General features: G+C 39.0%; 2 protein-coding genes across 2 annotated transcripts; one reads left to right on the forward strand and one right to left on the reverse strand.

The window, feature by feature from the left end:
• Positions 1 to 5,729: 5,729 nt before the first annotated feature.
• LOC148840175 (histone deacetylase 2) lies at positions 5,730 to 18,760 on the forward strand. Its single transcript, XM_088905914.1, has 14 exons — positions 5,730 to 5,893; positions 6,976 to 7,088; positions 7,715 to 7,832; positions 8,790 to 8,864; positions 9,252 to 9,390; positions 10,345 to 10,486; positions 10,909 to 11,001; positions 11,393 to 11,501; positions 11,683 to 11,823; positions 12,524 to 12,632; positions 12,738 to 12,868; positions 13,729 to 13,884; positions 16,653 to 16,710; positions 18,313 to 18,760. Exons 1-14 carry the CDS (start codon positions 5,839 to 5,841, stop codon positions 18,341 to 18,343), a joined length of 1,470 nt encoding a protein of 489 aa, XP_088762040.1. The 5' UTR covers positions 5,730 to 5,838; the 3' UTR covers positions 18,344 to 18,760.
• Positions 18,761 to 27,033: 8,273 nt separating this feature from the next.
• marcksa (myristoylated alanine-rich protein kinase C substrate a) lies at positions 27,034 to 30,921 on the reverse strand. Its single transcript, XM_088905915.1, has 2 exons — positions 30,520 to 30,921; positions 27,034 to 29,029 (listed from the first exon to the last, which is right to left on the reverse strand). Exons 1-2 carry the CDS (start codon positions 30,613 to 30,615, stop codon positions 28,241 to 28,243), a joined length of 885 nt encoding a protein of 294 aa, XP_088762041.1. The 5' UTR covers positions 30,616 to 30,921; the 3' UTR covers positions 27,034 to 28,240.
• Positions 30,922 to 72,089: the final 41,168 nt, after the last annotated feature.

Genomic DNA, 72,089 nt, shown 5'->3' on the forward strand with positions numbered 1-72,089 from the left:
TCTTAAGACCCATTAAGTGTTTGATTATTGGTTTTCTTGTTGAAATTGTGGATGGGCCCATAAGAAGTTTACCTAGTTTTTTATAAATCTTTTTATACACATGTATATTATAACTTTATATTATAAAAATCACAAGAACAAAATAACAAAGTAAAGTTTTAATGACACCTGACACTTCCATTACTGCTGAATAATTTATGTTTGTGTGACCTAAATTTAAGTTGGCCCATTTTTTTTCTGGCCTGGAGTTTGAAAACGTTGTAAAAACAATGAACTGATACTATTTTTGCTCAAAAGAAAAATGTGTGCTGCCACTTTTTTGTCATTATGACAAATGCTAAATTATAAGGTCTAAATATTCAGTTTTAGGATTATAAATTGGGCAGTTAGTGCACAGTGGTTAACATTGTTCTTCGCAGTGCTGGGTTCAATTCCAGAGCTGAGGTGCTGTCGGCGTGGAGTTTGTATGTAATTCCCTGAATTTGCATGGGTTTTCCCTGCTCACTTCAATTTCCTCCCACAATCCGAAGACATACCCTATCTAAACGAACTGGTGTGGCGTGAGTGTGTGAGTGTCTGTGTTTGTGTCTGTCTGCACTGTAATGGACTGGCATGTCATCCAGGTTTGATTCCTGGGATAGGCTCTGACTCCCCTGTGACCTTCAATTGGATCAAATGGACAGATTTTTTCATGTAAAATCCAGATTTTGCAGGAAAAATAAAATAAGACAGAGGCTTAAGGTTTTTTAGAGAAACTTAAATTCAATCAATTTAATATCATTTGATTTCCTAGAAACTGCTAAACTGAACTAACAGTGCATATGCAATAAGCATGCTGCTCTTTTAGGAATATACGTTTATAGGTTTTATGGCAAATACCATTGAAAAAGAACTCTCCCCAGATTATACTGGAGTTTTATGAGGTGTTTGATATCTATATCAATTAATTTAGTTGCCTAGGATGATGTGCATAATAATAGCGTGTGCAGTCCCTTGCAAAAGCCTTCAGACACTTCCTGTGATGTCCCACTTTGTAAAATTACAAAATGATGCACCAACAGTTTTTAAACTTAAACATTTATTCAAAAAATGCCCAATGCCCAAACTGATTAATTCTATTGGTAAGGTCAGTTACAGTGACCAATGTGGATGACCGTCTTCTCCAGCTCCTCTTCCTGCTCCTCCGTCATGGCGACCGGGTTGGAGGGCGGGGCATTGGTCTGGTAGTACAGAGGGCAGAACTTGTTGGTCCTCATGTGACCAATCGCACCGCAGGCGCGGTGTCAGCAAAACTAAAGAGAAGAAAACTGAAATACATTGTTTACATAAGTATTCAGACCCCAAAAATCAATATTTGATGAAAGCACCTTTGGCCACAATTACGGTTGCAAGTCTTCTTAGGTATGTTTCCACACAAATTTGCTTGAAGCAATTTTTGCCCATTCTTTTTAGCAAATCTTCTTTCCTCAAGCTCTCTCAAGTTGCTTGGGGAGTGCTTATGCACAGCACTTTTCAAATCTTCAAACCTTTCAAGACTTTGACTGGGTCACTCAAGAACATACACTTTAATATTCCTAAGTCATTCAGGAATAGCTCTAGCCTTGTGCTTCGGATCATTGTCCTGCTGAAAGATGGACTTTCAGCCCAGTTTTAAATTCTAAGAGACTGAAAAGGTTTTCCTCTAGTATTTGCCAGCACTTTGATTTTTTTCTTCAATCCCCACAACCTTTCCAGTCCCTGCTGAGGAGTAGTATTCCCATAGTATGATGCTGCCACCCCCATGCTTCACTGTAGGGATGAAGCTGACTCGAAGATGTGCTACATCGGGTCTCATCAAAAGTCACAACTGGCATTTAGACCAAGAAGTTCCAGTTTGGTCTCTGCTGACCCCCAACACCTTTTGCCACATTTTTGCAGAATCACTCAGGTGCTTTGCTGTGAGTTCCACGCTGGCTTATTTTTAATAATGGCTTCCTTCCTGTCACCCAGTCATACTAGTTGGTTTTGTTAAGTGCTATGGATATTGATGACTGATGCACATTCTCTCCCACCTCAGCCACTGACCTCTGTAGCTCTTTCAGAGTTGTTGTTGGGCCCTTGGTGTCCTCCCTCACCAGCTTCCACCTGGACCGTCTGCTCTGTTTGGAGAGACAGTCTGATCTGGGCAGTATCTGGGTGGTACTATGCATCTTCTATTTTTTGATGATTGAGTAGACTGTGTTCACGCAGGTATTCAAAGACTTCAACCTTTTGTGGTCTCTTTTCCATATCTGTGCTTTTCAAAGACTTTACCTGTGACTTTATTTGAAAGCGCTTTAGTTTTCATGGTTGAGTCTTTGCCTGAAATTCACTACGTGGCCAAGGCACCTCACATGTACGTTTTCTGAAACCATTAATTACTGTAGGTGGCTCACGCAGGTACAGTAATACTGTGCATGTAAATTCATTTCCATTTGCACAGGAAAGGGTTTGAATCTCATGCTATCATCACCTTTCCATTTTTCATTCATATTAATTATAAAGTTACTTATTTGTTTTTGCTTAGAATGTGTGGAGTAGGTCGTGTATATACCAAATATTCATTGCTACTTTTAAGCTTTAAAGCAACAAAATCTGAAAATTGTGCCAAGCACTGTATGCTGATGTGTAATCCAATTAGATTAGTGTTTGTGCAGAAATTGGAAAGCAAAATATAACAAGTTTTGGTTAGCTCTTTGCTGAAAAGTATAAAGCAAAAATGTTCTTAGTTTCTTTCTTTTGAATGGAATCAATCTCTCTTTCTTCCTTTGTAGTTTGCATGATGTAACAACTCTCCATTACAGAATTAATTTTTCATTATGTTTCTGCTTCTTATAGACACAGTAATATTTCTATAGAGAACTGAATTTCCCATCCAAGAATGTAGTTATATCCAGACTGGTTAATGATATATCAGTATATGCATGAAACTTGTCATATTATGATTAACAAGATGACGCAAGATGATAAGATTAACAAGTTGGTAAAAAGCAGCTGAACGACAAACAGGGAACAATGAAGGTTTTGTTTTTTGGTTTTCATGTACTAATACTAAATTGGATACAGTTCAAGGACAAAGTTCTATTCCTTTCTATTTTTTGCTACTTACTAAAGTACAAATGTAGGGCAGGTTGTAATGTTTCACTGAAAAGTCACGGGAAAAATGTCAACAAAGTAATTGTATGTTTTTCTGAAGGTCTCTTTTTCTTTGAATTATGTCAGCTTCCATTACAGAAAGAAGCAGAATTAATTTACTGTATATTCTGGTATCGCATGGCCTGATGTAAATTTAACTTAAAAATAAGAGACCCATAGGTGCCAAGTTATAATTAGTCAATGATATTCTGAAGTTTTCATTGATATTTTAGTCCTGTTACGTATTAGGCTTAGTATTTAGTAATAGGACAAAGTATCTTACTGAGGCAGTTACCCAGAGGGACAGGGAAAAGTTTTATTCAAGTGTTTTTACTGAAAAGAGGAAATGAGTCTAATGACTATCACACAGAGCAGATAAAGTGCAGCCTCTAGCCACAAACTGATGTCTAGAAAACCATTATACAGTACAATACATAATGTCTCTGTGTTCCCATATACAGTACCTGCAGCTCTCAGAAATGGAAAAGTATTATTTTTTCTGCTTTCCTTCATGCTTTAAAAGATGTTTAATCAGTAAAGCAGTTCTGTATTTTTCATTATGGCATAAATGATCACAATGAAGGTTAGCTGTATGCTGAGATTGATACACAAAGTCCTAGAGGCAGGTTCAATAATTTAACCCTAACTATATTTCTTATGAGCCCCTTTGTTGGATCATGTGCTTATTGAGAAAGCTATCCTGCACCATTTGAAATGAGTTTCTCAGCATTTATATTCCATTCAGGCACACTAGGCTCATAGCTCCTCTCTACACCAGGACTGATATTTCGGAATGAAGGTTTCTCATTTCTATTTCACCGTGGGAATCAATAATGGATTAGTGAATTAATGGACCTAATGCAATGACTTTTGTTATCTGGTGCACCATACCAGGACATTCGTGTGGAGGTCTCAGATTAACAGGAAACATGCACGGGCCTACAGGCTTAAAGTATGAAGAGTCATTGATCAATTCCATTTTCTCAGGGAAAGAAAACAAAGTAAAGCTTTTGAACAACTGGCAGCCAATCAGTACACATTTTAATAGTAAAGCAAAACCTACTGAAGCTCCTTCTAGGGAGCCCTGACTGACTTGTCCATTCCCTGTCTAGAGTCTGACAAGTTCTGTGAAACCACATGAACAGACAGCTCTGGAATCAAGAGGCATCCCTGATAAGGGGAGACATTGAGAAACTTGGTATCATTTAACCAAGGAATGCTCAAGTTTGAAGCAATTGCCTTTGTACAGTACTAGGTACTCATGCACAGTATTTTATAGATTATGCCAGGAAACCCGAACCCTAACCCTGGATAGCCCCAGTCCTGTATTTTTTAAAAATTCTCTAAAGCATTTTTGGCATAGACCAGCCATACTGTGGGTTACTAAGCAATGAAATGAGTAATTTGTGAAACTGAGGGAACACCTGTCCTTGAGGACTGAAAATGTATGTTCCTAATGATCTAGAAATTACTTCACGTAACAAAGAAGTAATTACAGTTGATCACAAGTCATTGTCCCAAGCTTTTAGACATCAGTGATTGAAGGGTTTCCTATAAAACCCTGATCACTTGAACATAAGAACATGTGAAAGGTTACAGCAAGAGGAGGCTGTCTGGTCAGTCTACCCTGTTAGGTTGTTGGTAGCTACTGTAATTGCTCCAGAGGTCTCACACAACAGTTTCTTGCACGAAACCCAGAGTATCGGCTTCAACAACATGGTTGGGTAGCCTGTTCCGGACTCCAAAGGAATGATTTCTGTTTTAGGTTTTGAAGGCACTTGACCACAGTTTCATCTTGTGTCATCTGATCCCTGTTTTACTATGCCTTTCAAAGAAACCATTTGTGTTGATTTTAGCTATAAATCAAAAGGTAAGTACCATAAGATTATAGGCAAATCGCTCCACTCTCACTGATTGGTTTCCGATTCCCAGATTATTTCACTACTAAATACAATGAGAACAGTAAAGAAGAGATATCGGAAAAATATCAGGATTCAGATCTGATGCGCTGTGTTAACTTGGCTTTGCACTTTCACACATCTTTATTACTGCACTGCTAAGTAACAAAGGCCTGACCCTTGAATAGTGCTCTCATAATTTTAACAACAGCTATCCCAGTTGTATTATAATCATCAAACACTTTTTATAACATTTTTATATTAAATATTAAATTGCCATTCAAGAAGCTAACTCTTTACATTTTACTTTTTTTTTGGCACAGACGGATACTTTATTTTTGTTAGTACAGTATGTCAAAAACATGACCGGTATAGATCACATATATTCATATATTGGATATATTGTTTTGTCCTGGGGACGACGGGATAACGGGTATCTAAAATCATTTCTGTTCGTGTTAGTAGCCTCACACAACCCTGGATCAGAAGTGGCTTCACCATTTACAAATGATCAGCGAGATACCGATAAATAATATATTGTTTTACTTCAATGATTGGCGCACTAAAGCCCGTCGGTTGTACAGAGTGTGTTGATGGACAGCTGGAATATTTCCGTATTCTTTATTCAGTCCGATGCTCGGCGCTGGATATAAGACACCCCCACCACCACACGGCCCACCTCTTTCTCGTCAGTGGACCGCCCCGCTCCCCGTCTTTCCTTATTTCTCCGCTGAAAATATAACCAGCTTCCGTCGACCCGACTTCACCTTTCGACCAGGGAGTAATCATGGCATATACCCTCCAAGGCGGTTTAAAGAAGAAAGTCTGCTACTATTATGACGGTACGAGACCCTGCACTCCTGCTCCTGCTTTGCAGTTATTATTTATACAATAGACGACGGGGGTGACGCTCACAATGAGAGAGGGGCCGAGTGAAGACGAGAGGGACAAGAGACGGGTGCCCGGGTTTAGTGTGTCTAAACGTAACGCGCAATGTAAAATCGTGTCGTGCAGCTTATATTTCTTTTTATATCGAGTGTAACCGCACAATTGAAAGTTACAACGCGTTTGCGCAAAACGAAACTGATTTTACGTTGAACCCCCGAGAGTCGATTTGAACATTTCGCGTACCTCAGCCGTAATACACAGAAACATCACGCACTGGCGATGGGGGTGGCGCAGCAGTTGTGCGTTTATAATTTCTGTTTTAAAAGTTGTTGTTTGTTTGGGTTTTTTTTTTGGGGGGGGGGGTTAGGTTAGCGAGGTGTCCCGACTGCAGTGCTGAATCAAATTAAATACTCAGAAGTTGTTCATTGCCGCCAAGGCCTAGTGGCGACGGGAACAAAACCAAATCATAAACTGCGCATGACCGCCTTCATCCAAAACAAAACCGTCTCCTTCCGCCGTCAGAGCCATTAGTGCTCTTTTCTTTACAGATTTAGTAGGTATCGCCCGTTTTCTTTATAGACGCCACGGAAAATGTAGCTATCACTACTTACCAGCACCAAAACGGTTACACTACCCCGCGTATATTTGCTTACTTTAATACCTGCCTACGTGTGATTAAACTGCAAGCGTACTGTGCTTCTGTGAAATAAATACGTTGACGCCAGGACATGTGGCCTCCTCACGTTATGGAAATCAGCCCGACGCAAAAAACAACAACAACAACAACAACAACAACAACAACAAAACAATCTTAATCGTTTAATTTGTAATTATTGCGTCTCTTAAGTGAAGATTTGTTTGCCAATATGTAGATGTGGACTTAAGTCCACAGCTGGAAAAGGTGTCCCTTAACATCTTAGAAATAAATGTCACTGAATGGTTTATTAATAAAAGAGTTTTCTGTTTCTTTCAATACGAAGAATTTGAATAAGTCATGCCCAGTTTTATCTGTTAACCTTTACTTTTTATTATTCAGGTGACATTGGAAACTACTATTATGGACAGGGGCATCCCATGAAACCTCACAGAATCCGCATGACCCACAACTTGCTTTTAAACTATGGGCTTTACAGGAAAATGGAAATCTATGTAAGTCTTAAAGTGTAATGACAGATTACACTTCCGCTTAACATGTGTCTGTTGCATTGCTGTCTTTAAGTGTTTGCCAAGCATCTCTTTCAGGAGTCAGCATTATCGCCATTTCACTTATCTACAGTGTGTTTTATTCATTTTGCATGTTGTATCTGTTGTTTCCTTCCTACTTACAGGTAATTTAAACTTTGTATTTCAATGAAATTCACCTTAGAACAGGGCACCTGCTAAACAGAGAAATACCTCTATGATAAGTTATCATGCAGACACTAAAGCAGAGGACTGATGTCCTTTGGCCACAGAAGCAGTGTGAAAATGCTCTTATTCCGCTCAGTGTGTAGGTTCATAGTGTAATATGTCTGGACTCTTTTGTCTTAGGATAGCAAAATTCTTTATGAAAGTAAGCAATAGAATAATTAAATAAGGGAGCATTAGTACTATTTGATCAGTTGTGAATACATTATAATGTAGATTTAAATATTTGTATTTTAATATATTTATTATATACATAATTATATTGTTCCTGTATGTATGATACTAACATGCCATTGGGATATTTATTTTCTGTTCCTGTCTTGTGTTTAACTGTGTTGATTGGAATATGTTCATTTTTGTGTCTGCAGAGACCTCATAAAGCCACAGCTGAAGAAATGACAAAGTACCACAGCGATGATTACATCAAGTTCCTCAGATCAATCAGAACAGAAAACATGTCTGAATTCAGCAAACAAATGCAAAGATGTGAGCATTGCAACTTTTCTGGCAGACAGTTTGAGATCTTTTCTAATCAAACGCTTCACTGTAGATTAATTGCAAAACTTGTGTAAGAATCTGTTAAATCTGTTTTACAGATGTGTTGTTTTTTCTAGTGCTTGACTAGGAATCCAATACTAATTAAAAAAGACCTTACTGAGTTAATTCCTTATTTTTGCTTGCCATTTTTGTCTTTATATTACAAATCATACTTGATTGTAATTATAAAATAATTATGTAAAGCAGCTAAACCATATAGAATATAGATTTTAAAATAAATCACTGGCTGTCATTTTACCTGGACACATCACATTTATGATGTCATTAACATGTGAAGAAAACTACAGTTGAAACAACTGTTTGTCCTGTCTGGTTCTCTGGTTGATTGTTTTGTTGACCTTTTTGATAGATATTTAGCAGATAGCATTTCTTAAGATGACTCTGTTAAATTGGTTTTGCTGTCCAATAACAGACAACATTCAGTGACGATAATGTAAAGAAAGAAGGCATCCAGCTCAGTTATTAACCAAATAATTGTTTTTAAACAAGAACTTGCTGCTTCAAGGATTGGTGAGGCAGCAAGACTTGTTCTGGTAGATGCTATTATTATTCTCAGAATTAAAATAATTTTGTGGTTTACAAAATGTACTGTACAGTACATTGGTTGTAATTAAGATGTAAAAATTGGAAATTGGGGACTATTAGAGACTATTAGACTATTAATTGAAATACTGTGTATATACTATAACCTGAGTGACTGATATGACCACATGTGCATGGAAGTCCATTTGTCTTTGACAACCACGTCTGGAACGTTAGTAAATGTTTATCATTCTAGGTATTCAGAGTTATCTGTACTATTTATAGGATGACAGTGTGAACTATTAAGGCATGATCCGTTTAACTATTAACCTCCCAAAATGTATGCGTCGCATTCTTTTATAGTCAATGTTGGGGAAGACTGTCCAGTCTTCGATGGGCTGTTCGAGTTCTGCCAGCTGTCAACAGGGGGATCTGCTGGTAAGTGAAAAACCCAGATTTCTTGTAGCACACGGTTGATATGGCATGACTGTTTCTTAAATCGAAGCCGGGATTCATTCCACCTTGAATCAAAGCTAAAGGAAAGAGTAGGGTTCTTCGTGCAAAGGATGTTTTCATTATGTTTTAACCAAAACATCTGTCACTCCTTTAAAAATTGTCTCACGTTATCTTGAAATGTGAAGAGAGGGGGCATTTTACACAGACTGGGACGCCCAGCTGTCAGTGCTGGTAGATCGTGCGGCCTGCATAACAGTGAACGGCTAAATCAGGCTTCACATTGTTTCACATCTGCAGTATGCCGGTATAAAGTTAAAAACACTCTAGTTATGTATCTAAATGTAATTGAGCTTCTTTGGCGCTTTTCAGCTGGAGCAGTGAAGCTGAACAGGCAGCAGACGGACATTGCGATCAACTGGGCTGGAGGGCTTCACCATGCCAAGAAGTCCGAGGCCTCCGGGTTTTGCTATGTCAATGATATTGTTCTAGGAATCCTTGAGCTGCTCAAGTAAGTTTCTCACCCTTAAGTCTCACATCTTTCAATTAAAGACAGGCGTTAGAACTCCCTTCATATGAAGGCTTGTTAGCTACAAAAAGCAGTGTTTTTTTTTTTAGAAGTTTGGGTTTCCCAAATGTTATTGTTTTTATTTTAACTTTTGGACTGTCAGTGAGGAATTGAGAAATGCTGACAGCTCAGCTCACTGCTGTGATCACTTCAATAGCACAGGGGAAACAGAGTCTTAACACACTTACCGGGATGTGTCCAGCACAAAGCAGCTTTGTGAGCCTGGACTGTACCTTGAGCTGACTGATATCCAATGGACACAAATGCAGTTTGGAGTGAGCGTGTCTGCTGGCTTGTCTATATGGGAGTCCTGCTTGTACAAGGAAGTGGTAATTTTAAGACAAGACAAGATAAGATCACTTTATTAGCCATATACAATTTCTTGCATTAGGAATTCGTCTTTCCGCATACCCCAGCTTGCTCTCCAGGAGACACACAGACAGGAATACTGTGTTCTAAATGTGTAACCAAGTAGATCCTTTACAGTCAATTCCTGTGTAGTTGTTTATCAGCTAATCAAGACACCTACCTTGATTAGGAGGCTAAGTCTTCATTTTTAAATGTATTTCTGTGTAGTTGGTTGACATCTTAACACAGGAAGGAAATGTGATTAGGCTGTTGTACTAGATGTTTAGAGGGAACGCACAGATTTGAGCTGTTTGTGACATCCAATCTTCTGTCTTAAAATACAAAGTAGAACAAAGGATAACCCTGCCTAAAGGCGTTTTTAGCAACCATGCATTTATTCATGTACTTGCTATACTTACTTGGTCAGTAGGATACTGTAGGTCTGGTTTGTTTTCTAGTTACATAGCTTTTCCTTAAAGACTGCGTTCCTTCATTTGTATGTAAGATGTAAGCTTCGTGGAATTCGGTTTTTCTTCACATTTCTCTCAGATACCACCAGAGAGTTCTGTACATTGACATTGATATCCATCATGGAGATGGTGTGGAAGAGGCCTTCTACACAACCGACCGTGTCATGACGGTTTCATTTCATAAATATGGAGAGTACTTCCCAGGCACTGGAGACCTTCGAGTAAGTGATGTGTGGGTGTTTATTTCCAAGATCACAGCAGAACACAAAACTGACAAACATGAGACTATTCTGAATGTTTATGTTGTAGAGGACATGCATGTATGTATTTAATACTTTTATTTGTCTTTTTCTCTTGCTTAAGCCTGCTAAAGCTTATTTTTGTGAGCTGTGATAATGTAATCCAAACGATTTCCACTTTTAATTAAACTTGTGGGCTTTATTCTTCGGTTGTCTGTGTTATGTATTTTTTTTTGTTAAATGGTACACTTTTTTTGGATCTGTGGTTTTTTGTTTTATTATCCTTTTTGCTTGTGGTGAAACTGAACCATGTATGTTTGGCTGCTGTAACAGAAATCCTTTGTTGGGTAAATGTATAGCAGTCCTAATAGACATCTTATTAATATTGTCCTGCTTCTTTACAGGATATAGGTGCAGGAAAAGGCAAATATTATGCTGTCAACTTCCCACTGAGAGATGGAATAGATGATGACTCATATGAACAAATATTTAAGCCAGTAAGTGCATCCTTAATGTATAGACTGACAACCAAAATCATAGTGCATAGCGTCTACTGCTATCTTTTCACTTTATATTTTTGTATAGCAAAAATGTTATATATAAAATATAGAAAACATATGGCAAGTTAGTAATATAAATGTATTGGCATAGCTGTAATGACTTAATTTCTTGTAACTGCATTGCCGGTACTTGCATACACCCACTGTGCTAAACTATAACAGAGTTGCAAAGCTGGTCATTGATATCTTGTAAGGTTATACGACTGGTGTTCATCTTTGCACGTTTAAGCATGCGTTTTTAACTTTATTGTGCATGCAGCTTTTTACTGTATTATACAACACAGTTTCTCTAATGTTTTCTAAATGGGAATTCTGTCCGGCTTTGCAGGTAATGTCCAAGGTAATGGAGATGTACCAGCCCAGTGCAGTTGTCCTGCAGTGTGGGGCTGACTCTCTCTCTGGAGATCGGCTTGGCTGCTTTAACCTAACAATAAGAGGTACGCTCAGAAAATGTACATGACCCTTCTGCTGAAATCAGTCCGTTTGGGCAGAACTGGGCTTCCAGGCGCGGATGTATGTGTGTATCTTGTCCTTTGGTTAAGCTATTTGATCTCTGACCTAAGGTCCATCATTTTTATCTTTTGATACCTTTGTTTTTGTTTTTTTCCCCCTCATTAGGTCATGCAAAATGTGTGGAATACATGAAGTCTTTCAATCTACCTCTGCTGATGTTGGGGGGAGGGGGCTACACCATCCGTAATGTTTCCCGATGTTGGACGTACGAAACTGCTGTAGCACTGGATACAGATATTCCTGATGGTACTGTAGTTAAACGTTGTGTCCTTTCTTAGGCCCTGAGTGAGACTTGTTAATGTTAGACATGTTTATTTCCGGACATAAGACAGTTCTTTAACTAGCATCCTACTACTTTAGTTCTACTTAACTCCTCTTTGCAGGATGAATGAGTCAAAATATTTTTACTGTAGACACTTAGGTCGTCTGTTTGAATGAATCATAACTGTTAGGGGGAGTCGTTATGGCAGCAAATGTTTAAAATTGTCTTGTAAAGACTACATTATAAGCTTGAATCTCACTGAGAAGAACGCTACTGTACTAAAGAAGAGAGCGTAAAACACAAAGTCTTGTTTTGTCTTGTGTATATATATAATGCATAATCTGAGATTTTATGCCTTTTAAGTCTTTTATTTCTTAAACTATATTTAAGTTCAAAGTAATTTATTAGATGGATGAAAAATAAAGCCATCTAAAACAACATCATTACTTTCATGTGGGATTCCTAGTTTTTCATATCCTTTTGCTTCTCTCCAAGGTTCTGGATTCAGTGTTGTAGGATTTATTAGAAAAATAAAAACATGATATGAACCACAGATTTGTGAGGCTCTGAAGCATCACTTCTTGTATCCTATGAGTGCCAGACAGGAGATCTTATTAGTCAGAATTCATGTTGTTGTTATTGGCAAGTTAGATGTGAAAATGTATTATTTTTTGTCATTTTTAGAATTGCCATACAATGATTACTTCGAATACTTTGGACCTGACTTTAAGTTGCACATCAGTCCCTCCAACATGACAAACCAGAACACGCAAGAGTATCTGGACAAGATCAAGTAAGGAGGCTCTTTCTGTCCAAAAGCTTCTATACGAAAACCGCATTGTGAGAGAGATGCAGAATGTGTTGAGATCTAAATGCGGGGCTGTACTTGTCTCTGCAGACAGCGCCTGTTTGAGAACCTGAGAATGTTGCCACATGCCCCGGGAGTACAGATGCAGGCCATTCCCGAGGACATTGTGCCCGAAGACACTGGGGACGAAGACGCGGATAACCCAGACAAGCGCTTATCAAGTAATGTCTCGCTTTCAGTACATGTTCCATATTAGTGGCTGAAAACAATTGTGAAAACATACACGACATCTTCTTCTAAAGCTTTTTGAGATAGGTACTTATTGTCCCACGTTTTTTATTCCAATTCTCTAGGAATAATTAAAGGTTCTAGATGGTGGTTGAATTCATGATCTTCGCATGGTGTTATAAATTGGAACCTAATTAAATAAACTACCTAGCCGGGTTTGATTCCCTGAACTTTGATAGAGAGATTGATATAGAGCCACTTGGGAGTAAGCACTTTAAATGTTTTAGACTATTAGGTGGTTATTTAATTAGAGCTTCAGATTTTTTGGCGATTATTTTGAAGTAACACTGCTCTCTGTCAATGGTAATGGTTCCTTTTCGAAGCATTCAGTGTATCCTAATTAGGAGAAGAGTATACTAGACTGCCTGTGTTTTGACAAATTATTAAAACCGTAAGTGCTACGGTTTTGTGTTTCAGAGCCTTTGCAAGTACATGGTTATTTAATACTGAAATAATATTTGTCAGCAGATTTTTGCAACAAATTGCAGAAATAGAAGAGCCAAGAGGCACTGGCCAAAACTTGAGGTTACTGGAAGGATGAAATATGAGAATAGTGAATTCTAATACAAGTGATCTGTGTCGCCTATCGGTTCTCTTTCAAATTAGAAACAATCTGCAGTTCATTAAAGACATGATCTTTAAAGACCGGCTAACCTTGTCTCATAATTATTGAATTATTGTGTTTTTAATTGTCATTAGGGACTCTCAATCAAAACCAAATGCAGGAAATGAGACGACTTGCATATAGTTCATGTGTGATGAACACTGACTGTCTTTTCCTTTTCCGTCTCAGTCCGGGCATCTGACAAAAGGATAGCCTGTGATGAAGAGTTTTCTGACTCAGAAGACGAAGGAGAGGGAGGGAGGAGAAATGTTGCAAATCACAAGAAAAACGTGAAGCGCGCCAGGATAGAAGAGGATCAGAGAGAAGCAGAGGAGAAGAAATCGGGCAAGTATTCTTCTGAGAACTGAAATACGACGGAAGTAGCAAATGCATATTTTGGGAACGATTTAATTGCTTACCTTTCAGTTTCAGAGCTTTTGTTTCTCTCACTTTTGCCAACAATTACAAACCTATGATTTACAGATTCTAACTTTAATAGTAAAATAATGTTTAATAATATAACACTAAAAAGTGGCCTAATCCTACAATTTCTACGATAAGCAGAGGCAGTAAATTGCACGCTGAAGCAAAAATACAGTTCGGCATACAATATCTTAAACCACAGCAATTAAGGTAGCAGATTTCAGCAGCTGTGAAGAGTTAAACCTTCCTGTGGTCTGTTCTACAGTGAGCGCTGTGAAAGTGTCCTCCGTAGTGGTGTATGAGGTACAGCAAAAGGCAGGGAGATTGATCATACAGCGGTAAATCTGAGGAGCTCCTGAAAGGTGTTGAGAGATGTTTGCTGGTTGTGTGTTGCGGGTAGAGAGGGATCGCTGGGGAGAAGAATGTGTGGGAAAGACAGACGGAAGATGTTTGTGTGGGACAAGCAAAGCTCTATTGTCTTGTAAAGGACTATGTCCAGTAAGGTAAAATAAATGACCTTTCCATTTACAATATACAAACTTACTGTAACTTCTTGATCTTACCTAGAATTCAGTATGAGACCATACCTGATTTTTGTTTTGTGCTGGATTTCCTGTTTAACACTTAACCAATAATGTGAAAGAGGTGAGTGAGTTCTGGATTGAGAGCATGATAAAGCTCAATGAGTTCCCTCCTAGGCATAGTTCTTAGCTCCCATGTCTGATTTACAAAGTGTGTTTTTGAATGTATATAAAAGTAAAGCATTAATATTAGAGAACAAACGTAAATATTATAGAAAAGAAGCATTGAAAGAGATACAGATTGTCAAGAGATGGATGATTATATGTGTATCCATTTATTCCAACATAAGTGCTGCATTTTTTGAAATGGCTCATATCACAAATGTGATAAAAAAAGCATAATCTCTTAATCCTCTTCTGAAGATCATAAAATAAAGTTGATGACAAGGGCAGGACAGGTTGGCAGGTTGTGTTGGGCTGTTACACATAAAGAGTTGGGTTGGAGCCTCAAGCTTGGTTTGGAAATGTCCCAACATGGAGCCTCCACTCAGCGCAGTACTTTCTAACTTTTATGTGGGAACAGAAATCAGCGGGTGAAAAGCTGAGAAGGAATTCACAGAATCTATAAGGGATCACAGTAGCTCAAGCTGAAATTAGGTAGAAGTTTGACTACAAACTGCATCAGTGCACTCAAAAGTATTGAAAGTGGCTTAATATGGTCCCCTGTTGAACACCACAATTTGTACTCCACCTGTAGTGTCTGATGGCAGCGTAAGTGCATGGTGCTCCAGGCTCACATTCCTGGAACCTGATCCAGGAGTTGCTGGTCTTCCTGCTGGCCTGTCCGTATGCGACACAATTTCCGCAGATCAACACTCTCTCTGCTTGTGAAAGATGAGAAGGTTATCGTCGTGCCTTGGATGCCTTACCCACCACAGTTGAGCCCCATTTGGGGAATGAGCTGGATCAACATGTGGTGTTTAGGTCTTGGAGACCAGTGAAGAGTCACATGCTCCACTGGACTACAAGGAGGAATAGGACAAGTATCGGGCAGCATAATACATTTACCTGTGTGATGGCAGTTTAATCAAATGTCTGTGCGCCTACTCCAAAAAAAGTGTCATTCTCATGTTAACCTTCTGAATTTGTTGCCTTTATAATTTTTCAGTGCTCATTGTATTAACATTTAACCAGAGGGTTTTTGTAAAAAAAAAATAAAAACAAGTCTTAAATTACTACTGTATACTACTATAGTGCTGTTCAAGTAATACATCATATTTATTATGTAAGCTATGTCCAAAGCTTGTTTTATTTTGCTTAGCCCAATGGAAAAAAACCCTGATAACTTCATTAGTCTAATCTCTTTTAGATAGAGCTTTTTGCACTATTTTCAAATTAAATGTTTTAAAACATAATAATGCATCTTATCCTGTACTTTTTTCAGACATGAGGGTTTTTTCTTATCAGTGTTATCCTTGCAGTTAAAACAGAATGGATTATTCAAGAATTACTATAGGACATTTTCTAATCCTATACCACTGGAAAACAGGTTTGAATTATTTGATACACAATTACAGGGAAGACAAACGCATAAGTAAAGAAAGCCATCACCAGTGTGAGGTCTGTCATGTTTTGTTTCACCTCTCATGTGCTTTAACCTTTCCAAATCAAAATATTTGAGGATTTCCATTTTTTCTTGTGTCACATATGACATATGCTTGGATCTCACTTTAAGAGTGTATTTAACATTTTAATAAGAGATTAAAACAAATACGGGATTTTCTTCATATCTGTGCATAGCCTTTATGCCACAGCTTTATTGGCAATTCAAGCTTTTAGTCTTGAAAGTAGAAGAATATAAGGGCACTTATAGCATTCACAATCCTCAAAGGCCTTCAAAAAGTCAACTGACTTTGTTGAAATGAGCTGTGGACATAGTGGACGTTAACCAGAGGACACAAGATCAGAACTGGGGACGTATGGAACAAACACTCTGGACCAGGTGTTGGAGGCGATACCCTGGCTTCTTTCAAGAATGAGATCCTTGGATCAATTAGCTGTTGAAAAACCTAATAATCTAGTTAAAAAGTGGTATAGTGCAGGACATGGAGTAATGTACTTTTGTCCCTCCTACTTTATGGCTATAACAGTTTCTGTTTACTATTACAGAAGTAAAAGAAGAAGAGAAATCTAAGGAAAACAGCTCAGAAAAGACAGATGCCAAAACGTAAGTCTTGGAGTATGATGCATGTGTATTAGAGTTAGATGACTAGTTACTTATAAATGTTTTGACTTATTGAATGAAAACTTTTGTTAATGTTTGGGACTTTTGTCCTTGTCTGAATAGTCCAATAAAAATCTAAGATTTGTATGGATCTTTCAGACTAAATGTAACAGTTATGGTATAAACTTTAAGATCAGTTTTCAAATTTTAATTTTTAAATGAAATGTTTTTAGTTGAAATGTTAGTTTTTCAGAACAGTATATAATGTTGATTAAAACTACAATTAAGCTTGCTCCTTTCAGAGATTTATATTATGAGGTTTTGGAGGAAGCTCCTGACTATGTTTGCATTTACATGAGTCATGAAAACAGCAGTGCAGAGATGTAGTCTTCTTATAGATAGATGGTACCCTATTGAGCACCGGGCCCACTATCTACTCTGGTTCTCCTGAGAGCTTCAATGCTCACATGATGGATATTGGAGATAAATGGAGGGTGATGGCTTGGAAAAGTCCAACTATCCAGAGATGGGCAAAGCTGTTACGGTAGCACCACTTGGTGATCAGTTGTAGCCCCATGCGCTGAATGCAACATCTTGTGAATGACCGTATACAGAAAGATTTCAGCTCTCACCTCTGGAAGAACCTCTCTCATATTCTAGGTGAATATGGTTCAGCTGTGTTCAGGGCCTCAAGAAGGCAGGTGGTGCCAGTCAGGGTGACAATGTTAGGTCCTATTGGTGGACACCAGTGCCAAATAAAACTCTCAAGGTGAAGAACAGGACATTCAGAGCAGGGCCAGAACTGGTCCCTTGATCTCCCAAAAAGGCTGAGAAGGTCAAGACGTTTGAGGCTCTGATGGTCACTGAAGTGAAACACCTGTCGTGTTTCCCTGCTGCCCTTCTCCAGTCTCCTCCGGATTTCAACGCCTACATAGGGTCCTAAATGTGCACTACACTACACGGGAGTCTGAACCGGCTCCCGTTACAAGAAGGACTGCATCTATGCCCTGGCAGGACTTTATAAACCCGCAAGGGGACATGGAAGCGTTGAGAAGGGAAAGTTAATTGGTCCTCCCTGTTGAACGTGGTCCTTCAACCCTCACGAGCACAAGCAGTTAGAAATCCTTTGGAAGGTGCTATATAAAACCGGTAATTCTTAGGAAAAATGAACAGGCCTAGCTATAGGAGTTTCTGTTAGAATTTATACTCGCCCTAATGAGTTAGCATCCAGATCTCTTTCCTTCTGGACGGAGATCCTGTTTTCAAAAATGTTTCACAAAAAGACCCACAATTTGTAACTCGGTTCTGCCTGTTATCGTTTTAAATTGAAAGTAGCATTTGCTTAACAGTTAGACTGTGGGCGCGTTTTGCTGGAGCCGAAATTTACAGAATGATCGGATTGCATTTGTTTCTTAAGAACTTTGTTCCTTCGGTACTTTTCTCTTTTGTTTAAAAAGGCATTTAAAAATAAATTAATTTTCTTTGCTCAGACTTAATGAGGGATAATTAGTAGGCAAATGATGAACAGAGGCGATGCTGTTTCTGCTTTTGTCAATACTAGTCAAGTACTTCTTACTGTTTTTCTGTCTCTTTTGTCCATTACAGCGTCAAGGCCGAGCAGCCTAGTAGTGCTTGAACAAACCGTAAAGGCAAACAGATCTGGAACCATTAAACTGGCAATCGATTTGCTGGACTTCGCTTTGGATTCAAAACCTTAACACCCTATTTATTTTGATCTGTGTTATTAGATGTGAGATGTGTGTTGTGAGTTTATCGCAAAAAAAAAGAATTCTTATAATGGCACTGTTTTGTATTGGTATCATGGTATAGGATTAAGATGATGTATTTTCTTTTAATACCCTTGAAGGAAAGCATTTTTATTGCAAAGGGACATTTTTTTACATTTTATAACCATTTTTAATTAAAATGTTTTAGAGATGATGTTTGATGATGTTAATGTAGGTGTGGTTTTTCAAAGATGAAAACCTGCAAAGGCATCATTTTTGTTTTAGTTTCACACTTTTCATTTCTGTAATAAAAGCTTTTTTATAAATATATTGTGCATTTATTGTACTGAATTGGAGATTAACGTTTGTTTTGTTTTTTACCTGATTTGCTCCTAGATTATTTTTTCCAGACTATACATGAATTCCCAATTAACAGATACTCCTGGAGGAGATGAGCGAAGTTCATGGCACACTTCAGAATCTTTATACCAAGAGTTCATTAACCCTGAGCCACATCTGGCAAGTTTAACGTTTCTCTAAAATTCTTATCAGTTTGGAGTTAAGAAGAAAGGATAAATTGGTCTGCCTGAACTGCAGTTCAAACAGTTTTAAGTGTTTTTCTACAGGAGGGGCTGTTTATAACAAGACCTAGGGGACTTAAGGAATTCCAGAGCCCCGGGACCTGAGATGAGAACCCCTGCTTTATATGATCTGTTCTGCTTGTGTTTACGCTGTGCTGGTAGTATACATTGGAATGGCATGGTGGTGCAGTGTTGAGCACTGCTGCCTTACAGGGCTGGGGTCAGTTCTGGACCTGGGGTCTTATCGGCGTGGAGTTTGTAAGTCCTACCAGTGCTTGTGTGGTTTCCTCTTGCTGCTCTAACCTCCCATAGTCGAAAACATGCCGACCGGTTTATAGGCTTCTGGAAAAAATGACCTGGAGTGACTATGTGTGACTGTAGGTCTGCCCTGCAGGGGACTGGCATCCCATCCAGAGTGTACCCTGCCTTACCCCCCCCTTGCTTGCTGGGTTAGGCTCTGGCTCCCCTACAAGCCTGAATTGGATGAAGTGGTGAGACCAAGGGTCTCTAGCCTTTTTTCCTTGAGGCCCACTTGCTTCGGAAGAAAGGCCAGAGGGCCAGACAGTCAGAGGGTAGGTAGACGGAGATTTTATGATGGAGGAATACGTAATAACACAATTTGCAACTATAATAAATTTAATGAAAACCCATATAAATGTCATATATTGTAATATTCAAATGAACAAATGGAACTAAAATAAATATTCACATACATGGGTACAAATTTAATGCGACATTTGGAATTGCTTCTGTGACAGAATGTCCTCAAATTCTGGTTCAAACTTTGTCGCCCCCAGAATCAAAATCTGCTTGAGGTGCTCATCAGAGGGTGATGTTTGATATTTAGATTTTACACATTTCATCTTTGCAAATGTTTGTTCACGCAAATATGTGGAGGCAAAGACAGAAAACATTCCACAAGCTAATTTTCTAATGTTCTTAAAACTCTTCAGGCAGTGATTTACGGAAGTTTAAAAAAACCTTTTCCTAAAACAGATCCCTATACAAGTCATCCGCAGCAAGGTCAACTACTTCGAGCTGCAACGCAGGCTGAAGATCTTCAACTTCACTTGCAAAAGGGTTCTGGAACAGTCTCATGTTCTACAAGATACTTTTAAAATCTTGAAAACTGTCCTGAAATTGCTGCTTCAAATGTGAAATCGCGTTTAAAGCGAACGGAATTCATTCCTGTACTTTTCACAAGCTGCAAAACGAACAAAATTGTGAGCTGCCGCCCGTTTTTCAAAACGAATTTTGTTTGATGGATATTACATGTGAAAACAAATCTGAAATGACAGAATTTTCGCCCTGAAGTTTCACATTCAGTTCACTTATATGTGCAGTCAAATCCACAAGAAAGGCGAGCTTCCATAAGCAAACACTGTCAGAGAGGGCGTTAATAGGTCGTTTCCTCCGAGTCATGAAAATATCGATTTCTGTGCGTAATTCAAAAAATCTCTTGAGTACTTCAGCTTGGCTGATCCAGCGAACCTCACAGTGGTACGGAACGTCCGGATATTCACTCTCAATTTCAGATAGTGAAGTTTTTAAACACTATGATTAAGGGAGGACGATCATATAAAATTCACTGTCTTCACAACTACAGTATATCCATATTTTCTTCAACTGCGGAGAAATGTTATTTTCCAGGTCTTCTGTGCGACAAACAATTACATCAGCTGACAGACTTATTTCCACGAACAAAGCAACTTTTCCTGCACATAGTTCTTCAGCAATTTCATAATACAAGTTTTTTTTATATACTGCCCATCAGTGCATGGTTTCCCTGCCATGTACTGCTGGGCAGTGACATTGACATTGGCTATTTTGAAATTCGCCCTTACAATGGATTCTGATTGTTGTGATCGCTTTATGAATATTTCACGCTGATAAATTAAGTTTTTCTTCAGTGTTCCTACTTTATCTGAACGCATTTTACCAGTCAAGACTGAGTACTTCTGTGCTTCGTGTCGTAATGCCTTCGGTTATTATACTCCTTGAGAACAGCGACGGTTTCTCTGCATATTACTAAGCACAACGCTTTGTTATTGCTTTCAATCACGAAATGGTTTTCAGTCCGCTTCTCATTAAAAACACGGCATTCTTCGTCAACTTTTTTCTCCAAGCTCCTGACATTTCGATGTAAAATAATAAACAAACAATGCAAGAAAACACAATAACAACAAACAAGTAAACCTAAACGTAAAGGTTATTTGACTTCTTTAACACCTGTGCGTAAGCATGAAGTGGTGGCGCTGTAGTCCTCTGTTCTCGGGCCAGATAAAAATATCCGTAGGTTGGAGACCCTTGGGTTAGACAATGGATGGGTGGTATACATTGTCATATTTGAAATACCCACAAGGTGGTGCTCTTTGATAGGAACAAATGAAACCTGCACATACCTTGAAGAGTATATCGGAGCACAGAGTATATAGCTGTGTCTGTATGTGGAGGCTGCAAAGGAACAGGTAAAGGTTCATTCCGTGCTGAAAGTTAAAGGAAACACAATGTTTTGGCTGTGAAGCCTTCTTCTTGTGTCACAGATGATGAAGACTTCACAGCAGAAATGTTCTTTTCTTTACCTTTCAGCAAGGTATGGACCTTCACCTGTTCCTTCTAGTATGCATTACTGTTGAATTAGTTGAAAGGGGAAATTTTTAGTTTTCTTCAGCTAAAGTTAACTTTTCTATGTGACACAATGTGAATGCAAGAGAATAAGAACAAACATAGACAGTGTTTTACAAACAACTGGTCCATTTAAAAAGCTTCAATTTGTTTTCTTCCTTATAGCAGCTGTTATCCTTTTGCTAAAATCTAGGAACTTACCTGGCTGTGTTAGCATCCTTTACACAAAAGACCAGGCAGCAGACCACCTGACCTTTTCCTGCCATTAGAGAAGGTGTATCGCCAGGGTCCTGAGCACATACGCTTGCAACTTGCTGTAAATCTCCCCTTTCCAGGGTTTTGTTTTTCTAGTTGTAAACAATTCTCTTCTTCCGGGGCAAACCTCCATCAGGTAAAACCCGTTGTTTGTATCCCTTCATGTCCTGTTTTGCTTTCATCTTTAAGGTTTGGAGCTAACTCCTCTTTTCTGTCCAAGCTGATAAATATTTCATTTCACACTTGTGTGGTTACCCTGCCTTCAAACAAGCTGTTGTAAGAGCATAGAAGAAAAACGAAAGAAGAAAATGTCTTTTGTAGCATCGATGTTTACAGACAATTAGATTTTTTCTTTGTTGTCCTACGTCCATCAGCTAACATGCCAATTCCTGTTATACGTAGACTGTAGATCTCCCTTGAACCTGTGTATCGTATTAAAGATCCCTATACATTCTGAAAGTAAGCTGTGATATAAAGTCAAAGGTTCAGTAAACAACCCTTGATTTTCCAGAGTGTTTTCGTATAATTCATATTTTAAACCAATTATTTAATCAATTATTGCAGTGCATACAGTATCATCATAATGATGACATCATAGTACATAAACACACTGCTTCAAAATATAGATTGTGCTGATACTTCTATAAACATAAATGAAAGCAGAATAAAAATAGTTGCTATTGCTGATATAAATGAAGAGGCTTCCTTCAACTGACAATTTTAAAAGTGGTAAGCTTTTCACGTGACTTGTAATACGCTAAAGAAGCTCAGATATTACTGGTATCATGCATGTATGTAAGAAAAATAAATCATAAATAAGTAGTATTCTTCAATTAGAATTTCTTAATGGTCCATTGCGTATTCATTGTTACAGTAGGTAAAATGCACATTACATTCCCTGTTATCTGTTCCTTTGTTTTTTATATTTTTGCACCTGTTTAACAGGATCATTCATAATGGAGCTACAAGCCTAGTTTGTTATATATTTGTCACATTGTTATGGCTCTAGTCTAGTAATTTTCAGTCTTCTTATGTGCTTGTGAAAGTGAATTGTGAAAGAACTCAGATCGTAGTCTGTACAGCCTATCAACAGAATCAAGATGAAAGACAAATTCTATAGAACATGGACTTTTTTTTAGAATTTGCGCACAATAAATTCACCAACAAATTCCCATCTTGTTCAGTGTACTCGCTGAACTGAATTGATGGAAATTGTTTTAATAATTAAAGCCTATCAATCCTTGATCAGAAAGCAACTTGTTCCCCGTAAGGCGTCTATCCCAGAAGCCCAAGACACAAGGCAGGAAGCATGTCCATTGCAAGACACACAGAAGAAAACAGGGACAAATTAAGGGACTGCAAGTAACCTAGTCAGCTTGTCTTTGGACGAAAACCAGGAGACAACTGGAGAAACAGTGGGTGGTCTTCACATGCGTTGGTCCTTGAAAAGGACTGTAGTCATCGTCAACAGGGAAGTGTCTTGAAACTGATGTGATCGTGAGACCTTATGCCATATAGTCCAAAGGAACCCACATAACCTTACAGCTTTGCCCCTTCTCCTGAATGTGGGATGGGCTAAAGAGACCACATCACCTTGCGGATCCTGTGTCCTTATGTGAGTACTGTCACAGTCTCTTAAGCCTTCTACAAGCTGGAGGTTTTCCACACAGAACTGATCACGGGACCCAAAAATGGAGAAGCAGCAGACTTAACCACCCTGCCATCAGGCTGTCCAACTTCTGTTCAACTATCACTTCTGCATTTATGGCAGTTGAATTACCTCCATACTGCACATCCTATCATGTGGAACTGAGCCAAGAGATGAGATATGGTTGATCTGTATGCAAATTCACAGATTTAAAAACAAATTCAAATTCTTGGAATGACCACCTTCACGTTGCCATTCTGATAATAACTCGATTTTGTGTAATTGATGGCATGGTGGCACAGTGGTTAGTGTCGCTGCCTTGCAGAGCTCGGGGTTCTGGGTTTGATTCCCGAGCTGCTGTCTGTGTGGAGTCTGCATGTCCTCCATGTGTTTGTGTGGGTTTCCTCCCACAGTCCAAAGACATGCTGGCAACATTGGCCCTGGTGTATGTGTGTGTCTGAGTATGCCCTGCAGTGGACTGGTGTCCCATCAAAGGTGTATCCCTTGCTTTGTGCTCTTTGCTTGCCTGGATGGGCTCCAGCTCGCCCACAACCTTGTATTGGATATAGCAGCTAGAAAATGGATGGATGATTGATGAGACCTTGTGACGATATCAATGTAGCTGATGGGGGTCTTACTCAGTTTCAAACCTCAATCATGAGAAACACCTTTGGGTGCCAGACCCCAACACCCAAATAAATGTCACACCCACTATCTGAGAGGTTTAGCCCTTTAACAGGGGGGTTTAAACACTTCTGAAAATCCAGGGGAGAGATGTCACCATGGCTGGCTCATTCATTATGGTGAGCTTTCATGCTCTGCATAAACGTAACCAATAAGTAGCAATCTTAAATTTCTCCCTGGGGGTATTTTGGATTTAATTGAATCTAATCTACTTTGATGACTTGTAGAAAATACAGATAGACCATTTTCTCAGGCACACTCCTCTTCTGACATGAAGTTTCTCAATATTGAGAAATCAGGTCACTTACACCACTGTAACAACTAGGTGGGCACCATAAACAAAATCGAACGAGAATTTCTTTCCATACATTTTACAGAATTTGTACAATATAGTGCCATATATGAATACACAGTACTCATAACATAACTCTGATACTCCGTCTTTAGAAAATACATCTCCTATGAAAAAGGTTGATTTCTATTGCTTTCATTTTGCAACACTTTCCAAAACACATCAGAAAATGAATCAGAAATTTGAGTACAGCTGAATTGCATTACTTAGAAATCCATTCAAGCTTTATTTAACATATATGGGCAGTAAAGAAATAGCGAACAACATGTTATAGACAAGAGTTTTTCAATCCAGAAAAGCCGGTTTGGCCTGATTTCTCAGCTCTTTGTATTGTCAGCTGAGAAGGATCCAAAAATCAGTGAATGCTGAGAATATGCATCGTAAACGTTATCATGAGCCTGCAGTGTTGCTTCTGCACATTGTGCAGCTCACAAACGAAGGAGAGAACATCCCAGTGTTGAAGTGTCGATCGAGGCTGAATTGGCATAGAATCAGAGCGACAGGGATATCATTCGTTTGACAGTAGCAACTGGGGTGCCTGACTGGGTGCCTGCTGCCTGGGTGCTGTCATCAGGTTGCTTCGCCACTATTTCCCCTTTGGCACATGTAAGATCCTCTTTGCCGGGTAAGGGAATTGACGGGCAGCACTGCGACAACACCCAGGACAACCTCTGTATGCCTCTAGTGCACTTGCATCGGGACAGGAGGAAACAGGAGGAAACAGAGACCAGCGGCCAGCTGCCGTTAAATTGGGAAAAATACGACCATGCAACTCAAGATTCTAATGTGGCCATCAGTTTACTACTAGTAACATTCATCTCTAATAGCCTGCTACCCAGCAAAAGACCAGAAACTAATAATTACTGTTAATGTAAATATTTTAAAACTGTTGCAAAAAATAGAGTATCAATGGCACTCTCTCTCCTCATTAAACTAATATACAGTAAGTGGCTGCTTTGTCAGCAGCTACATCACCCTGCAACTCAGCTGGCAGCCCACTGAATCTCTGCAGATGTAAGCCTGGTCAGTACCTGGATGGGAGACCTCCTGGGAAAGCTAAGGTTGCTGCTGGAAGAGGTGTTAGTGGGACCAGTAGGGGGTGCTCACCCTGCAGGCTGTGTGGGTCCTAATGCCGCAGTATATTGACGGGGACACTATGGTGTAAAAAGGCGCCATCCTTCAGATGAGATGTAAAACTGAGGTCCTGACTCTCTGTGGTGTTACCCCGGTGTCCTGGCCAAATTTTCACCTGACCTTTACCAATCATGGCCTCCCCATCTCTGAATGGCCTTCATCACTCTGCTCTCCTCCCCACTGAGAGCTGGTGTGTGGGGAGCATACTGGTGCACTCTGGCTGCTGTCGCATCATCCAGGTGGGGCTGCACACTGGTGGTGGTGGAGGGGAGACCCCATTACCTGTAAAGCGCTTTGAGTGGAGTGTCCAGAAAAGTGCTATGTAAGTGTAAGGAATTATTTGATGGATACTGTCCTTTGTTACATTGCTTTCCCTGCTGCCAAGTGACACAGTAAAGTGCGAGCTCTATGGGGCCATCGCTTATCATAATCCCAGGGATTGTTCCAATTAGTAATCAACTGAAAACAAATCTGTACAGCAGAAATATCATCGCACTACAAACATTTAATTACCAAAAGTATAAACAAAGACCAGTTTTCACAAGAATAGGAAGAAAATATGCATGCTATTGAGCTTCAAAAGATGCTCAAAAAGTTCAGGCACTATACCATGGTATGTTCTTATAAAACGAATCCTCAAAATGGGAAAACAACCATAGAGTGCATAGGAGAGTTTGTGAAAAGTTTGCTATTTGCATCTACAAACATTGCCAAAGTAGTCTACTTTAAAGCACGCCACATCATTCTAATGTTAATTTACAAATCTTTACATCTGATTCATGCAGTCTTTGGATTATGAGATTTTATAGTTCTGCAAGTACAATGACATCACTAGTACTACAGACTACTGTCAACACCTTGGGTTTTGAATGCCAGTCTTTAGTAATGGAAGACTACATTACAGCTACACTAAGTGAAAGGCGGAAATCCCTGAAGCCGCCATTTTGTGGTGTAGAAGCTTAAGATTTCACAAAAACAATTACACAAAACATAAGGCAGGCGGTTTCACACATTCATTTCAATTTGTTTTATTGTTCAACTAATTCCTCCATCAGCATTTTAAGTATCATAAATTGGGACTAGTTTACTTCTACTCTATTTTATGTAGATCTGAGGAACTGAAACTTCTAGTGGTTAAATGTTCTATTCAACCCATTTTGTTACATGTCTTACCTTGATCATGACATATCAGACCATCTCTTCCATGGTTGACAGGTTTGTTTAGCAACTCCCTGCCATAAACCTGCAAACTGTTGCGCTCCCTACTGCAAAGTCAAAGCTAAGGGAGAAAGGAAATGAACAAAAGACCAAACGCTGTAGTCAAATTTTATTCACATTTATTTTTGCTTTTAGTGTGCTCACAGAAAATTAGAACACCTTAAGCAGAGGAGTTTAATAGCAATTTTGTAAGCAAAGTTACATTCCATCTCTAAGTCAAATTGGTCAAAGCTTCTCCAGTATTTACAAAAGAAAAAAAAAGACAAGATGCTACACAAACATTGCATCTGAGAGATTCCTTAATTGTCAAAGACCACTGAAAAAAGCATTGTCTGCTGTAATCAAAACATACCACAGTATATAAACAGTAACCATTCCACTTATCACAGCTTTGTTGAGTTTAAAATTGCTTAAAAGGTCTTCCAGGATGACTTGATTTTTTATTATTTTACAAAAATGAGCAGGGTGGAAAAAGAGCTGCAAACTTCATGTGCTTCTTGATATCAAGATTTCATTTATACAATAATCACAGTTAAAAACACCCTGCTGGTAATACATAATTACACTTTCTTAAGGTCATAAAACCAGCAATAAACAATAAAGCCTATACAACTTGTAGTTCTACTTAATCACCGACTGGCACAGCTAATGAGATAAGTGAAAAGCTCCTATGATTTAAAATGACGTCCTAAACCTATTTCATCTGGGATTTTTTTTTGTCCTTCTTGTAGCAAAAAATGACTTAGTGTTGTAAACCTTATGGTACACTCTTCACACAGACATTGTAATCTTCAAATTTGCTTGTTTGTTTGTTTTAAGACTACCCTTTCCGTCATATGCTGTGGCACCTCCCGCCGTTTCTCCCCCATCACTTCATCCGACACCCTCAGGCCACCCGCCTGTCTCCTTCACACCCGTGGGCACACGTCCATACGTTTCGTATATATATAAAAAAAAGCAAAATAGGCAAAAAACATTTAATACTGATGCAAAAAAGTACAAGGCAGAGCGTGGCTGGAGTTGGTGCTCTTAAAAATCTCCTCTTCTAGGCCACGGACCTCACTGCCAGCTGGAATAGTAGTAACAACGAACTGAGATGGGCTCTGTGGAGGGGAGGAGGGGAGGGGGGGGGATTTGGGGGGACTAAACAAAAAAAAAAAAAGCTTGAAAATATCCCTGGTTGTACACAAGTTCTCCAAAACCAGTACCTGGCACCACTTCCAACAAAAACAGGGAAAAGGTCTTTGATTATCTTTTTTTTTCTTATTCTCATCTCGTGCGTCGCTCCGGGGGGGGGGGGTGCCTGGCCTTACTCCGCAGACGGGGCTGCTGCCTCCGCCGCCGGGGCCTCCGGACTGGAGGCGGGGGCCGGCTCCTGCGTCGCCGACGCGGGCTCCTCTGCTTTCGGCGCCTCCTGCTCGGTGGCAGCGGCGGTGGCCTTGGTCTCGGCGGCCGCCGGCTCCGCCGGCTTCTCCTCGGCCGCGCTCTCCTCTTTGGCCTTGGGCTCCTCAGCTGCGGGGGCCGCCTTCGCCTCCTCAGCCGCGGCCTGCTCCGGCGCCGTCTCCTCCGACTTGGCCTCCTGCGAGGGGCTCGCCTCCTCCTTCGTCTCCTCTACGGCGGCGGCGGCGGCCTCGTCCTTGGCCTCCTCCTGGGCCGGCTTGCTCTCCTCAGCGGCGTCGGCGGCCCCCGGCGTGGCGGCAGCCTCGTCCTTGGCCTCCTCCGTCGACGCGGCCCCCTCGTTCTCCGCCCCCTCCCCCGTCTCCTTCTTGCTCTTCTTGAAGGAGAAGCCGCTCAGCTTGAAGGACTTCTTGAAGGAGAAGCGCTTCTTCTTCTTTTTGGGGGTCTCGCTGCTGGTGGAGGGCGTGGCCCCCTCCTCGGCCTTGGCGGAGCCCTCGCCCTCGGCAGGGGAAGCCGCCTCGGCGTTCTCCTTGTCTCCCTCCGCGCTCTCCTTCTCCGCGGAGGCCGCCTCTGGCTTCTCCGCCTCCTCCTTTGGGCTCTCCTCGGCGGGGGCGCTTCCGTTGGCCTGAACCTCTTCCTTCCCGGCGGCCTCAGCGTCCGCGGGCGAGGCGTCGCCGTTCACCTTCACGTGGCCGTTTTCCTAAAAAAAAAAAAAAAAGACGGTGGAAAAATGTTTTGAAAAAAAAAACAACGAAAGAGAAAATGAAAATTGCCCACTACGCGCCTCAGTACCGCCGTCTAACACACGGGGCAGCCTGTGACAACATTTGAAAATACAAAAAAAAACCCGCAAATCGTTTCAGATTCGCATCCTTTCGAAGGCTCTTTTGCATCCGCGCGAATAACAACATCTTTAAGCAGGATTTCATCCACACCTCTTCCCGACCACCCACCCCCTACCGAGGGGTATGAAAACGATGCCTTGAATGAAGAAATCACATTTCGAGACGCCCCAGACCTCGAGGTTTCTTCCCGGAGATGTCTAGAAACGATCCCCTCGGCGGAGGCAGATGGAAAAGCCGTGCGCTGTAAGACCCCGTGTCTCCACCGGGGGGCGCTCTGCCGCCGCCGCGACAGGCGCTCGCAAGCGGTGCAGCGCCAAATCACAGCAGATGCTCATTAGACCAGCAGATCACGCAGAGCGCCGTTTCGTCCAAGAACCCAGCTATTGCGTTTACTACGATTGATTTAAGATAAAAAAACACTGAAGAATATATTTAGAAGCACTGGCTATTAGCCAAACCCGTTTCAGAGATACTGTATTTAAGCGACGTGCTTAGTCTCGTACAGCAGCCTCCGACTATGGTGATACCATGCATCCTCACCACAGCATCTCGAACAAAAGGCGTGGTAGCAAGACTGTAGCGAGCCATTGTTGCCCCAGCACAGAGCCATTTCAGATACTCCACAGTTCATTAGCCACTTCTCAGATGCCCCTGAAAGAATGGCTCCCTTTCACCCGTTTTATTCCTGCTACTCCAAATTGGACGCAAAATAAACCCAAGTGCAACGCAGATCGAGGAAACATCGCAAGTTAGGTTAATTACAACGTCGACACCGACCAAAAAAAAATGAGTAACGAATTATGAACTACGCAATTATCCATTTTAATCCAACTACAAGTAGAAAATATGTCTGCGAGTAAGTCACACGAGTCCAGAGCTGCACGCTTCTAACTGTGGCACCATCCTGCTCTTCAAACAAAGCACCGTTTGGCGAGGCGTCCAGACAGAGGAGCCACACGGTGCGGCTGCTGATGCAGGAACACGAGATAAACCGTGCAAAAACGCTCCCCGTTTCTGAAGTTAACGAAGAAAATAAACCCCACACGGAATGCTTAAAACCCCGATTCATCCTGGTCAATTTCCCATCAGGAAAATGCCGTGTAAAAATCACAGGCTTCCCCCCAAATTAAGCTCAAATAAAGACAAAGGCGTGTAAAAATACAACTAATTTCCTTAAATTGTAGATTTAAGTACTCCGTAGTATTCGGGCTCGGTTCGCGCTGTAACATGCCGGCATGTGTTGGGAAGTCCCGGTCTAAACCGCACCATTGCGCCAACACTGTATCTGAAACAATGAACAAGCCCCCATAATAAGGTTCTTTAAAAATGATTTTTTTTTTTTTACCTGTCCATTCGCCTTAGAGGGTGAAGCGGCGGCTTCTCCCGGTTTTTCAGCGGCAGTTTCGCCTTTTGCAGCGGTTTTGGAGAATTGCGCTCCCATGCCTTCGGTCCAACAAAGAAACTCAGCCGATCCAAAAAAACGAACAAAAGACCACAAGCGTCTCTCCTCTGTTGTAAGATCTGTTCAAAGACCCCCTTCCCTGAAAAAAGTTTACTCTAGAAGTGACCCAAGTCCGGCTGCAGCGAACAAAACGGGTAAATGGCAAAAAAAAAGCCTGCCAAGTTGGGAGAAGTAATAAAAAATCCCAGATTTGTTGCTGTGTAGCTGTAGACAGGGTGGAAAATGGAGAAATTTCCCTTGTTGCTAATAAGATGCAGAGTCCAACGCCCAAGTGCACAGATGAATGGGCATTCCGAGCGATGACGCCATCCGTACTCGTCCCCAGCCAATCAGAGAGCCGGCATACAAAGGGAGGGGCGTGGCTTAGAAAGCGAGCGAACAATGCAGCAGATTGTTACAAACCTGAAAAAGCTAGTTGTCCTATAGCTACAATTTCTTTAATTAAAAAAGAAATCGTCGTATGAAACTCCTGGGCAATATTGCTCCATTGTATTTTAGGACGATTTGCTTTGTTGAATTTAAATCGTTACCTTCGTATGTACATGCATTTTTTAATTACTCCCCAACCCAATCTTCCAAATGCGTCGGGCAAGATGGGCTTTTAACAATTAAATTTAAACAGAGGTGCTGATGATTAAAGTTTATGAGGGCTGATTTTCGCAAAGGACGGCTGGGGGGTCGACACTGAGATCAGCCCTAGCTCTGACCCAAGAAAGATCATTTCTCAGTCAGTGCCCGGACGTGGCAATTATCTTCTTCAAATGGACATTGTTAGACTAAATTCTTGTTGCATGTTTTGTGTCCGTATTCACGCTGCACCGCAAGACGTGGTTTAATGGTGTTGTTGCAAGGAACAAAATACGGATCAGTCTGGGAATGATTAAAACCGAAATCACTTGAATCTTTTGTTACGATAAAACGGTTCATTCTTTATTTAAAAAAATGTTCTTGAGTTTAGGGTTTGCAAGTTTCGTATAGTTATTTAAAAGAAAAACGTGTAATATAAATATGTGTAAAAAAAAAGCTGGGAGAAAAAAAACTGAGAGAGACCCAGAAATGAAACTGTATGAGGTTTAACCTTAAAGATTTACAGAAGCGTCATTTTAAAGTGTATACCATTCTGAAATACCATTAGGATTAGTAATTGGAATAATGCGTTTTTTGGGGGGGGAAAGGACAGATGTTCTTTGAAACTGGATGCATTTTCAGCCAAAGGGTCGTATAAGAAAGGCTTTTTTTTTAACATCACTCAAATGTATGAATCGGTTTTCATTGTGTTTGAGGGAGAGAAAGCAGAAAAAAAATAACGGATTTTGGCGTTTGCACGTAAATTGTAGGTAACGGTATACGTAATCAATAGATTGAGCGAATAATATTTAAGTGACCGTTCATTCCTACCAAAGGAAACGATGGAGGGAGGGGCGTCAGCCCTAAATCATAGCTATATAAAATGGTATTCCGTTTAAAAAGTTTCATTTCACGGGCTTGACGGACGTGTTGGTGTCGCGGTTGCGCCGGTGAGCGCACGGCCTCCAGGAGCTACCCGTGCTACAGAAATAAATCATTTTAAAGAATTAAATGTGCCTTTTATGGGATTGATTTACAGAGGCAGGGGTGTCTGTGGCAGAATGGCTTCTCCGGGCGAAGGGTCTTTCCATTCTCTCTGCCTCTTCTCCTGCGGCTGGGAATCATCTAGTTTCCATGGTGATTTCGCTCGCAGAAGCGAAGCCAGGCGCTGAAGCGGGAGAGGAGGAGAGGAGGAGTGGGGATGCAGGAAGCAGCCTTCCTCTCGCCGTCAGGGCGCAACAGCCACTCAGGCAAGGCGCGGAGAAATGGGAAGGGAGAAAACAGGGATGGGGGAAACAGACAGCAGTCTAGGGGGGCAAAGAGAGCAGTTTTTATTTTCTTTCAAAAAGCCAACATGTGCGTCTTTTTGTGTGTGAGTGTGCGTGAGAGAGAGTGAGTGCGTGTGTGATGGAGAGTTAGGGGGCCGAGGCTCCAGGAAAAGAGAGGAAAGTAGTGAAACCGAGGGAGAAGGATGTGATTCAGGATGGAGAGAGAAGAGAAAGTGCACACGCGAAACTTGAACCTTGCATACTGCTCACAAGACACTTGGCACAATACAATCTAGCTCATCCGGGACGCATCACAGCTAAAACTGGGCTGTTGGAAATAAGGTTTTTTTTTTTAATCATTAAAAAGATTTTGCAGTTCGGGGATTTTTTTCCGGTGGACCTCAAACATGTGGAAGGCTATATTTTTAGCCCTTCCCCAACCTGGGGATTGTGCAGTAACTCTACTTTGGAGCAGTTGGCTGTGTTGTACTTGGCTTTTCAATGGAGTTTCTTTAAACTTCTTTTTATGGGCTTATTCGTATTAAAATTTATGGAAACGTCAGAACTCTATTGATTTGCGTTTTATAAAAATAACACTATTCATTACAAAGCTAGCCTCCGACGTTTATGGATGAATACCGAAACAGATACTACAGATAATGCATACTATTGCATTAATGAGTTGTCAGAAGCCTTTCTGTCAAGCAAAGTGGATCCGGCCAGTGTCGTACGATTTATCAGTAATCGAAAGTGATTCCATCTTTGGAACATATAACCTTAATCTAGAGGTTTTCTAATGCTGACGGCATTTCATAAATGGGTGGAGAAAGTGATAATATTAAATTTACTATTCTTTATCATTTTAGACAGTAACAGTTATCCTTGAGCAGCAAAAAATAAAAAAGGTCCTAAAGTACTTCCTACTGACTTTGAGCGTTTTATCTCATCCACCGGCTCAGTAGCAGTAGGTGAGGGATGTTAATCCTTCCTTGATATGAGAAGTTTTATAGTAGTGCAGTTTTGGAAGGCCTACTGATTGCTGGTGGAAATGTGATATTCAAGCCAAAAAATATAATGTAGTGCAATTTCATTAATGCAATATGATAATATATTTCTCTTTTAATATACTGCATGTTCCATAGTGTACAGTAAATAAGATAAAATACTTCTGAGATAAAATAATCAAATCTACAGACATTCTGCTAAGATAAACTGATGAGATGTGAATTCTGGAACTCCTATATTACATAACCACATACTTTCTCATTGTATTTGAAACATACAACCAAACTTTTTTGCTTAAATCAAGTTATGGGTGTTAGCTGCTTGACTTTAATAAAGATGCCAGGGAAAGCTGTGATGAAAGAACAGGGTGATAGGAAAATAATTAGTATTGTTTAAAGTAATGGAGTTAATACAGGTAAAAGTAAACAGTCATAAAGGTGGAAAGCTTTGTGAATTTGAATGAGCATCTACAGTTACAGGAATCAAACTGGTTTAGCTAGTTTAAGACCACAGTATCATTTACATAATACAGAAGTATACTGCTTATCTTGTTTTTCCCCAGTGCACTGGACTCATTCAAATGTGCTTTGAACAAAAATGCTGTAAAACGGCATTTTATTTTAAGTTTTATTTCTCAGAACGTTTGTTTAAATGGTACTTGTAATCTATATGTAAACAATGTGTTGAGCATTCACTGTAAATACATATATATATATAAAAGAGATTTCTGTTCTTGACTTTGACTCATGTAGAAATGTGCTGTTCTCCTCATCACGCTGTTATAATGCTTGGTCATCGGGCATGTTGATTTCAAGATGACTCTCTTTCCTAGCCTCTTCATTATGGTGAGCACCAGGAAACCATGCTGTGGGGGGTGCCACCTATTGGACATGTCATCAAACCAAGGTCCTGACTACTTAGTCTAAGCCATTAAGATACAATGGTCCTTTTTAAAGAGTCGGGGTGTCCTGGTTAGGTTCCATTCTGGGCTTGAACGACTGACCTTCCTGAGGTTCCCCCTTATTTCAATTGGTGAAGCATTTCTTTGCCTGACCTGCTATATACTGAGGATGCTGGTCCCTCATGTCTGCTGTGCATCACTGAAGAGAGTAGCACACCTCAGTGGTGGATGAAATGGGTGTCCTCCTATACCTAAAGTACTTTGACATCCCTTAGAAGAGCTATATAAATGCAAGTTATTATTGTTATGCCAGTGTGGATGGAACTGTGTATCGGTCCTTATGTTAGGACGCTTGTTGTAGGTTTTCTTGATTGGGATCAGGTGTAGAGCTCCGCGAACTCTTCATTTATAACGTTAGTGGCTGGCTCTCCAAAAAGCTAAAATGATATTGTGTGGCAAGTGTTAAGCAGAAGACTGTGCACAAGGATATTCCAGTGCAGGTACAGTATATTTCAGAATTGTTGCATATGATCCACTTTTGCACACTGGTAGCTAACTCTAGATATCAGGTAGTTGGTATTGCATAAATAGCAAGTAGGGAAACCTGCACTGCTTAGCAGAAGCTCGTTTTAGGAACTAGCAGTTGTGTTATAAAAAATAGTTTCATTGTAACACTTCATATAGGGATCTGAAAGAGATAAACAAGTAGCTGGATCACCAGATGGATAATTCAGATGAAGGATACAATAATATTCAGCAAAAACAGGCTTACCTGCACCTCTTATACTTATGTATTGCTGAAAATAATTCTTACATTTTAAAGCACGAGGAGCTTATGAATATGAATGACTATACTCATGAGACTGAAGAAGCAAAGTTCTGAGACGTATTAATTGTGTTGTCTGGCACAACCACAAGAAAAGCAAACAAGAAATATATATATATGTAGATAATAAATTAAATACCTTTACGTCCTCTCTAAAATTAAAATGGTATGTTAATGACTTAAAATCATCATATTTGAATGCCTTTGTTCGTCTTAACCCATGTTAATTCAGCTGACATTTCGGTCATTCAAGGTTGATTGCTATAATCTTAATGTATACACAAATAAACTAATAGAATAATAAAAACACCCCCGAACTTGGAGGAAACTAATGCAGTGTATATTATGCATGTATTCTACTTTTACCTCTGCTATTGGATCACTGCAGACATGCGGAAAGTGAACATTCCTGGAAGACACCCGTGACCGCGCCAAATGGAGACGGGTGTGCCGATGCGGGATTAACACTAGGATGTAGAAGATTGTTCATTCTTTCATAGAGTAAAATTGGCTATTCTGTAGTCTAATTTGCCATGCGTTATTTGCACATTGTATTATCTTTTCATCAATCAGGACTGGTGGCAAGATTACTGGCACATCCTTGGATACAATAACGTGTTTAACACAGTGACATACAATATAATTAATCTTGCACATAAAATCTTAGATGACCCCTCTCATCCCCTCTTTCCAGACTGTCCTAGCCTCTAGAGGAGGTACTGTACCAGATCCCCTTTATAAAGCCTAAGAGAGCATTTACTTCTTTTATACTTGAATACCTAAAAGTATGAAATTATTGAATTAGGAAAAGTTTGTTCGTGGGTAGGGATCTTGTTTTTAGTCAGTTGTTTTGCCTATTAGCCTATTGGTTTTAATAGGCTTATTGCTGTTTTTTTACCTTATGGTACTGGAAGAGTTCTGACTGAGCGATGTTCTTGAATGTTGTGTTGTATCACGGTATTGTACTGTTGTTGTATTTTATTATTGTCATAAGTATGTTTATGAGCTTTTAAAAGTGCAAGACTGTTTCCCTCATGGGCAATAAAGGCTAGTTAATTAATTAATTCAATGTGGCCTGCCTTGAATTAATTAACAGGCATTATTGTTTTCCTGCTAGATATAGTCAAAGCTTGCTGGCCCTATGGATGAAAGTCTCCCAAGAAAAGATGTTCTGTTTTGGTACCACTTGACATTCTGGGCACTTGTATGGTTTTAGTTATAACCAAGGATTTAAAGGCGGAATCTACATGTATGTCTAGCACTGTTATTTGTCCTGTTGGTTGATTTATACCAGAGAAGATTGCTAAGAATGCCGGAGACTAATTTGGTTGTGCATTTTGCATGTCTAGATTGGCCTATGGGGGTCTAATAATAGCTAAATACGTGTCTTTAATTATGCTTATACATCTGAAGCTTGTTTGAAAACGATGCATCATCAAGAAACTGACTGGCTGCATAAGAATAGTGACCAAGCCATTATTTAGGACATTAAGCAAGAGTACCAGACTTAGTGCCGTGCTTAGTGCTATTTTCTTCGGCAATTAGACAGCCCCTTTTTACATGTAAAGATTGTAAAGGCCTAGTAGTGGGGGAAAATATACTGTACTGTGGAGAAACACCTATCAGCTTTGGAGAATCCAACATGTTCTGGATCACTCTCTTGTCTTCTGTTTTTTTACATTCCTAATCTAGAATCTGGAAGAGTCATTTACACCCTCTAATGATACACTGAAGACATGTTAGACACCAAAAGATATAATGGTAAATAAGGCAGACAGAGAATTCATGGCCTCCAGCTTCTGTCAGTGAGGCTGTTAATGCCTGAAGAGCAAGTTACAATATTGAGGAGGTAGCACGTCTACTGCTTAACTTCCTTAAAACAACAGCCGCATGCTATCGATCACAATGGCCAAAGTGTTCTCTCTAAATATCCAGGCTCAATGTGTTGTCTTCATATAGTTACATATGCCATTGCTTTTATTTAAAGCAAACTGAGTTATTCTAAAAAAATGTCATGAAAGCACACCCTGCTTTTTTAGCACTGGGTAATGGAATTATTTTTAGTTGATTTTTTGTCTGTCATGTTGTCTCATATCTCTATTTATTGAAGTGAAGTCAAAGGACAAGAATAATGGAGTTTAATAGAAACGGCAGATTGTTTTTAACCGAGATGACAGTGGAACAGACTTATTAACTGATACGGTGTTCAATATGAGAGTTAAAATATATTCTAGCGACAAAAAGCAGGAATAGTTAATTGAATGGAAAAGCGTTGCTGAAAGTTTTTCTGTTGAATCACTCAACAACATTCCTGAGTCTTTTCACCTCCCATGTTACTCTCGCTGTGGCATGTACAGTAGGTGTTAGAGGACCTGGACACTGAACACTGTTGTTGTTTTCGTTGATGTTGCTGTAGTCCACTTGGATGAGAGTGTAGATAAGATGATGCAAACCACACTGTGAAATGCTGCTAAACCACAAATCATGCCGATTGTTTTAGAATACTGTGTGTATAGTACATTCACAATTCCTAGTAGGTTCTTTTGTCTTTTTGTAAATGTGTCTCATTTTCTATTTAACCAATTTTGAATGTTCTGATCAAATATCAACTGGCTTTAGCCCTTGATAAAATCAGTACATGAATATATAGTATATGTTTTGGAACATGACTCCTAAACTATTTTATATATTACACAATATTAGGGGCCCAGCAGCAACATAGTGAACAGGCACTTTGTTTTATGATGTTTTTTTTTAATCTAATCCTTTTGTGGTTTCATCTTGTCCTTGCGTGGAAATTGAATTGTGTAAATTGTCTGCTTTAGTCAGTCTTACTGAGTTTTCACAAAGTGCCATACTTTTAGTTCACTGTGTCTTCTCACAGATTACATACTTTTATCAGACTGATCAGACCCTATACAGCTCTCATAATCTGAACAAAATCAAAATCATATGGGAAAGTATTTTTTTTTTATTTTTAACAGTCTTTGAGTATGGAAAAAAGCAAAGAGAAAGTAAGTTATTACGTTTGGACCTGATATGAATCTTAGAATTCAGAGAATGTGGATAATTTCCCCATCACTCTTTGAATTACTCTTACATGCCTAACATGTTTTACTCATTACATCATTTCATATGTAAACACATTGCATTTTAAAAAGTATTGACATGTACTGTGGAAATACAAAAACTCACTTGATCACTTGATCTGCAGTCAAACCTTGTGTTTCCAAATAAATACAAATTCTCTTAATTCATTTTATTTTATGTTTAACTTCTGAAACTAATGCTGTGAACACAGCGATATGTATAAAAAATAACACTTTCCATTTTAAGGTGAAATTAATCAAAGTGATCTACCTAGGCATGTTATCAAAGACAGTACCTTAGCTTCTGTCAGGAAGAGGCTGGATAAGATCTTGGGATCAATTAGCTCCTAGCAACTAAGCAATCTGGATGGCCAAGTCTCATTTGTTACCTTTCCTATGATTTCTATCTATTCACTGTTTTATTACAAATAACCTTAATATTAGTATAAAAAAATGTAAGCCTTAGAATGTATTTAATGACTATGAGTCTGGCAGAGTACTGCCTGGAGTACTGACACATGATGCCCTGCTTTGTTGATATCACAGCAATCCTGTGGGAATAGAGGAAATATTTACAGCAAAACAGCTAAACGATATTGCTTTTTTATGCAGACCAAAAATATTTCAAATAGGATTTTTGGCAAGTACTCAAAAAAGCTGGCAGCTGGTAGGGTATCTCGGATATTAATTAGAATCGAAATGAAGGGACTTCTGTAGGATTCAAGGTAAGAACAGATGTTTCTGTACTGTGCATAAGTTTTGAGTTTTGTTTAGGTTTTCTTGTAATGACAGAACAACATTAAAAGAAATCAATGTTTCATGCTAAAATGTTAAGAATACAGTTTATTTGAACTTTAATGCTTTTGGATTTGAGAAACAGACAGCAATGAATACCAGAAGGCTGACATTTCCAACACCAAGGGGAAGAGCTTGTGAAAGCAGAAAGCCCTCAGATGCCTAGAAATGCAGTTATTAGAATAACCAACATTTAAATTACACAAGTATCCAATATAGTTAACATTTTGCTTTGTCCCTATAATATCCCTGAATTTCTGGGTGTCATTCTGATTCATATGCTCTGTATGGTGACAGCATGGAAGAAGTGTGCAATAGCATGGTGAATCTTTCTATTTCCCATTTGCATGAAATTCGATTTCAATAACTGACACTAAGCCCAGAAGAATGTGCTCTATATTTCCAGGCCTAACGAAGCACTTGGATTACATTAAACAAATAACTTCCAACAGCTTTCAACTACCTTATGCAAAGCAAAGGAGTGTTGCTGGACAAAAAATAATGTTTTGCCCTTAAGGGCTCCTACTATATCAACACTAACTGTTATATTTATTTCATGAACTACAACGAGCTGCTAAAACATACAGTTTATTTCGGTATCTTTCATTCTTTTCAGGTGTCAGAAACACATCTATGAGGGCACGGTTTTGAAGCACACTACATCAAAATGTTTTCACCACTCAGGAGAAAAACAGAAAAAAATCTTACACATATCATTTAATTCCACTCTTGTATCATGCATCATATTATGTGCACAGTACATACCTATCCAGGAAACAGGAATAGAAATGGTCTGACTTTGTTTAACAACACTATTTGCAGTATTGCAGTGTGAGGTTTACAGTAAACATAATATTCGGTAGGGCAGTCCTTTAGAGAACATCATCTGAAAATCTAAGTCCTGTACACCATACTACAGTATATAATTTCCTAACCTCTAGAAATTAATTTTTACTATCCCCTAAAATAATGCTGTCACTCAGATGATCCTCTGCTTAAAATGTAACGATCATTTCCATAACATTAAATGTAAAAAAAGGAAGACTTTGTAATCAATAATCACCTGGCTGGTTCTGTTCCATCACACTCTCTATGGATGGATACTAGATTAGCATTTTGTCAGTCAGTGGGTACAATCCCTGCATTGAGTGACTGTTTTTTAGAGTTTTGTTAAAGGCTATGAATAGCAGCTTTTGTTTCCTGAAGTACAAGTAGTAGAATATCACCAGGCCCTGGAGGTTTGAGAGTAGTGCTGCCTGGCTCTTGGTGGGTCACACAGTTGTAGTTGGTCATTGCTGGTCACATGATGAGAGAAAACCAAGACATTATTTTTCATCCCAAACTGTTTTATATCTTATTTGTAATCTCATAAGTTAGTCATGTAAGCAACATTACCTGTGTGTAGTCCAGGTGGGGACCTGCATCAGCATGCGTAGGCTGCAAAGGAACAAGTAATAGGTTTATTCCATGCTGAAAAGAATGACTTTTGGTGACTAACATTCAAAGAAGGCTCCACAGCCGAAATGCTGTGTTTCCTTTCTTCTCTTTTCAGCGTGGAATAAACCTGTTACCTGCGTGTAGTGCATTTATTTCTTTGTTTCTTTAAAATGTTATCAGTGTAATCACATACTTACTGATCACTCTTCCTATGTCTTTACATCATACTGGATCCAAATCCAAGAGATCTAATTTTTCTAAACAAAACAATCATTAACCTCCAGTTTTGTCCCTTTGTTTTGACATTGAAATTTGGATTGATTTAAAATTCTAAGAAAACTGAACAAGACCTCCAGTAGTTCCGATTATATTTGCCTGATCTTGTAATAATGTTCCACTGCCATAATGTAATCCATTGATATTTATAAATCTACTGATCTAATCCACTGATATTTATAAATCGAAGCTACAGCCAGTTTTTATTTTAATTTCTCTTGTATTTTGTGATGATTCATTTAATTGTTTTTTTTTATTGCTATCTGGGGGGGAGAGGTGGCACTGTGGCTAAGGAGCTGTGCCTGTGGCTGGAAGGTTGCTGGTTCCAATCCCACAGCTGGTGGGAGGAATCCTACTCCATTGGGCCCCTGAGTAAGGCCATTAACCGCAACTGCTCCAGGGGTGCCGTATAAATGTCTGACCCTGTGCTCTGACCCCCAGCTTCTCTCCCTGTCTGTGTCACATGGAGAGCAAGCTGGGGTACTGTATGTGAAAAGACAAATTCCTAATGCAAGAAATTGTATTTGGCCAATAAAATGATCTTAATCTTTTATCTTGATTTTATACCTTTTGGGGGGTTTATTTTTGATGCATAGTTCTTTTAGATATATTCCTAAAAAGCAGTATGTGAAATAAAGATTACAATAATTATTGTGTGTGTTTTAAGATAGATCAAAGTTCACATAGCAGCAACGACCCAATTCTTGAACGTTTTGGCTCGCTTTCCAGCTTTGTATGTACAGTAGCAGTGGTTTATCTGTCTTTCCTTAATAATTTACTTCAATGTGTCTTTAACAGCTTGTGAAGTACTATGGCTTCCCACAATCAAATATTCTCTAGCTGATGGACGTCTGCGCTCCGTAAGATCATTCCCACACAGGCAAGAAACAAAGTCTGTGAAGCTGCAGCAGGAATCAATAAGAAGGTGTTCTTAACGTTTAATCATTCAATGGTAAACAATATGCGTAAACGACTTGCCAAGTTTGACGTTAGAAACAAATACTTCCTTCTCATCATATTCCCTGGGGATTGGTGTGATAATCTTATTGGATTTTAGACCTCTCACCTCTGTGTTATTCCTTTTAGATATGTAACACTTTCCAATTCTCTCCCTTCATTCCTCGTTTGAGTATAATGATGTTTTTGACTTTGTTACACATACAGATATATTTTGCAGCCCTTGTTCAGACCTTTAAGAGAGGTGCTGAAGGGATAATTGAAATGTTTTTTTGCCATGGGTGACATACAGACATTTGTGGATCCTACCTGAAAAATCCAACCTTTTTTGTAAACCTTTATTTACATCAAAAACTATTATTTGCTTTTTATATCGAATGAGGAAATGACATTTCAATCCACATCAAGGCAAGATGTAATAATTAAAAGTTTTTGTGTTATGCCTAAAGAAATAAAATTGATCAGTAACATACCATAACCAGTAGAATAGTTATAAACAAGAGAGGACACTGGAAATGTATTCAGCTTAAGTGCTTCTAGTATCTGAAACACTTCTGCCTCTCCCATGTTAATACTTTCATTGTCCACACATTTCCCATTATTGTCCTGAGTGAATTTTACTTTATCATGTGCAGTTATTTTGCTGTTGTAGTACTAACAGATTTTTAAAATTGATTTAAGCTTTCTTTGCAATAATTATTTCTATTACTCTCACCCTTTCTAACATACTTTTACCCGTGATTCTAATTCCCTGTACTCATTTTCTTCCCGTGTATCAGCTGAATTATTTTATAAACTGTTTTCCTTTTCCTTAAATGTCCCCCGATTGACTGGTTTAACCATTTGAGGTATTGTTTTTAGCTTTTGCTGCTGGGATAAGGCTGTTCAGTGCTTCAGGAAGAATTTTAAACCATTTTAAACTGTTCTTCTAAGTCGTAAGAAATGCAGAACCTTCACAGATTTTATATGAAAGTAATTTTTGCTTAACTGAAATGGTATTTATAAAAGTGTGTGGAAAAAAACTTAAGGAGTTGACTTTAATGTCGTGTTGAAAGTAGAAAGACAGAAGAAAACTCAGAATGGTTTGGATGTGGAGTCTTCTTCAATTGTGAGAAAGAGATAACTCCTCAGTTATTCCTCATTTCCTTTAACCATCCCATCACTATCCACATCAATCACCTTTTGATGTCTTCGCCTACAAATCCACAGAAAGCCACAGCAGCAATCTTATGTGTTGCATCTCTTGTAGATCGTGCCTTACCATCTCCATCCCTGAAAACAGGAAGAAGGCATTTTGAAGAACTTTGACTGACCAATCCAGGGAAAGTATCAGAGCAGTCAGGATCAAAGATGTCCCCAAGTCGATGGCTCCCCGTTTCACCTCTCTCACTCATGATTGCACTGACCTTTGTGTCTGTGTCCTTTCACGGGAATTCGTACTCTAGAGAGCCATCAGAAACTAAAATTATACCAAACCTAAAATCATGCCTCCCACCCCCACACTCAGTGATAGGCTAATTTCTTTTTGAGTCTCTCCATTCATTTACAGATTTGGGCTTTTCACACTTCTCCTGGCATTTGTCTTCCACATTTCCATTTCTTTGGACACTCTTTCACAAACCCCCATTCTCACTTGCTCCTTTTTGTCTTCTTTCCCCACTGCTCTGCATCTTATTCCTGCGTGCCGCCTCTGTCTCTCTCACATCTGAAGAATACTCCACAGCCCCAGTCTTTTTTTTTCTTTTTCTTCCTCTCAGCATGGAATTCACTTTTTACTTAATTCTTTCTCAGCTAATATGATGACATAGCTCCCTGCTCAGAAATGTCACACACCAGTTTGTCTTAAATACTCATTTAAGAATATGAAGCTCTTCCCCTGCCACCTAGGAATGAAAGCAACCTCCCATTTTTCATGTCATTGTGCCTTGGGGGACTTTGCCAGTCACGTGTAAATGGTCCCATCCATCTGTCCTACAAAATGAATGAGGACACACCTATATGTACTCTTGCCTAAAGTGATTAGGCACAGTACTTGTATTTCAATTTACCTTAAAAACATTACATTCGGAGGTAAACTGAAATCAAATTAGTCCACATTTTTAATTTAAGAAATCGCTACGTTCCAGAGTAACAACAAGCAAGCAGCTTGCAGAACTGTATAACTGTTATACAAATTTGCTCATGAAAAAAAGTATTGCTCATATTCAATATTTAAGTTGAAGAATTTTATTTCAAGTCAAATATATATATAATATATATATAGTTGTTTGATGTCAAGCAAATATATTTTCTCTTATAAGTGTTCTGATTTTAACAGGAAACATCTTATGTGAGATACTTTCTTTGAATAATGTCTGCAAAAGAGAGATTTGCATCTGGCTTGTTTGTGTTTTGTACCTGATCTGACTGACCAGTTCTCAGTTATCAAATATACAGTATTTCACCTTAGTGTCCATTTATGTCTTCTGGTTTGTGTTTCACCCCTGATTCTGAAGAAGTTTATTGAGCCACATGTAGTCAATGCTTCTGAGAATTTTTAATACATGAATCAGTTCCACTTATGTTCTTCTGTTTTTGAGAAAACAGTGTTTCAGATATTTTAATCTATCAGAATATAGTATACCTTTGAGCCCAGGAATGCACCTGGTCACTTTTTTATTGTAGCAAAACAGAACAGCAGAGGACACAGCCTTGGGGGAGTGAGAAAGAAGGAGGGAATGTGTCTCACTAGAAGATGTAATATGTGGAGTAAGCAAGGTAAGGAAAACTAAATGTGTACAGAAATTCCCAAGCATTTTTAATAATAATAACAATAATAATAAAAATAATAATTGCTTACACTTGCACTTATATAGTGCTTTTCTGGACACTGCACTCAAAGCTCTTTACAGGTAATGGGGATCCCCTCCACCCCCACCAGTGTGCAGCCCCACCTGGATGATGCACCAGCAGTCAGAGTGCACCAGTACACTCCCCACACACCAGCTCTCAGTTGGGAGGAGAGCTGAGTGATGAGATGGGGATTGTTAGGAGGCCATGATTGGTAAAGGCCAGGGTAACACCCCTACTCTTTTCAAGAAACGTGCTGGGATCTTTAATGACCACAAAGAGTCTGGACCACGGTTTAATGTTTCATCAAAGGATGACACCTTTTTACAGTATAGTGTCCCCGTCACTATACTAGGGCATTAGGACCCACATGGACTGTAGGGTGAGCGCCGCCTACTGGTCCCACTAACACATCTTCCAGCAGCAACCTCTGTTTTTCCCAGGAGGTCTCCTATCCAGGTATTGACCAGGCTCACACCTGCTGAGCTTCAGTGGGTGCTGCCAGCTGTGAGTTGCAAGGTGATGTGGCTGTGGGCCAGAACAGTGTTATCAAAGTGACAAAGGTGGCGGACAGATTAAGAAGGATTAATACAGAGGAGAGTGACACAGCATGAGCAGAGAGAAGAGAATCTGTAGCACAGAGGAAAGCCTTTTCTGTGGAGAGCGCCAAGTGAAAGTTAGAAAGGAGACAGTCAAGAAGTGAACTCTGTAACAGGAAAGCAGAAAGGAGAAAGGAGACAGGATGATAATTCTGAAGGTAAATAGTCAAGGGTGTTTTTTGCAGCAGAAGTGTAGTGCAAAACTGTTTAGAAGAAAAGAGCATGAGAGTAAAGAGGTGTTAATGAAAGAGAATATATAGGGATACAGCTCAGGGGCAGGTGCCTGTAAGAGGTGAGTCCTGTGTACAAGCTGTAGGTTTGTGGCCCTGCAGCAGAAAGAGATCTGATTCAGAGTGTGAGTTGTAAGAGAAGAAGGTTGTTGGGCTTGAGATGATATGAAGTGTTGAAGAGTTTGCAGATGCTGGAAATGCAGGTGGAGAAAAAGTAGATAATTTCTTTCAATGGGATAGGGTGAGAGGGGAAATGTAGGAGTAGGAGTGCTTGGCTGAAAAAAAGGAGTGTTTGGCAGAGGAAAAAGCTGAAGAAGAGGATGAGAGAAGGAAGTGAGAGAGGTCCAAGACAGAAGTCAATTTAGATCTTCATTGTTTCTTTTCAGTTGAGTGCCATTTGGTTCTGGATGCATGGTACACGGAGGGGACTCAGAGACTGGAGGAGCAAGTCAAGAGGGGGGTGGACTCAGGGAGTCAGTTCGTGAATTAAGAGCAAAGAAGAGAGTGGTGGAGCACAGTCCACACTAAGCGAATGAGTTAACAGGGGCTGGAAGTTGAAAGAGTGCAGTAACGGAGTGGTGGAAATTGTAAAGGCGAATGTCAGAGTCACAAAGCAAGATCAATGGGATGGTGAGGGGGAGGGGGGGTGAAAGGTCATCAAGTGAATGATTAAGAGGATTGGGCATTCAGTAGAAAGCCATGGTAAGAAACTGGGCAGGGGAAGTCACTTTGAGCATGTTAAATTCAGGGTTTGCAACGGTGAAGAGGGAGAAAGATACAGAGTGTCAGGTACAGCCAACCCGACCAGAAAGACGTGAGTTTGAGACAGGCTGTAGTATTGAGCACAGCTTTCTGCATAAGTTGCTGAAGTCCACCAAATACCATGGAATAAAAGTAGAGGTGGTGCTTTAGCACCATCAAACTCAGTCTACGAAGGACGGCGTGTATGTTTAAAGATTCTGTCAATATGTTGTTTGATATTCAATTCAAGAAAAAGCTCGAGGAGTAAACGTGAATATGTTTGAAAACTGAATTTTTAAATTGGTACATGAAATCTGGGAAAAGCATGCATGACGTGGCAAATATAGAATTTTCCACAAAGAATTGCATGATTGACATCTTGCACAGCATGTTTGTATTCCTGTAGTTTGTGTAGGTGATCACATTGCTTTGCACTTGTTATGGGAGAACACATTTCCAGGTGCTTCCTTACCGGCACACAGATGCTTAATGGGACCATCAGATACAAACCTCGCTTTCACTCCCACTGTGTTTGATGTTTACTGAATATTTAAATGCATGACACAAATTGTGTGGACTCAATACTGCTCTGGAGTCCCTTGGCATTTGTTAATGTAGTGCATGTAAATATTTAGAGATCTGTTTTGAATATTGTCCATCATATTCACAAATTTACACTGTGAAGGTCTATTCTTCTTCTAAGCTAATAGAAGTAGGACATTGTTATACTACTATGTCTAATGGGGCCTTTTTCAAGAAATAATGTAGCAAATACAGACAAAAACTTGGCAAGATCATTTTAAAATCCTTGTATCCAACTGGAATAGCTTGGATATAGCCTACTATATCTAAAAACTATATCATGTTTTTGTTAAAAAATATTTTTATTATGTGTTGCTTAAATATTTCATTTTATAAATGGAACTAATTTAGATTCTACATATTTGCTTCCATCTTCAACATGTTCTTGTATATGCCATCTAACGTGGAGTTGCGATGAATCCCAGGGATTACTTCGGATCCTACAGAAAAGTGCTGGATGATCATTTTGGATTATATTCTTATACCAGAATTTCATAACTACTTAATTCAAGCTAATATCAGGAGAATTAAACTATGCCATTTTGTGAACTGTAACCAAATAATGTTAGATAATAAGTTAGAAGCCCATGCCAGTATGTTCAGTACATACAGTATTACCGATCTTTACATTTGCATTTAGTTAGTTTTCAGTTCTTTCTAAAAACATTTAGAAGATTTTTAACTGTGTAAATAAGATATGTGCCTTCATGATAATATATCAAAAACAGACATCTTTCTGATGTGCCATGGGAATTAATTGGTTCACATTCCACAAATGTGCAGCTGGGAAGTTCAGCTCATATAAATGACTTTTTTTTCTTTACACTGTGGTTTTTGTGTTGTATAAAACAGTGCTTTCAAAGTTACATGGGATGAAGATTGATGATAAAATATTCAGCATCTCATTTTTGTTCCACTTCTGTACATAATGATTTTATTGTATTTAAATTGTATTGTATTTAAATCCAAACTGTAAATAAAGTGCCCTCTTTCTCATATTTTTCTAACATACCTCATGGAATATTAGAAAAACTTTATTAGATATTAACTTAGAAGGGTTGGCCATTAATATGTCTATGTCTTAATGTTAAAGACCATGCAGAAACTATATCACTTCTGCCAAATATGGTTTATGTATTTCAAATATTTGGCTAAATATTATTAATTTTACTGTTTATTATTTATTGCTAATGATTATTTGTAGACCAATATTTGACAATGCAGTCTATATCTTTTGCTTGTGTGGCATATGAGTAATGAGAAAACACATTATGACCATCAAATAGCATTAGAATCATTACTTTATCAATTACTGGTACCTAGCAAAATAATTTTCTGTCACCAATTTATGTGCATGATTAATTGCCACTAGCAATTACCTTTATTCACACTTTGTAAATGTGTAAAATGTAAATGTAAAAGTATGTGAGCATTATTTAGTAAAATATTACTGATGTGGGAAAGGCCAATGACAGGGAATCAAACCCACTTCAGTCTGATGTTAGCAGATTCCTAAACTGTTACACTGTCCTGTTCATGCTCAGAGTAACACAGAGTCCTCGGGTGATGGGTTCCTGGAATCAATTAAATACATTAAACATATGAGCTTCATATTCCCTAAGAAACCAACAATCCAGAAAAACATTCCACTTTCTCAAATCAATTCCTGTCCTGGTATTCCCGGCACGCCTCCTTCCAAGGAGAAGCAGGAACAGAAACTTCACAGTCCTTCAATCGCCTCCTCTTCCATTCCATCAGGCCGTAGCAATATGGTCTCCTATACCCTCCCTACCCTACTTTCCACAACACAGCACTGAGCCACGGCCTCCAAGCTCTTTCTGGCCAGAACCCCAGGACCTGAATGAGGGACGGGAGGGACAGGGTGATAACAGGGGATAGGCAAACATGTACGCGGGGGCTAATTAAGGGCTGGTTGCTATATACAGTCAACCAGCTGTGTTCTGCTTCCTCCATGACCCCCCGTTCCAGGCCCCGGTCAGCCTGCTCGGCACACCCACACAATCCAATGTGTCACCCATGGCTGTGTGGTAATTGATGGGCGTCTAGGCCAACAGTGTGTCCTTCAATCGTTGTGGACTGTCACCTGTCCTCTTGCTCTCACCAGACACAAGAAGAAAAGTAAAACACCAACCCTGACAGAAACACTGGCCTTCATATGCATACTTAAACAAATCATAGCCCCTGAAGCTGCTGCCCTATGCCCGCTCCTGTCACAGTAATAATTCTTGCCAGTATTATTTGTGGATCTCAGGCATGCTGAACTAAACCTAGACCCTACACTGGTACTGTGCCACGCTGCCTCCCAGACCTGCCTTGGCGCCAGGCACACCCACAGAGTTACACATGTAAGACTGACACCACTCCTAAAACGGGTTTTCCTTAAGCTCGCTCACTTGTTCTCGCCACAAGAGTGGAAGTTACATGGAAGTGCAAACCAAGAGAAGAAGACACTTTTTCACCCAATGGCTCGTGGTAGTCTAGAACAAGCTCCCCAGCCATGTATTTGGAGATGATACCCTGATATCCCCTAAGAAACAGATGAAATTCTTGGATCAGTTAACTGCTATCAAATGGGCGAGATGAGCCCAATACACTCCTCTGGTCTGTAACCTTGAGGTTTATACATTTTTATCTGTGGATGTCTCCTAATATCTGCCTGAAGAAATGTCCACAACCGAAACGTTTTGTCTCTTCTCTTCTCTTTTCAGCATGGAATAAACCTTTACCTGTTCCTTATCTCCTAATGTTCCTTTCTTTTTTAAATGCAATTAAAAGAAGTTTCTTTTGAAAAATGTTACTGAATTTCACTTCAGCGTAGAGAAAGAAAGAGCTGCGTAATAATTTGTTATCTCTGATATTTAAAGAACACGGGTTACATAAGAACGAGACAATAACACAGCCTAATTTAATAGAACAGAACCCCTAATTGCTTAGGAGACCTGTATTATTAATGGCCAAATTACTGATGGACAATGTGTGCAAATTAGGGTGTGCTTCTTGCAATGATATAATATGCAGCTGATTCAAAACACTGTCACAGAGAAAGGCAATTGCTTGTTAGCTATGGCTATCAGAATTTGTGTCTGCCCACATTGCTGCATCAGCATGGTTTGTAGGCCACAGGAATGCCACAGAACAGCAGATGCACCAGAACAGGGCATGCATGTGTTTCACAGAAGAATCATTTCAACCGTCCAGCATTGTTAATGCCAACCACATTTGGTTCTACATTACTGTACTCCACTCTCCAGATGTCACTCAGTTACTGAGATGTAGGAGTGGACTATGATATGACAAAAAAGTTTAAAAAACATGGTAATTAAGCTTTAAATAAAAATTGGAATGCTTACAACTCCAAAAGAAAATTAGACACCTATTAAAACCACATTGCTAAATGATAGTAAAACAATTGTTTCATAACTTGCTCCTGATTTATTTTCCTAATACTGGCAGCAATAAAGAGTGCAGGGGCTGAAAATGTGCCGTAACTTGAAGTTAAAAAATGGTGTGGTATAAATATTATTCGATGGTACAGGGAAACTGCAAGAAAATATATGTGACCTTTTTGTCTAGACATTTTGGAGTTTCTGGAATCTGCTGACTGCAAACTGTATTTCATTAAATAGCACGGGGGAATTCTGGCCCAGAGTGAATGTTATCCTCAACAATATCTCTCTTTTACGTGCGCTTGAGAGATGAAAAGTGAAGCTCGCTAATGGGATTAACTCCTTGTGAATAGAATCCGAATATGCATATACTTCCTTATGTCTCCTAAATAAACTGGAAAGGTGTTTAAGAATGGTACCAAACATTAGGTAAGGCAGAACTTTTTCACATTTCACATTTTCAGTGTGGTACTCCTTTATAAGAAATGGCATAATCTTAATATGATATGATATGGTACACTTTATTAATCCCCAAATGGGAAACTGTGTTGCCAACGCAGCTCATAGACTAACAGGAAAGAACGTAAAAAACACTACACAGGCATGACCATTATTTCAAAAGAGACATATGCTGGAACTCTGCATATTTACACAATCGATCACATCACGCAGTGCACTATTCTTAAAACAAGAACAGGAAATCGGAAGAGTAAAAGCCCAAGATAAGAAGTCTTAAAAATGTTTTGGAGCTATTCAGTGCACAGATGGTTGCAAATAGATCTCCTAAACCTCTTTGCGGTGCAGCAGGGAGTTATGAAGCGACACTGAAGAGGTGAAGAGGCTTTTTTGATCCAGAATCACTGTGTGGAAAAGGTGCCTCACATTCCCCACCATGAGTGAGCCTTCCTCAGGATCTGCTTTTGTAGTGTCCTTCACAGGTTCCAGCTGTGTCCCAGCAATGTAATAACCACAAACTATTACCTCAGAGATCTCTGGAGAGAAGGGAAGAAGGAGGCAGAAAATCTGTGGAAAATAGAGAGCATAGGACTGTACCTCAAGAATCTGTGACACTGATAATCTTGTAAAGGAAAAAAAAAGTGGAAAAAGTTTTGGAAGTGGTTGAAAATGACTTGGAAAAATGCACCTGAACAAGAGAAAGTATTGTGATGCAACTGTTGCCTCGTGTAACTTTAACAAAATGTGTTCCTATATACTGTTTTAGGTATGTATATGTTAATGTACTGTTTTCTATTTTGTGATTCCCTGAGTTTATTTGTGAAAAGAAAATAAAGTTCTTAAAAATCAAATCACGTTAGGTAGGAGAGAGTCTTTCTTCTGTATACTACCTCCCAACACACAGATGCATAGAAAACCACATGCACAGCCAATATCATTTGAAAGAAAAAAATTATTATCTAGACTGCAAACATGTGAACCATGATGTACAATATAAATAATCTTTATACCCAAACACTTCAGCAGGAGTAGAAAAACTGTTTCTGTAGAATTCAAAGTCTTAAGGTATGTCTAACATAGTTACAGTAAATGTGAAACCAGTGTTATAATGAGGATAGACTTATATTTCAAACCAAAGCAAAAATGCAATGTGTCGGCAAAGAATGCCAAACATCCTCGTCAACAGATATTGATAAGCTGAATGAAGAACTACACAAATACTGTAAGCAGGGAACCTGATGCTTGAAAAGGTTTCTGAATTAATTTAGAAAACATACACATTATCATTTATTTTCAGAAAATAATAGTTTCAAGACAAAATAGGTTTTAAAAAGTGGGGAAGATAAAAAAACAAACAAACTCATGAACATGTAGAGAAGCCTGTGAAACACGAGAGGCATTTGAGAGGACAGATTAGTATCACCCCCAGAAAATGACTTCTTAGTATTTGATTGCTGTCTGCAAATGAAGGCTGACTCCATGATATAATATTATTTCAGTAAATAAACAGATTTTGCTTTGTTGGGCACATTTTCAGATTATATTAAAACATAGCAAGGTAATAATATATTATCAAACAGTATGCTTCACCATTGCTGTGTAGTGTTTACATCAGTATTTACTGACAGAGAGGATGAAATACTATTAGACATATTTTTGTCTTTGAGGGCTACAGTGCTCTTTAGTTAAGGATTCTTGAAAAAATCAGAGCTATAGTGATACTAAACAAAGCAAACTTGTCAAGACCAGAGACTCTCCAGCTTTGGGTAGCATTGTGAAAATGATCTGGAATGTCCTTAGAAAATTAGCAGTGAATTCCTGAAAATGATTTACTGCATTTCCTTTTCCTTCCTTTTCCTGCCCTTGAATAGTAGTAAATTCCAAGTTAAATAGCAATTCCCTTGCAAGACTATTTTTTTACAATTTTCATCAAAGGCCAATAAATCTTTTGAAAATACTATCAAACATATAGAATGAACTATATTAATTAAAGATGCTGTTACACATGTTTAAAATACAAAAAAAAAACTTTTGGATGTGTGACATTTTGGGTAGTATTTAATTTGCCTTTTCCTAACTTTAAGGAAATAATGCTGTTAAATCAATTTATGATTTAAATCCCTCTCCAATGTACTGTAATTACTATACAACAGAGTATAATAAGTAGAACATGTCTGCAAATCAATTATTTATTTCAGAAGTATCTCATAAGAAGGCATATTTTGCATTTCTCCTCTGCACTGTCAAGCACAAAGCATTTTGATTCTGCACTTTGCTAAACTGCACTTCGATCACTTCAGTTCGATTCTGTATCTATTCTGTGAATAATGATGAAGAAAGCCCTTTTCTTCCACATACATTAAGCAGGTATACTTAATATTTTAATTATACAGTATCAAGGCCTGTGAGGACTACAACTGTTTAAGTCTTTCTAGGTTCTACACTCCAGTTCCTGCATGAATAACTTATTCCTTCCCTACATTGCATGTTATGAACCTTAAATGAGAATTTAATCAAATCAGTCAAGCTCATCAGACTAGTATTTGGATTTTATTCTGCAAGATCTGCTTTTTCCTTCCTCGAAGTTGAGATTCAAGTCCCTTATTTCTCAAAAGACTTGGGTCTCACCCAGCTCCTCTTGTGCATCACTGAGTCAGGCTACAGGGGTGATTTCCGAGCCCAAAGTGCTTACATGTTATGTGGTGTGTTCCTGTCTTTATTTGAGCCAGTTGTTTTCAATTAATGATAAAACATTTCTGCCCCCTGACCTCTGTAAACATGGCTACTGCTGTGTCTGATGTATGTGATCAGCCGTGTTTAAAGCAGGAATTTAGAGGCCTAGGAACATGAACAAAGTGCCTACTATGCAAGTAGAGTATCTCTTGACTACAAGGCATTCCATTATAACTGTGTCTGAACATCCTTCAGTCAGACTCTCAGTTGTCCAGATTACACAAAATCATAAAATCAATTAAACATATGATTCCACTGTGACTGCATTTCATGTAATGCAAGTATAAATAGAAGTATTTTGATACGCAATTGTGAAAGTTACCATAAACTATATGATACTTTACTCAATTAGTCTCACACGTTCACTTCCTTTAAGGGGCACATGAGCCACTGCAAAAGCAGATTCCCCTCACCTGAACTAGACTGTTCTAGTGCTAAAGTGTCACAAAAGTGTCCACCCCAGTGAAAACACCTACCTTTCCCTCCCTGTGTTTGTAGCATGTTAAGCCACTGAGCATCAGTTTGGATTCTGGGCTGCTGACACTCAGCTGAATGCACCAGAACTATTGGCTATGCTATCCTGAAAGGTAACTGTGATCGCATGGACAAACAGGACATCAAGGACAAATATAAAACAGGCCAACTATGGGGCATTGACATGACAAGCAGGGGAGATGGTGTTCAACCTCATTGAATTCTTTTCCCTCTCTTCGACATCCTTATTCCCACAGAACCCCACATTTCAATGATGTTAGTGATTCATGCGGCAGACCTCATACTTACTGCCACATCAAATCTCAGCACACCTTGCGATATCCTGAAGTGACAAATACCCAGGCTTAAATTGAAGACATTTTCGCCTCAAGATGTTAAACATGTTCCTGACTTTGATCAAGTTCGGGGGCTTCGTCGAGCAGCTTGTCACTTAAATGAACAGATAAAGCAATTTATGTGGGTTTTAGCGGATGGATTTACCTTAAGTCATACAATGAAAAATTCTCTAAATTCTGCTATTAAAAAGCAATTGTACTGATAGACTAACAGGAAAACGTATTGTATCTCCAATTGCAGATCTATCCATTAATTATAGCAATGTAAGTAAATAAAAATGGCATTTACTGTCAAGTGTTTTTACCTGCAGTAGCTTGAATGATACGACACCTTCAAAATAACATACAATGTGAAAACTGTATATAAAAGCTCTGTACTAATAATATATTAGTATAACAATCATAATTCCACATATTCTTCAACCAGAACAGTGATCTCAGAAGTTTCAAAATTTCCACCAAAATCCACTTAATGACAAGAAAAATACACACCTCCAAATAATTTCTCAACACACAGTTCATGGTGAATCAATGCATTTTCTGTTTCACATTTAATTACTTAATGTGGACTGATTTTAAGATCAAATTTTAGAACACAGAAATATAGTTGCTGATGGTATTACTTACCATTTAACTAATACTTTTACGATTATTTTCACTGAAAATAAACATATTAGGTTAAAAGGTGATACCATGAAACCTGGTAAAATGGTTTAAATAAAAGCAACGTAAGATAATTTGTCATAGTAGCTAATGTGCTAATTATATAAATATGTTTTGAATAACAAGAAATGTAACTTTTTGACTGAAAAAAACTGTTACAGTATATCTTAATTGATCAATTAAAAGATTTCATTTTAAAAAGAAAAAAAGAAAAACACCATGTTGCATTTTTTTAAATATTATTTTTCTATGTGGAATTAATCTCCTTTATAGCTTATATATTGACACACATCTCCACTTTAACCTAGTTTAAAAAGTATCCATCAATAGGAAAATTGATATTAAAAAAACCTAAATACACTAGTTGTGAATTATGTAGATCTTTTCAAATTCATTTATTTAAAAGCAAAATGTCTGTGGGCTTTTCGTTGACAAAACTATGGAGTTGGACAGGGTATGAAATGATGATGATATTGGGCGTGGTTTGAAATGTCAAAAAAACTTAAACTGAAACAATAACAAAAAAAAGTCAGAAAGGATTGGTTTAAATGAAAGAAGGGGAAGAAAGTCTTGAAATTTGACAAAAACAGCACTGCGCTGTCACAAAAAAACAGCACATTTAAGAGCACTGTTTGGGTACTTTCTAAAAAAACTACATTAGTCAATCCTACAAAGAAACACATTGATACCTCTCCTCTATTCAATAATACTGGAATCAATTTTGAAAAAAAGTATGGAGTTTCATCATACTCCTGAATTTTCTTCAGGAGTGCCTCAGATTCTTCATTTCATGTCCACTTGTGAATGTTGCTGCAAAACGTTTCCAGCCTAGTTTACATCTTGTGGTGTGCAGACTGACCTTTTGTGTTTAAATGCTTTCATGCAGTTCTGTCATGCATTGTGATGCAAGACAGTCGCATTTTATTTCTGCGTACATATTCATATCTCTGATTTTTAAAGCTTACTCAAACAATTCTCTTACATGCTGTAGTCATAATGTTCCTGGCACATCACATCTGAGTTAAATTTAGTCTGCTGAATTACTGCTTTTATGGCAGATTTTGGTATTCTGGCTATCCTTGAGTATGCTCTGGATCCACGTCAATTTTATAACTTTGGCTCTAACTAGAAGTGTTGGTTTTATAATATAAATAAATGCATTAGCTATAGTTTTAAATGACACAGCATTTAAAATACTTGGGTTTTAAGGCAAAACCTAAATCACTCAGCCTTAAATTTAAACACAACAACAATGCTTTTGTTTGCACACAAATATTAATACCTAAAATTCTACAGTGCCTGTATAGCTTCTACAGTGCCTTACAACTGTAGTGTGAATGTATATTACATTGTACTTGTTTCCATTCACGTTAACCTCCTGATTCCAAACACTAATAGTTTCAATATTAAACAAAATTAAACATTTAATTTAGAGGTCCCAATACTTTTGGAGGGCACTGTATATTAACCTACCTACAAATGTATACTTCCCAAGCATTCATAACTAAAATATTATTATATGAAATGTATGTTCAGATCAAGTGTTTCACTTGCTATAGAAATGGTCAGAACTTGTGGTTTCTGTAGAATATTGACTGTAACTCTGTCATATATCAGATTTACCAAGTCAAGGATTCATAACATAAAAAGACATGTTCTTGGAAACTACGAGATGCCAGCTGTAAGCTCAAACGTTTCTTTTTTGCTTCCTTTTCTAATGCTGCTCACAGAGGAGCATTTTAAAACTATGACTGTAATCGTGCAGTGGCACTTCATAATCCCTCAAATGCAAGTTAGTCTCTTAATTCCTCCCTGTATTAAACCTGTCATTTGTGTTGTGCCATTAAATCCACTAATCTCCCGTAACCACACTCTGACATGTGCATCCCCTGCTATTTCCCCCAGCTGGAGCTGATGAATTCCGGGCTGCCGGAGTGCTGCTGGTGATGTGTGAATGACCCTACTGTGGCCCAGGCCTTTCACTGGCCTGCCAAGCACCTGAAGAAAGCGATGGTGGGGGAGGGAGCCAGCGTGGGGGCTGTGAGTCGGGGAACTGGCAATAAGGTCAGTGTCCTGCCTGCTTCAGCTGTTACTGACGCTTATTAGGCTGGGGAAAAAAAGAGGGAAGGAAACAGGTTTTTGGCAGACATTTAGCTGGCTACGAACTAACCTTGGAGAAATTAAGTTGGGTGGTGCAAGGAAGTCCCTGTCTAAGTGCTGAACTATACAAAGTCCTAGAGCACCTGTTGTTTTTCTTATATTAGTGATCATATAGGGAATTGAGCCTCCTTCACCTGGCTCAAATTAACAAAAGCCAAGGAAAAAGGATGAAGGCAGTTTTTCTGAATGAAGAAAAAAATGATCTGTAACGTATTCTGTTTTAACCGGGAAGGGCTCTGGTGTATTGCAAACTTTAGGTACGTCACTCTAACATGAGAAATTTAAATAAAAGGCTGTGCTTCATAACTGGATTCTGTTGTTTCACGATCAAGCTGCATGAACACAACCGAGATACAGACAGAGCACTTCTTGACAGGTTTGGCTTCAGCCTGCTTAGTCTGAAGGGAGACAGCCAGGTAACTGAAACCCCTCTAATATGCCAAAGGGTTTTTGTAGTGGTGGTCAGATGAGAGTTGCAAATCTTCTCCTGTTTAAGCCTCTACGCTTAACAAAATATCTTCCTTTAAAGTGTAATTGGCAGGCACTAGATGCCGGTTTAGCAAAACTGACTAATTGCCCTCTGAATATGAGATGTTTTTATAATTGATTACAATAAGTATTTAAAGTGTCATTGTTAAAATAAATGTTTTCCATAAATTTACTAACCATGTCATCCAAATCAGGGTTGTGGGGGAGCCGGAGAGTACAAGATGGGGGTACACAGCCTGGGAGAGGTGCCAGTCCATCACAGGGCACACACAGACACAAAGATGCACACACTCACACCAGGGCCACTGTTCCCAAAAGTCAGTTAACCTACCAGTTTGATTTGGACTATAGCTGGAAGCTGGGGCACCCAGAGGACACCCATACGAACATGGGAAGATCGTACAAACTCCACACAGACAGCACCCCAGGCCTGGAACTGAACCCAGGGCTCCAGTTCTGTGAGACAGCAATGCCAACCTCTGCCACCCTCAAATTATGTATATCTCCTTTCTGTCGAAAAGAATATGGTAGGTGCATCTCCTTCCACAACTGTTGAAAAACAGATGTGCAAGTAATATACGTACACACTCACCTTGATATAGAATGTTTGATTTTCTAACTTTAGCTAAAAGAAAACATTTAATACCTGTTTTTCACTGTTTAAAGTCATTTTTGCTGCAATGAAATTGCTTCACCTGTGAACTTGCTTACTTAACTTAGCAGCTTCAGTATTACAAAAGCAAGTAAAACGTTCTCCCAGGCTGTAAGACCTGAAGTGATTTAAAGGATTTGGAAAAGACAAATGATTGAAAGATGTTGACATTGCCTTGAACTTAGCTACATTGTAAACTATTACAACGTTGATAGTTTATTTGTTGTTAACTACTGTACTAGGCTGATTAACCATTCCAGGCTTACAATAGTGTTCTTATTTTGACAATTCAGTACTGTTATAATAGATGATTTTCAAGACCTCTGGAATGACTAGGCTTTTACATGTAAAGGATTTAATCTTCTTTAAGTGAAAATTTGCATTCAGGACAAGTTTTGAAGAAGGAATTATAATAAATAAACACTGTATGATAGATATAGAACATATAAAAACAGCTGCAAAACTTTGTTATTGTTTTTCAGAAAGTAGCATCCTGTTGCGTATAGAAAAAATAAAGCAGTTTGGCTTTTCTTGTAATACATGACAGTGTTTTTCTTTTCTTAGATAACATAATTGCGAAGCCTTTATTGCTATGTTCAAAAATGTCCTTGCAAGATCATGAAAACCAGTACAGTTTCAGTGAGACAAATGGCAGCTCAGTCTCCGAGCTTGCTCCAAAATTTGGAGGAGTTGAGGGAAGCATGCAAACTTTTTTGTGCAAAGACATGCCCCCGTCAAACTGTGACATCATCAAAGAGGAGCTCTGCGATTGCATAGAGGCAGCGAACCTCAGGCACGTCATAATTCATAACAATTCCACTCTGTGTTATAAAAAGGACACAAATTACATGAATTGAATTTTCTGTTAGTAACATAGATTTCTGTAAATTAAAAATCTAGTGTTTAAAACATCTACAGCATTGGTATCAAAGCATAATGTAATTGTTAAAATTGAACAAATCACAACTTCCCAATTATTTATTGAGATTTTCACACTCAAATTAGTTGAATATTAAAATTATGTGTGAACATTTGCAAACTAATTTTATATTTAATTAAAAACCTAATATACAGATTAACCTTCCTCGGAGGTGTGCTTAGAATCATTATTGGAATATTAAATTGTGTCTAATCACACTATTTAATATTCAATTTCTTCCTTAGCTTTTGGATTGTGCAGCTCTGGTGTAAAGGACATTTGGTCCTCGTAATATACTTACCATTTTAACTTTTGAAAGCACGGAGTTTCATCATTCCTAAATTTTAAACTTAATTGTCCTTAAATTATATTATATAATCCCTAATTACATGGTAAATTGTTATACCATGTAATTAAGTATTGCTCTAATATAAAACAATCAAAATCAGTATCAATATTAAATCTAGGTTTGACTTTCCATATATAATATTATCTTATATACATACTGTATATACTATATTATTTTATATTTTATATTACCAAACATATTACCAAAAATATTTTGTTTCACATATGTACTGTACCAAATAGGTTAGATGGGCCCAATGACCTCCTGCAAAATTTATTAGTTCTTATCTAGTTTTGTGAGCAGTTATTGAAAAACTCCAAATCCGAACAAATGATACTAAATACTACAGTATATGAACTAAAATGTTTAGTTAAAGATCTTACAGATCGGACCATAGGTGATAAAGCCCAGTATAATAGATTCTAATCTAAACACAGTTTATATAGCCAACATTAAAATCCTTATAAAATAAGGTAAAAAAGAACCTCAGACTAACTTTTTAACTGAACAGAAGTCTGCCTTGGTGGCCTGTATACAAGAACCAATGCTATAGCCAAGTTAGGAATGTAATAATGCTTAGATTAAAGTGCAACTTTCATACTGTAATTGTCCTAGTACAGTATTTGCTTCAGATCCTTCCTGAGTCATACAATTTAAGAGCTTTTTGAGGGATTCCTTTCTAAGGCTGAAACCAGTGTTCCCACCCATATTTCACTTGAATTGATATTTGTGGCGACATGACTCAGATTCATACCAAGTCTCCAGGCTCGATCCCAGGACAAGGAGGTATACCACTCAACTATGAACTGGCTTCTGACTCAAGTTCATTCATAACATGCAGGAGGGACAGAAGTGACATTGCAGAGTGAAAGGCTGTGGTTCATGGAAATGGGTACTCCACAGCCCACTATAAGAAAAAGATGTATTACAAAACTGGGTGGACAGTCAGCCTGCGGTAATACAGTCAGTGTCCTGGGGTCTTGACATAATGACAGTCTTTAAGGCACACAATTTCTTTCTGAGACACTTGAAACATTTTTAGAAACTGCCAATGAAAGTCTGTAGCAACAACCATAGTTTCCTCAAACCTAACAAAAATGTTAATTATTGTGAAATCCAATATTCATACTGACACGTTTACATGTTTTACTTTTTAAGTTAACTTACAGTAATTAGACAGTGAAGTGCATTTTTAAGCATTCTGCGTTTTTCTAGAACATTTGGACACACCTGCTGTAGAAACAGAATTGCCGACTCGGTCCTCAGTTTCATAGAGTAGTTTGGGTCAAAGGCATGTTCCTATTACCTGTTCAGAAAAGGTAAAGGGACAATGGGTGCAGTTTTCTGATTCGTCCTCTTTATTTTAAGGAAAGGTTGTCAAACTAAGACTACAGTTTGTGTTTTAATAAATAGAACTGAATCAAAACCACAGCAAGCGTGGATATTAATGAAGGCAATGAGATTCACATACTGTAACAGCAAGCAAGTTTTAATTCTGCCAGGGACAAGGCAAACATCCATCCACGCCAGACAACAGCGGCCACTCCTTCTTCACTCTGAACTCTCAACTGGGAAAGGAAGTATCAATATTAAATCTAGGTTTGACTTTCCACGTATAATATTATCTTATATACCTGATACTGTATATACTATATTATTATATATTTTATATAATATACATGGAACATGTTACCAAAAATATTTTGTTTCACATATGTAACCTCCTGCAAAATGTATTAGATCTTATCTACAACAGTCCAAGGACGTGGTACTCAGCAGGTAATCGAGAACTACTGTGTAAGTAGATTCAATAGAACTTGCACACAAACACATCCGTGCTCTCACCACGCTCGTCCCGCGTCATCACATCTCACTTCATCTCTAACGAAATCGCACTCATTCATGGTGGTGTTGGACTCCGACAAGGGTACATCTCGCCTCCTCTACTGTTTGTGATCTTCCTGGATCTCACAGTCAGGGTTTGGAGGGTATCCAGATTGCATCTCGGCTGTTTGCGGACGATATTGTCCTCTTTGCCTCCTCTGACTGTAATCTCCGGTGCACACTGGAAAAGTTGGCAGAGAGTGTGATGCAGTCAGAATGGGGGTCAGCACCTCCCAATCTGACGTCATGGTTTTCTCCTGGGAAAGAGTGGCTGGCTCTCTCCAGGTGCGCCCCAAGTTCAGGAATTTGAGTACCTCGTGTTTACAAATGAGGGTAGAGGGGATTGTGAATTTGACTGGCAGTAATGTAGAGGCTGTAACAGACTACGTGGTAAAGCTGGAGCTCAGGTTTCAGACAAAGCTCTCGGTTTTCTGGTCATTCTGTCTATGTCCCTGTCCTCACCTGTGGTCACAAGCTTTGGGTAGTGACTGAGAGAATGAGATCTTGAGTACAAAAGGCAGAAATTAGGTTACTCCTTAGGGTTGCTGGGCTGACTCTGAATTACCGGGTGAGGAACTCAGCTATCCGGAGGACCTTAGAGTAGAGCTGCTACTTTCTGGATCTAGAGAAGCAAGTTGAGGTGGCTGGGGCACCTGGTGACAATGCTCCATGGGCATCATCACCAGACACTGGCACTTCATTTGGTTAGAGGTAGAGAACCACAGGGAGCACAGGGCATTGCCATGCCCTCAGACTGGATCATCCCTCAGTCACTGGGTTATTTAGTTCATCTTAAAACTAAATTGCTTAAATACACTCAGCAGCAGAGAGACTTTTTCGTTATCATCACTGTCTTTTGGTTAAATAACAAATTCTTTCAACAAACCATCCTATTAAAATATTATGTATTTTCTAAATTATATGACTATGATTATTTGTCTATATTGAATGACAGATGTGATACATGCTATTTTGTGGAAAAAAGCTAACACTTGATGGTACATTTGAGCATCGGTGGATACAAATCTAGAGAAGCCTCAGTGGGTTTGTTGACATCACCTCATAGATTAACACAGTTCAGGAAACTGAGAGTAGCTGGCTTATTCCTCATCATCAGAGTTTATGGGTTAAGCACTTTGAGAGCCTCTCTTTTGTTCATTTAGCATCTGCTTCTATTTGGCTGGTCAAGCACCTCTTTATTCCATAGAATATACTGTCTGTTGAGAAGCTTTAGAGTCTCTATTTGCAATTTATGAGGACAAAATACCTAAGTTATATACTGGATTTTGAATTACATTAATCTGGCAAAGAGAACACAGATCTCAGCAGGCTAAACAAAAAACTAATTTGAACAAGTATCTTCAAATACTGTCCTCCCCAATGCCATACTCCTACTGCCAGAAGCAGAGCTCTGATACTAGCTTTCACTAGACCTGTGTGTTTTTCAATTACTGAAATCAAATAAAAGAGAATGCTTGCACTTGTCTGCCAATTTCCAAGGAATTGAAAGAAAACAATTAAAGTGGCTTTCTATGACTTTCAAAGCGTGATCGCATTCTAATACGTTATGACATTGTTGATAAACTGGCTTTCAGTTGTTTGGTCAAATTCTAAAATTGACGAAACAAGCTAATAAATAAAGAGTTGTAAAGGGCTGTGAAGATTAAAGATTTCTCCAAGCCCACAGTTTCTCATTTCACCTCAGACGGCCATGATCACACTGATCTCTCTCTGTTTTCAAAGAAGGGTTTCTCAACTCCCACAACAGAAACGAAACCCATCCTGAAACTAGTTTCACATCTTCCCCCTCTCAATGACCGACTTATTTTCGTGTAATCTTCTCTCTTCTCATGCAGGATTTGTTCTTCACCCCTCCCTTCACCTCTCTCCACTTTGCACTTCCTGAGTGGCCTCTCTGCCCCTCCTGCCTCCTCCCCTCTCCCATCTTGTGTTCTTCTGTGCTATTTAATCTCTGCTGTCTGCCCTGTCTTTCTCACACCTGAAGAAGGCTTCACAGCTGAAACGTTGTGTTTTCTCTCTTCTCTTTTCAGCATGGAATAAACCTATTACTTGTTCCTTAATAAATAAAGAGACAACTTGCTTTGTACTTTGGCTTTAACTTGATAGCACTGAGGACATGACATTGACCTCTGCCTGAATTTTTGTTCAATGACACCAAGGGCAGGAAATGAAATACATTCTAGTTTCTTCTCACTGTAACTTATAAGCATGTAGGCATAAATAAAATGACAGTTGATCATTTATTTCTTCAAATAACACCACAAATGTTCAGTTGTTGCTGAGGTAAATTATCAAGGACTTAAACAGAGAGGCATTATCATACAATGGCATGTGTTGAATACCCAATGAATACATTTTTTTTAAAATAAAGCAAAGACATGATCTGACAAGAATAAAGAATACACAAATTTCAAATTTTGTTGTCAGAAAATGTTCACTTAAATGTTCTTGCACAAGCACTTGTCAGTACTGTGCATATCTGCCACAAGACACACTGACACACAAATCCATCTCACCCCAGCTGATCAGGTGGGTCACATGCTGACACTTGGGTGCACTCTAGGTGTATGGTGTGCTGGAGCTCATGAAAGGTCCTGCTGGACCACTGGACCACTGGTCTGTGCAAATTAACGCAAAGAGCACAGAAGGACCTGTTGTTGGTCAGGTGATCCCACTGGCCAGTCAGCCCTCTTGATTGATTCCTGTGCAGGTACACAATGAGGGATTAGGAATGTGAGAATGCATGAGCAGTGCCACCAAACATGTCTCAGGATGACCGCATAAGGCAGGGTGTTAATGTTAAATGCAAAGTCTTTCGGATTACAGAGTAACAGGACCTCCTCTATCTAGTCTCCCATATCTTGTAAGCTCTTTACCATAATGGGACTAGAAACAGTCACCACACTGTCATCAGACCACCACCAACCTGTCAGCATAGTTAAGATAGTACCTGGTTTCAGCAATGAGGATAACAAGCGTCCAAGTTCAGACTCAGCTAACTTTATTGGCATGACCAATGAATGACAGAGTTGCCAAAGCAGATATGTTCAATAACTGATGTTTCACCTAGGGGAATCCCTAGCAAGCATTCTTGAAAGTTATGGGGGGTGTCAAAGATACGTGGATTTAGTTTTTTCAAGATCTCAGACTACACACATGAAGCCATCTGCAAATCATCTCCGTAGGAATGCTATTCCTTTTCATAATTTGAAGATCATATCTCAACTGAATAGCTTTCCTAAAAGTTTGCCAGCATTACAGTTTCTGAGACATTACAGTTCTGCTGTAATTACGTCACATTGTCTTGTCACATTGTCAGCCAAATTGTCTCAGAGCTATTACACGTGAAGGAAATTGAGCTTTTAACTCTTATTAATTTGGTTAATAAGAGTGCAGTGAAAACTGACCTTTTAGAAATACTATGTAGAAGGGGCAGATGAAATTTGAATTGTCTACAAACTGTTACATGTTACAAGGAAAAAACAAAAAAAGGAAAAGCTTATAGAAATTGTTTTTTTATACAGAAATGGTTGTGTAAACATTTAGGCTTTAAGTGTAAACTGTGAGAACACAGTATAATGAAGTTGTAGGCAAAACTGTCTATAATCCAAAGTGAGTTTCTCACGGATGTGCAGAAACCTGGAGCATTTTTGGAACTGGAGTAAAAGTGGAACTAAGGATGCCCAATATTTCAGGGAGACAGAAATGATTTAAAACCTGACCCTATAAAGAGAGAATCAAATGCCTAAAATGAGTAACAAGCATCAAATGACTCAAGACTAATAAGGAAGGCAATACAGAGTCATGCAGTTATATGGTTTTGCTTTTTCTTACATTTTATATTTTATTCCTTTTCTCTACAAGAACATCATAATGAAGCAACTTCATTGTAAGCTTTGCCAATTGGAAATAATTGCAGTACTGAAAAAGCCCTGCTAATTGTAACCTTATATTTCTATAGCATATTCTATTTTTATAGTGCAGCAGAGATTGCCATCGCTGTTATTCCTCTGAAATTGTACTTCATTTGCAAAGTAAACCCTTCAGTATTGTAAGCTGAATTGGATAGAAAAGTGTATGAAATAAATACATTTTCAAGATGACAGTGAGTGCCCTGATTATAGTGTGCACTAAATGCAAAAACAGTCAGCTCAACGGGCTTCTTCAGAATTAACAGTGAAGCAAAAGTCAGGTGGCACAAGAGGAAATTATATGGAAGCTGTAATTGAAAGTGAGAAAGTTTTTTACTGAAAAGATAAAATGTGGAACAAACAACTCAGCTATGTCACTAAAACAGATATCTGATATCTGAGCATCTTTCAAGAAATGGCAGGCTGTGATCCTCAGATTAATTAGCTGCTTGCACTCACATGAGTGAGATGGAGCAAGTGGCCTCCTTTCATTTGCAAGCTCTCTTATGTTCCTTAAAAACTGAATGTGCCATTTCCTTTTACAGTGCCCACAGAGCATTTTTAAGTGCCATTTCCAAAATGGTAATTACAATGCTACTCATTGAACCTTAGGATCAGGAGACCACATTCGTTTTAAAAAAATGTCCTATCGCAGACAAACTAGAACATGGCTTCAGATTTTAATGAGACAAGGGTTAGCCCTGACAGTCTCCTGGCCTCTGCTGATGACTTGGAAAAGCCAACAGATAACATAAATTATTAATAAAAAGCCTTTGCAGATTAAAAAGAATTTTAAAATTGCATTACATACTAGAGAAAATGGATTCCACCACAGTCAAAAGTAAATAATTTCCTGACTGCTCATGTAATTTGATCACAGATGCACCAAATGAACACCAATTAAGTTATAAATACCACAGGAGACAATAGTGTTCATTTAAGTTGTGTATTGTGCAGAAAAAGCAAATAACATTGTTTTTTTTCATAAGAGAACATTAAGTCAATTTATATTCTATTTGAATGAAATATTAAATTTTCCAGTATATCTCATAATATTCATACGTTATTGTTACGTCGTGGATAAATTTCAGCTAAAATATGAAAGTATTCATCTTCATGAATTAATTACAAAAAAGAATGAATACTAAATGTGATAACGATGACAATAATTCTTATCATCTTTTGGTCTGCTTTCAGAAACTGTAGCTCCACATCAGCTGTTTTATTTCACAGACCCAGGAAATGATCAAGGCAGGGCCATGTGATGAAATCTGTCTCCCTTCAGAAGACAAAACGAAATTGAAAGTGAGGGGCCCTTTAGAAACGAATAGGGATTATTACTATATTTAGTAGTAATAGTATAGTAAATAGTATAAAATAATTCAGTGCATAGAATTTAATTTTTCTGTTCTGTTACTGATCTCAAAGTGCTTAACAAAGAAGGGGAAACCCATATGAACACAGGGAGAACATACAAACTCCACAAAGACAGACAGACATCACCCTGTAATAATAATAATAATAATAATAATAATAATAATAATAATAATAATAATAATAATAATAATACATAAACTACATTTTGCATATAATGAATGCTTATGCATACACAGTATAAGCATTTCCAACTCAGTTGTACTGCACTTCACTTTTCAAACAGTTGAAACATCTTTTGACATTGAAGCATTCACAGGAAATCAATATTTTGTGATTGAACAGAACTGACTTTTTACATTGGTTTACCTACAATGTAAAGACACAGAAAGGCAGTGTGGCAGAGTGTGGAATAAATAATCAATGGGGAACAGACATGGTATCCCCCTACTTGTTGAATTTCCTGGGGGCTGTGCAGAAGATGACATAAGGCATGCCCTCTGGTAGGAGCCAAATCCAAACTCTTCTCCATGAGACAGTTACCCAGTTTCCTCAGAGAAGCAATACTGGCAACATGCCGCTCAGTGGCATGAAGATTCCTGTTCCAAAGAAAAGTTCAGCTGCGGAACTCCAGTCTGCATCTGTTGAAAAATGAGCTAAACCATCTGTGGAAATATGCAAAAAAATGATTGTTCTTTTTCTGAAGGTCAGCTCAACCTCATTCTAAGAAGCAGAAAATAGAAAGCCATTAAAATCTTAGAAAGCAAATTTCCCACATTGTATTAGAAAGCAAAAAAGTATGCTGGGGAACTGTTGGGGGAACTAGTAAAGTGTTTTGTTCCTGTGCAGAATCTATATGTATTGGAAAGTCAATTGAAAAGTATAAAGGTGCCAATCAATCAACAGACCATATTCTGTTAGTGCAGAATATGGTGTGCACTTAAAGATAAAAAATGGTGTGCTAGATATTTATTTTTTTAATCTGTATTCCACCAGCATAATGAAAACTGGCCCACAAAGGTATTTGAACAGTTTGGGTTCACGGAAGAGCTGAGAGAGGGCAGTAAGAGCAATCAATTTTCTGGTAATGATAAGTGCTGGCCTCAGCACAAAATCCTGAGGCCCAGTTTTAATCAACATATGCTGAGAGGGAGTGGTGCTGGAGAGCAGCAGTCACACATTTGTTTTCCTTTAACGGGAAGGAAATGAAATCCCTTCCTGAGAAGTGAGGTGTTTAATAAAGTTATTCAAATTTAAATGTACTAATATATATTTTTAATATTGACCATGTTTGCTTTGTTGTTTGTTTCTGTCGTATTTCCCATCCGTTTGCAAAACGCAAGAATTTCTAGTAACAGATAACCAAAACAGATGTTTTGTCTGCAGTATTGTCATACCTTACGATCTGTGTGAGAACTGTAAAAGTCATTTTCTGTAATTTAGGGTGATATTTTAGCACAGTGCATAAGAATTTAACCCTTATAAAGTCTTTTGTAGGGGTATTCGCATCTCAGAGGCTATTGTAAAAATACGCTGAGGTGTGTCATGTAGCACAATTATAAGTTGAGAAACAGGTTTGAGGTTTAGAAGGTTATAGGTTTAATTTCTTTGGACCTGAAATTACAGTCCTTTGAACAGCCCAAAGATAAAAAGAAAAAAATGTCTTTTATATTTGGTGAACTGAGTTCTAACATAGGAACGGGATGATTATATCAGCAAGAATCTTTGTTTGTTCTTAATGCTGAGGTAAAAACCCATGAGTGCTATTAAGAGTTGGATTCACTGGTAGGTACTCACTGGGACCAAATTAAATCTCATGAGCTGGTTTGGTGACCGTAGCAACAGTATAAGGTTCCTTTTTTTAGAATGACTTTAGTGAAACAAGCTCAGTCTAGTCTACAAAGTCAACAACAGGAATTCTAATTATGGTGGACTTGAGCATTAGTATTTTCTCTCAATAATACATTCACACAATGCATCATACTGGTATGAAAAAATGCATTAACATGATGTAATCAAGTGCAATATGTTGCATTTCTTAATTCTTCTGCCAATGATGTAGATGACTTGCACACTTTATGTTTTACCACATTTTCATTTTAAACGTAGTTGCAATTCTTTTGATACTTTTCTAAACCAACAGATCTATTATTGAGTTGCATTACTATAATAATCCCATTACTTTTGTTTACGTTAAAGTACTGATATTACAACAAACAGCAATAAGAATTACAAAAGAAAGTTATCCCTTGAATTATAGTATTGTTTAGAAATGAGTGTGCTGGCTGAGCACTTACTTGCATTATTTTTACATGCTGTATCCTTGTGAATGTTTTGCAGAGCCAAATCTGCATCATAAAATGGTGCCGGGACAGCAGACAGCGCAGAAATATCATATGTTTGTATAACGTATAACGTAGAGCAGTGTAAATCTCTGGAGTTGTAGCTGGTGACTTGTGGATTCAGATTCATCTTGCACACACTGCTGTTGTACCTTAAGTGGACACTTTACCCCAGTGTCTCTGGTCTGGACCCACTTGATTAAAAGGGGACCATGTCACGATCGTAAGTCCCTCCGGCTCTTTCTTATTTGTGTTGATTTTCCTGCACCTGACTCCTATCCAGCCCCTCCCTACAAATGCCAGACATTCCTACCATTCTGGGCTCAACTTTGGAAGATGGACGCCTACCAGTGAGTCCAGGAGGGGCCCGATGGCACAGACTTCGCAACGGCATCCTGACCATCTGAGTCCAGGGCTTGGTGCGCCTGGCCATGTTACACCTTATTATTTCCCCAACCCTTCACCGGATCCCGCTCCGGCTTCTTAACTTTCGTCCCATCTGTCATGGATGGATTACCCAGCCCTGGACTTTTGCTCACCCTGGATTTCTCTACGGACTCCCTTTGGACTTGTTTGCCTTGGCCACGCCCTCCTCCGGGCACCAGCGCACCGTCGACACGCCCCCTGTTCGTCTACCAGCCCCGTTCCTAGTCTTCTTTTCCCCGTGTTTGTTTCACTCCCAGATTCTATCGTCTGCATAGGGTCCTGAAAAAAACACTTCATGACAGACCAGCACTGTCGGTGGTTATCCTGTGATGAACGTGTTCTATCCAGAGAGGAAGTCACATGCTATCTTGTGACCTTAACTGAATGGAAACCAGGATGAGCTCTTGCCCGATGAGCTGTTCTGGCTCAGGTGTAGAAATTACCTACAGTGTGTTCTGTATATGTAGGCAAACTACCTAGGCTCGTGTGATGATTTCTTCAATTGAAGCTAATTTACCTAGATTTATAGTATATATTAAATTTAATAAGCATTCATACTGACCTTCTAAGATTTAAAAGACTGCTGAAACCCTTTTAAGTGAAGCAGGATCCACATTCTATTTAGATTTACAATCTCACATATTTTGTTTTTAAATTATTTTTAATTCAGACATGGAATTGCACTTAAGCCTTGCATGGTGTCACTGTGCCTAACCCCAAGAATCCTGCAGAGATCTGCTACAATGTGGCACAACAGTACATCGAAAAACAATGGGTATATAGAGTAGAAAGTTCTTTTGTCTTTGTTTCCTTGTATACAGTTAAAATACTTAAGCTATAGGAAAAGTGAGAGAAAATTGTTTTTCATGAAAAAGGGCGGAGCGCTGGCACTGTGGCTAAGGATCTGCGGCAGTGGCTGGAAGGTTGCTGGTTCAAATCCTGCAGCTGGTAGAGGAGTCCTACTTTGTTAGCCCCCTGAGCAAGGCCCTGAACCCCAACTGCTCCAGGGGTGCTGTATAAATGGCTGACCCTGCACTCTGACCCCAAGCTTCTTTCCCTGTCTGTGTCTCATGGAGAGCAAGCTGGGGTATGTGAAAAGATGAATTCCTAATGCAAGAAACTGTATATGGCTAATAAAGTGATCTTACAACGCAAGCTATTTTCTCAAAGAGCATAAAACTGAACTTACACTGTTTGCATTTTACTGCTTTCGGCCCTTTGTGTAGGAGTGGAACGCTATGCTGATTGTTAGTGACTAATTCTGAGGCTCAAAACCTCTAGTGAAGCTGATCATCTGTGCTGATGTCATGCAGACAGGCCGATTCGTTCAAGCAGCTCTCCTCTTCAAAACACACACAAATATCCATTATTTTACACAAACAAAATCTTACAAAACATCCACCTTGAAAATGTTTCCTAAAACAGAAATCTGCAGCTGTGGAGCAGCTTGGAGGCCTCCCGGTGGTCAAACTGCATCTGCTAAAGACATAAAATTCAGTTCCTCTTTGACAAGGCAAATGCACTACAGATGGAGCTACTGGAAGTGGGAGAGCATCATGGGACAGAGGAACTGGCAAGTCCCACATTCATGGTGTTCATGCACACCAGATCATTAGATCTTGCTTCATGAAGCTGAGTGCTGTGGCTAAGGATCTGCGCCTGTGGCTGGAAGGTTGCTGGTTCAAATCCCTCAGCTGGCAGATGAATCCTACTCCCCTGGGCCCCTGAGCAAGGCCCTTCACCCCAGCTGCTCCAGGGGTGCTGTATAAATGGCTGACCCTGTACTCTGACCCCAAGCTTCTCTCCCTGTCTGTGTGTCTCATGGAGAGCAAGCTGGGGTATGTGAAAAGACGAATTCCTAATGCAAGAAACTGTATATGGCCAATAAAGTGATCTCATCTTTTAGAGAAACTCACCCCGGGTTGTCAAAAGAAGTAAAGTAAAACTGATGAACTCCCCTAGAATCATATCACCGCTTTAAGAAACTGGAACTGTTTCAAAAGCTTGATACAGTGTGGGACATACTCCACCCGAAACAGAATGGCTACAGTCAGCTCAAACGTTAATAATATTTTTCTGGTTATTTTTCAAAGCAAATACATGTTAGAGCGGAAAAAAAAAAACTAGTAGGACCCTCCGTGGGTATTAAAAGAGAAAAAATCCAGAGGCAAACAAGTCCAGTGAAAGGGTAGGCAAAATCGTAGTCAAACGGGCTAGTTAGGTCGGAGTCCACGAGAGTAACAAATGGCTTTCCAGCGAGGGAGAGTTGTAAGGAGGCGAGAGCTCAGGCTGAGGAATATGTATCTAATTATGAGCCTGGAATGCTGTGTGGAGAGGGTTTAAATAGTAAAGGAAGGGGAGTGGTGAAGTAATAGGTTAATTGCTGCCGGCTGGATCCGTAACAATATAATGCCAAATTAATTAGTTTTGACAAAAATGAATGGTTGCGACGTGTGTTCAGTTGTTCTGTCAAATTTAATATTGACAAAACAAACTGTGAATAATTAGATAGCTCACTTAGTGCTTCGGCTTTAACTCTCTGGTTTGTGGACATGGACTACACTTAGGCGAGCATCGGCACCATCACAACCCCCAGATGAAGCCCCAAAACACAAAGGCAAAATTCTAACACAAAGCTAAAAGCATGATGGTTTGGCTGTGGTTTCTCCAGAGGCAAGCAGGATGTGCATGTAACGAATTTCCCCCTGGCTTTACCAATCATGGCCTCCTAATAA

Source organism: Atractosteus spatula, chromosome 2 (genome assembly GCF_055471065.1).
Source record: "Atractosteus spatula isolate fAtrSpa1 chromosome 2, fAtrSpa1.hap1, whole genome shotgun sequence".
Lineage (NCBI taxonomy): Eukaryota > Metazoa > Chordata > Actinopteri > Semionotiformes > Lepisosteidae > Atractosteus > Atractosteus spatula.

Bases quoted from the DNA above. Each gene is read 5' to 3' on its own strand.
- LOC148840175 (XM_088905914.1), top strand. From the start codon at position 5,839: ATGGCATATACCCTCCAAGGCGGTTTAAAGAAGAAAGTCTGCTACTAT. The intron at 12,633-12,737 runs GTAAGGAGGCTC...TTGTCTCTGCAG, and splicing joins GAGTATCTGGACAAGATCAA to ACAGCGCCTGTTTGAGAACC. The intron at 13,885-16,652 runs GCAAGTATTCTT...TTACTATTACAG, and splicing joins AGCAGAGGAGAAGAAATCGG to AAGTAAAAGAAGAAGAGAAA.
- marcksa (XM_088905915.1), bottom strand. From the start codon at position 30,615: ATGGGAGCGCAATTCTCCAAAACCGCTGCAAAAGGCGAAACTGCCGCT. The intron at 29,030-30,519 runs GTAAAAAAAAAA...TTTTTTTTTTAG, and splicing joins CCTCTAAGGCGAATGGACAG to GAAAACGGCCACGTGAAGGT.